This window comes from Meleagris gallopavo, chromosome 16, assembly GCF_000146605.3.
Source record: "Meleagris gallopavo isolate NT-WF06-2002-E0010 breed Aviagen turkey brand Nicholas breeding stock chromosome 16, Turkey_5.1, whole genome shotgun sequence".
Taxonomy (NCBI): Eukaryota; Metazoa; Chordata; class Aves; order Galliformes; family Phasianidae; genus Meleagris; species Meleagris gallopavo.
This window is the reverse complement of record NC_015026.2, coordinates 3,800,297-3,860,848: the sequence shown is the minus strand read 5'-3', so window position 1 is coordinate 3,860,848 and position 60,552 is coordinate 3,800,297. Positions and strand designations below refer to the sequence as shown.

At 40.4% G+C, this 60,552-nt stretch overlaps 1 protein-coding gene and 1 long non-coding RNA gene across 4 annotated transcripts; both read right to left on the bottom strand.

Moving 5' to 3' along the window:
- Positions 1 to 39,070: 39,070 nt before the first annotated feature.
- Positions 39,071 to 42,223, bottom strand: CCDC70 (coiled-coil domain containing 70). 3 transcript variants are annotated; one of them, XM_019620707.2, is made up of 3 exons: positions 42,109 to 42,222; positions 41,121 to 41,324; positions 39,071 to 40,822 (listed from the first exon to the last, which is right to left on the bottom strand). In XM_019620707.2, the coding sequence occupies exon 3, from the start codon at positions 40,751 to 40,753 to the stop codon at positions 39,920 to 39,922; it is 834 nt and encodes a 277-aa protein (XP_019476252.1). In that variant the 5' UTR covers positions 40,754 to 40,822; positions 41,121 to 41,324; positions 42,109 to 42,222; the 3' UTR covers positions 39,071 to 39,919. The 3 variants fall into 3 exon arrangements, with proteins under 3 accessions (XP_019476252.1, XP_019476255.1, XP_019476254.1); XM_019620710.1 differs by lacking the exon at positions 41,121 to 41,324 and having other exon boundaries at positions 39,071 to 40,988; positions 42,109 to 42,223; XM_019620709.1 differs by lacking the exon at positions 41,121 to 41,324 and having other exon boundaries at positions 42,109 to 42,223.
- A 2,228-nt stretch (positions 42,224 to 44,451) lies between these two features.
- Positions 44,452 to 46,669, bottom strand: LOC109370209. The gene is made up of 2 exons (XR_002120136.1): positions 46,564 to 46,669; positions 44,452 to 45,039 (listed from the first exon to the last, which is right to left on the bottom strand). It is a non-coding gene; the product is annotated as an uncharacterized LOC109370209 (long non-coding RNA).
- Positions 46,670 to 60,552: the final 13,883 nt, after the last annotated feature.

Below are 60,552 nucleotides of genomic sequence, written 5' to 3'. Positions count from 1 at the left end.
TTGTGAGCACATGCAGAAAATGTTACCAAAACTTCTGAGGTCTGTTATCAAAGACAGGCAAAGATCTTAAGAAGCTTGGGGAATAGGCAAGAATCTTATCCTGAGGGCAAGCACAGCTAGTCCTGCCTCTGAGATACATCAGTATGGACCGAATGGGAGAGGCTCTGCAGAAAGGACCTGGGGTCCTGGTGGATCACAAAGTGCTTATGAGCAGTGTGTTTAGGATGGCAAATATGACTGTAGCCAATGGGTCCATCATTAACCTCAGCTCTGCACTTGTGAGATTGCAACTCAGTTAGAAAACTGTTCCAGCGCAACTGATAGGTCAAAAAATAGGAGCAGATCCAGACAAGGGTCAATAAGATGTTCAGGAGACTGAAGTGCATGATGTATTAGGAAAGTCTAAGGGTGCTGAGTTTGTTTAGCCTGGAGAAGGTTGGCTAACGGGACTTCTAATTGCTGTCTTCCATTACCTCAGTGAGATTGTAGTGAAGCTTCAGTCAGACTCTCCACAGCAGAGTGCTGCAAAATGATGAGATAGTAGACATATATTGTGAGGAAAAAAATCATCAGAATGAAGGTTATGCAGCACAGAAACAGTTTCCCTGGAAAGGCTGTGGGCTCTCCATCTCTGAAATCTGTCAGAACACAGCTGGCCATGGCCGCAGGCAGCACAGCCTGTAATAGGAGTTGGCTCTGCTTTGATCAGGAGGCTGGAGTAGGTGCTTTCAGAGGTCCCTTCTCACCTCAATTATTCTGTGGTTCTTTGATTTTATTTCAGAAAGCTGCTATTACCTCTAAAATGTGCTCTTATGGCACTCAATCCTTCAGTAAATATGTTCTATGTGGATATTTATAGTCCTGCCTGCTACCTTCAGTGAGAACAGAAAGTTCTGACTCCCATAAGGTCCCCACAGCTGCCAGCATTGATGGGGAATGAGCCTTCCCTCCTTCATTGGCAGCATCACTCTCGGGATGTTCCTTGGCACTGGCTCTGCAGGCCCTGTGATATCTATGGGTTTGTACAAGTGTCTGAAAGGAGCTAATTTTAAAAGAGAACTCTCTCTTCCAGACAGTGCTGGTATCTGTGGGTGAGTTTGGGGGTTGGTTGGCTCTCAGTGAATGTGTCGAGCTGGGGGACAAGAATAAAAAGGAAAAAACCTGGGTTGGGGAGCTCGGTCAGCTGGCTGTGTCCTGACAGCCTTCAGGGCAAAGCAAAAGGGAACTGCTTCCTATAGCTGTACCTGATATCTGTCAGAACTTTTCCCTGATTGCACTTCTGGGTACACAGCAGCAAGAAATTCTCAGGATGGTTTGATTTCAACAGGGATGGGTTTTTCCCTGCTGGCATTTCTCTCTCAGCTGTATTCTCACTAATGAAATTGCCTGTTCAGTCTTAGGTTTGTAATCTAAAGTGAGTGCTATAGATTAACAGTTGTTGCTGCTTTGTTATTGAAATGGGAGTCGTGGGATCAATTTCACTGTTCCCTGCTTCATTATTTGCTTAAGACAATAGAGTTGTCTCTGCAAATTCTATTGCTCTGTGGATATTTTTAGCTTAATTATCATAGATATTAGCAACAATCAACAAAGATTTCCTAGATGCCTGCTCCTGCTCCTTAGATCACTGTTTTATAAAGAGACTTTGTACTTTCCACTTGCCTTCCTTTTTGTAGTCAATCCAGCCTGCTCTCAGCAAAAATAAACCAAAACAGTCAACACAATATATTTTGCAAAAAATGCTAACGTTTTCCCAGTAACCTATTTGAAGAATTAAAGGGGTAGTGTTTCTTCTTTTCTACAAGCAGCTAAACATGACATTAAATGAGCCTGTGTAGATAGGATGGGGAATTTTAAACTATTTAATCTTTGCTCCTTTTATTCAAAAGATTCAGAAGAAGCCAAAGACTTGGAATTGAACTTTCTGTAAAGCCTGGCTGATGTAAGGTGCACCTCTTCTGCAAAGTATCAAAAGTTTAGAAAAGACATGTTGCACAACTGGGTTATTAATTCCAGCCTGACCAGGCAGTGATCACAGATCCAGATCTGTGGATCTCTGGATTTGGTGCCTGCAACAGAAGGAGTTAGAGCTAAGTTCATACAACCTGAAATAGAATAAAAATCTGCCCTAAACTCTTGCCATTTTTTTTTTTCTTTTTAAGCCTTCAGTATAATTTACTAGGCTCCCATTCTCCATTGAATATACTGAATTTTGGATCCCACCGTGAGTTTGTTTGAAGTTGGTTGGACAAGTCTATGCAGAATATGTAAACAAAATTCTCTCTGATCAAGTGGAGCACAGCTGAATATCCCAGTAGAATAAATAAATCAATCTGCAGTTTTGTTTATACTGCCTATCTTGTGTTTAAAATGTGGCAGAAAAAGTCTTATTAACATTTCTTAAGACTGCCAGGAAAAGCACAAGACAGCCTCCTGCATTTGAAGTACCGAAAAATAAAGGGCAATTTTAATATCTAGTTTAATATAACATAAACATGTTTAGATTGCAGTCAACATTTTACCAGTCATTCAGATGATTTTTATGTACTTTAAACATAATCACTGGAAATTCTTAAGCTCATTTCATCTCAGTTGAATTGCATCCCCTGCAACATAATGTTCTAAAATTTCACCTTTTCCCCTTCTGCTGTTTTCCCCTTCCTCCAAAGCCAGCTAAGACTGTGAGAAGGAAGGACCAATTCTACCTTCATTTTAACAGATGCCAAAATATCGAGGTATGAAGAGAGTAATGAGAGCTCTATTTCAGTGCTGCACCTCTGATCTTGTACAATTTGCATGCGTTCCTTAGGTGGTTGGATGCTCTGCTGAATCCAGGCTTAAATTTGCCAAAGGATGCAAAGAATTTCATACACAAAATTCTTGTTCAATGCTACTTCCATTGGATGTCCCCTTGATTGCTGTAGTTTTAATCTAGGCATTCAATTTTGGGGCACTTCTCAGTAAAACAGAATATATCCTTTGTATATATATATATCCTTATCAGACAAAGCCTTCCTCAGTAATTTTTTGATGCCCAAACAGATGTTGGCCATATGCAGGGGGGAAAGGAGCATGTGCTTTTCATTTTTCATTTTTGTGGGTAAGATGGAGTGATGCCATATTGTATATCAATGCCAAATACTTGGCTTGATGCTTAAAAACTTTAATCCACAGCCAGTGCTGGCTGTAGCTGATGCTCATCAGATCAATGGCTGTGATGTTTACACGCAGGCATCTTACTTATGTGGCACTGTGAGAGATTGCCCTCTCTGTCTCTGTAGCCACCAGCCTCCCTTAGCAATCCTTCAGAGCTCATTTGCACATTTCTCCATAACTGTGCCCGCAGTAAAGAGTCTTTCTTCTTGAAAATGACAACATCCAAGATTTAATGAAAAGATTTAGCTTTTCTTTGATGAAACACTGGCTGTAATAGAGTTTGTCTGCCTGCATGTTCCCAGTGGTGCATAAAGAAATTTCAGCATGTTTGCCACATTAGCATTATTTGACCAGCTGAAAATTCAAGCCAAGGATGGCTTTTATTGAAAGAAAGCAAATAGGTTCTTTTCCCAATATTAGAACAAAAAGACATGAACGTATCTGTAGGTGGTATGGAAATAAGCATTTGCTAGTGTATAGCTATGGGGAATTAATAGCCTTGAATGATGATGATTATTTATTTTTGCTATCTAGTCTAACTCATCACAAATCTGACATGCTAAAGACAACTTTTTGCATAGCAGCTTGCAGTAGGGCAGTGGCACAAAACAACTGCAGACTGGAAAGCTGACAGCATGCATACATCAGTAAGCACTGCCTCACCTAATTAGTGCCCTAGAAATACCACAGGCTCGCTTGGATAGCTTTGGTGCCCCGCTTTAGAGAGCTGGTTTGGTAGTCCAGGTTTTATCCTGACTCTTTGAAAGGGTCAAGAAAATGAAACTTCTGAATTCTTCCCCCATTTGCTTTGACTCCTATGAAATCAGTGTGTCTTTTTGGGGATGGGAAGGAGAATGGTTTGCTCCCATCTGACCAGTCAAAAAGCTGCCAGCATGGGTCTGGCTAAATCAGTGCCTGGTCTCTGGGAGAACCTGCTTCTCTTATAGCACAGACAAGAGACAGAGAGGCTTTGGAGCTTGGATTATGCTTTCTCTTAGAGAAATCATTCAAACTATGTTACACTTGCTGATTTGCCCAAAAATATCTTTGCTTTTTTTGTGTTAAGTGCTTCCATATAAGAACGTGTCATTCAACAGGAAATCACAGATTTAGAGCTCTAACTTCAACCCATAATCTGAGTTTAAAATCAAACCATAGTTTTATCTTAAAGCAGATATTTTCTGTACTGTCAATTTGCTCTTTGCCTGCCAGAAGTATGGTCCCTCTAGTATCCTTCTTACAGATTCTTGACAGCTTTTGTCTTCGTAACGACATCTGCCATTGAAAGTCCATGGTTTCCTTACATTAGTGCTTTGAATACCACATTATTATACAGAACATAAATTAGGATTGCACAGTGTGCTATGTAAATGCCACTGGCCAATATGGATATTTTTCTTTCTATGGTTGGTCTCTGTGTATGGATTATGAGCACTAAAAAAGTGCCTGCAGCAAGAACCTGCCATGCAGTCGCTAGCATAGCCAGAAATAGCAGCCAGAGGTGGTTGTTCTTTTTTCACCCAGCAGAAGATGAGCTTGCAGAGGTAACCACAAGCAATGTGTCCCACTGGAGGAATGGGATAACTGGGAGAAACATGTAATTTAACTCTTGATAGCAATATCTTACTGTAAAGCCTCCTCTGATATTATGTACAGTTTTGTCCAGCTGTGTTGGGATGGCAGATTTTACAATTAGCCACTTGATGGAGTTGGAGAAGATTACCCCTGGACTAATTTAGATGCAGGTGTGATGAAATTAATAGTAAAGGACAACTGGGATGGAAAGCCAGGTGTGCTTATTGTCCAGTAGGCAAGTACACCATGCTGCAGTGACAAGAGCTATTGCATGGCTCCTGCCAGCATCAGAGAAAACATATCCTTCCTTTTAGTTCAGGTAGTTTGTAACATCCTTGGGCTTATGGCTGCCATGCAAATGAGGAATGTCTTTGGAAACAATTGCCATATGCCTCCTGCATGCAGAGGGAGGAAACCAACAACTTCCGAGCAAAGTTGTGCTCACAATTCTAAGTCAAGTTTTCAGCCAAACTGTGATTCTGCTGAGGAAACCATTAGGAACCATTAAACATGGCAGTAACTCTAATTGCAGCATCTTTGATGCTCAGGTCAAGCCTACTTTTCTCCTGTATCAGCATAATCACCAAGATGATCTCTGCCCTTTCAGCTTTCTTGCACTGAAGATCCCCATGTCCTCAGTGATTCCTGGCTGGATCTGTATGCTGCAGGACAAAAGTTTGGCTTTTGTGATTTATCCACCACAGACCAGTGCCTATCACTGTAGTCTCAAGGCTCCTTCTGCAAGGACAAATGACTTGGCTTTTGGTCTCATAGATACATTTGCTCACTGGAACTAGGTTATTATCCCATAAAAGCTTTCATCCCATTAATAAAAAGAGCATGAAGCATGTCAAAAATGATAATAATTGGTACAGGGCAGTTGAATACTGCAGCTTGGTCCTGATAGGGAATGTTCCAGTCTATTTTGTTTTCAGAACTGTCACCCTAACAAATGTTTATGGAAAAGTGGCATTTTCCTGCTGTTTTTCAGGCTGAGAAGTAGGTGGCTGGTGCAATAATATCCATTTGTTTTTAAATAGCTATTCAGTATGGGTAGAGCAGGATAGCTCTCTCAAAGGGGTACAGAAACATATCTTGCTTGGGAATGTGCAGACAAAAAAACAAACCAACAAATAAAACCAGCGTGTTTGTTTTGCTCTGGCCTGTTTATTGCTTACAGTTTGACTACTTTTATGAAGGCAAGGTGAATTTAAATGCAAAGCAGCAGAGAAATCCACTGAGAGGAAGATTAAAGAGTCTGAAGCCATTACAGGCAAATGGAATAATTGGCTGTGTGAATCTGTAGAGCAAGTGCAGGTGAGACACAAATGACATCTTGTCTTATTTTTTGGATGGCCATTTTCATTTGCCAGCATCTGACTATGGCTGGGGGACAGTGCAGTGGTGCAGCTTGGTGCCCCTGCTTGTCAGCAGATCCAGCTTCCAAAGGGTCAGGTCCTTCAGAGAGGTCATAATTACCTAGTTACCCCAATGCTTGCTGCTCTGCTTCTGACCCTGTGGGTTATTTTTCACTGAGATCTAGGCTGTGGGGAAAGGTTCAGGTCTGTCCCTTTTCTCAGAATGCTGTGTGCCCATTTGAACTTTGTCCGTGTGTCAAAAACAAACAAACAAACAAACAAAAAAACAACAGAAAATCCTGGCAAGGGGATGGGAAAACTCAAATTACTCTATATGCTTCTAATTTAGAAACCTACATCAGTACCTACTGCCAACAGCCAATTGCCCATCTTCTCTTCTCCTATGCCTACACCTACTGCATCATCCTGGTGCCCATCTTTCCTTGTAACCACAGCTGCCTCGTGCACATTGGTTACAATCTGCACACCTCTCACTGTTATTCTCCAGCACACTGGCCACTCTGTCCATCATAAGCTCTTTTCATAATGCAGGAATGTAATACCTGCAAGTATGACCATAGGATCAGGTCAGCACACTAGGTGTATTTAAACCAGTGTAGATTTAGTACCTTATTCCTGCAGAAGGTCTGCTCCCCAGTTTCAAGGATAATATAACTGATTTCACCATAGTGGAAAAGTACAGTGCAAGGAAAGCAACGCTATTACAAGCAACAAAGAGCAGCAGTTCACTGCAAAATTTTCTATTGCTGATCATAAAATCCAAGCAAAGAAATATTTTCTCAAGTGAGCATTCACTTTTTCCTGCCTTCTTTTTAATGTTAAAAATCTTTTTGGCCATGCTTCGTAATGTTGAACAAGGTGTTACTCCATGTAATGGGGTAAGCAAAGAAAGATTTAGGGACTTAGCGTGAGCTGAAAAATGAAGGAAAAGAGCTGAGGCAGCCAGTACTTTGCAAATCCACCTTATAATAATTAATACCTGGCTCTCTTCCTTGTCAGAGGAGTCAGTCCAATTCTTCCATCCTGAGAGACAAAGAAAACTTCAGCCCAATGACTGCTAGTGTGGATTGGCCAAAAAGAAAGAGAAATTGTATAAGTGTCCATGAGAGAGCACAGAGCAGCTCTCATTCTGCATCTTAATGACAGCACAAAGTGACCAGCATTTCTGCAGCAGATTACAGGGTCACATCTCCCATTACAGTGAAGTATTCACACGGCAGAATACCTAACTACAGATAGCACCGTGATCTCTTCCCTGCTTCTCAAAATACTTCTTCTGTGGTTAAATAAAGCTCTGAGGTGCTTTGGTTGTGTTATTCCCATCTGTTTTCATTGCCGCTGCTTCTTTTTTTTTTTCTTTCTTTTAAATAGTAATGGAATATGCTAAGCAGAAAATGTTGTTAGTCACTGTGTTCTTCCTCATCCCTGGAGTTATATGTTCATTTCCAGCTTGTAAAAACAACCTGTTTATTCCATTTCTAAGTCCTGCATGAGATTGTTCTTATTTTCCCTGTGCTGGCCCCCTGTCATTTTGTCACATCTGGCTGCCCACCTACATGCTTGCTTTCAGCTTTGGAGTTTTCCTTCTCCGGAAAATTGGTGGTGTGAGCAGCAGCAGAGACATGGTGGCCTGTGAGAATGACTTTGTGTTGAATTAATCAGAAGCTTCAATATTGATTTCAGTGTCCTAACTTATTCTGGAGGATTTCAGGGATCATTTCTTTCTCTGGTTGTCTCCAGTCAGCCACAGCAGAAGATCATACACTCTATACGCCCACCTCCATTTGCCTTATACATCTCACTTCACTGCTCTTCCTCCCCACACTCTTAGCAGGCTTTGCCAGGTTAGCCCATCTGCTGAAGAGGCTGCTGTAATAGAGAGCTGACTTTAATTTCACCAGTAATTAGTTTGGTCACCATTACCGCAGGGGATAGAGCAGAAAATGAAGGGATTCCGTTGTAACAGAGCCGTTGGAGGTTGGACTTTGGATGAAGAATACTCTTTTCACTAAAAAGATAGTGAAGCCCTGGAATAGGTTATGGAAGAGTGCATGCAGAAATGTTCGTAGATTGGACGAGAGCGTGTCCGATCTACTGGCTGACTTTGTTTGATTGGCTCCCTTCTTTGGCTTTTCTATGGGTCTACAATGACTTGGTTTCCCAAGGAACCGCCACAATATCAACAATTTTGTTATGATTACATTATTATTTTTCATTCAGGGACTTCAAAAATGAATTTTCAAGCAACACCAAACTTCATCATCCCTCACACAGTACTGGTGTTTTTTGAAGCCATCCCAAACCATCTACTCTGACTCAGATTGATCATGGGGTGTCTGTAGGACATGTTTATGAATAATTATCTGTCATCTGGAAGACTACAAACAGAGCAGAAGCCTAAACACAACCTATCTTCTGCATTTATGTCTAATGCTAGAGTAAGATGTGTGTCTAGCAGACCTCTAGCCTCCAAAAAGCTTCAGTTTGTTGGATTGCTTGTTACCCAATGCCTACAGACAGCAGTGGGAAGTACATACACACATGGAGGTTTCTGGCAGGAACCTCAGTGACTGCTGGTTTTGTACAGTTCTTTCCCATCAGAGAAACAAGACTCTATGCAACAGTTTCTCCAATGTCCACTTCTTATCCCTTCCCCTTTAATCCATAAAAGTCTCAATCATGACTGATCAAAATACCAAATGAGAAACTAGCCAGCATGGAGGATTTATTCTTGACCTATTTTATGACCTATTTTTTTCACTTCAGCACTGCTCAAGAATTGCATGCTTGGTTTTGACACCCTGTATGTTAAACATGCAGAAAAGCTTTCTGAACACTATAGGCCAAAGCATTTCAGCCACCGGATTGTCAAATACCAAGTTCCCTTTGCTTATTTGCTCTTTGCCCATACGAGGAAGAACAGTGGCACAGCTTCCCTCTGACCTTCAGCACAGTCTTGTCAAGATGGCACACCATCCACAGCACCTGGCAGCTGCCCTTACCAGGAGTTACCTGTCACAAGCAGGCAGCTGTCACCCAGTGGTGACAGCACAGCAGCCTTGGTTCAGACATTTAGAGGCACCAGAGGGGCAGTGACACTCTGCTACTGGACTGGAAGGCAGAATAACCAGACATGTAACATCTTGGGCATTTTAGTAAACCTCACCTATTTTTAGTAAAATCTGTGGAAGTGTTTCTGCATCATTGTTGTTATTGGATCAATTCATTTTCACTTCTGTGTGGGATAAAAAGGTTTCTTTTTCCTAAGCCGACGCTAAATGCAACCTCTTCAATCCAGGATGCGATGCCCAGCACATCCTGCTGTAGGTGCTGCCAGCTGGTGGAATCGCACAAGATAGAGCTGAGAAAGCTGCAGAGATACAGTGGCCTTTAATCTCAGAAATGCATAAATATATCTAGCAAAAAAAGTAGAAATTTGTGTTGGTTTCTAGGTGCTACTAAAAAGCAGTCTGGGACACAGTCCTGGGTGCATTTTAAGTTTAGTACAAATGTTAACACTGAACTTGAATGCACTCATTATAAACTGTTTCTTTCTGAGCAATAAGAAAAATAATTGAAAAATATTATAATTGTTAGACAAGGAGAAGAAATTTATCTGTGGAAGTCAAACCATGAACAAAGCACTGTTGTTGTTACCAAGGCCTCCAAGAGAATGAAGGCTTGAAGTCCAACAGTACAGTGCCAGGTTGGGCAGCTGGCTGTCAGCAGGACTCAATGCACTTTCTTTTCTATCTATGACACCCCTTTGCATGGCAGAGACTGCACCCATGGGCCTAAATTTGTACAGGTCAGCCAAACATTCAGCTGTTTATCCAAAAGTCCTCTTTAGTCTAGAGAGTGCTGATACCATGAGCAGAGAAAGTAACATAACAAATTTATTCTGTTTCACGGGGCTTCTCCTGACAGAAGAGGTGTCTGTGGTTCCTGCTGCAGGAGATGTGCATTGCTGATGGTGTGGTGTTTCACTCTGCACCCTTCATTGGGAGAGATGCTTCTTGTTCAGTGCTTACTTTTCTCAATCCAGATGGAAATCACTTGTTTGGCTCTGTGTGAACCAAGCCACACCCTCTTGGGAAGTTTCCATCTGTCAGTCTTCAGGCCTGGCAAAAATTTGGAAGTATTGTGGAATTTCTTGCATTGCAACTTTCTAATTACCTTTTCCAGCACTCAGGGCTTGCACTTGGCTTGAACTTTAGAAAATATTCAGGCCAGAGCTCATTATGTACAAACTGTTTTTCTTCTTTTACATCAACATGACAAAACACCAAACATAAAAAACCCATAACCGCCCCAAAACAGAAGAAAAAGTCAAAGTTCACCTCAGCACTTCTGAGCCCCAGGTCAGTGGCTTCTCTCCTTTTGACTCCTCCTGTTGTACCTGGAATACCTGGAGTCTGCACATCCAGAAAATGTTTGCAGAATATTTATGACAAACAAGAGTTATGGAAATCTTCGCTCATTGTTATTTTTATAATCATTCAGATCACGAACTGTGCAAGGATTTGCAACAGCAAAATGAAAAGCCTTTTAGAAATTATATTCATGGGAAGCAAAAAGCATAGGAAATATAACTCTTTAGAAGCAGTCCTGATTTTTTTTCACACATTTCATGAAGTCATTGATTCTTCAGAACTTCCCAAATGAATCCAGACTAAAAGCAGTGCCTCACAATGGGGTTTGACACTATTTTTGCCACAGTCAAAGTGAAAGCTCCCTTTGTAAGCAGTAAAACCCTGGAGGGAGTGTGCTAGGCAAGAGAGATTAAACCTTCTTTGTATTGTATAACAAAACACGTTGTAAGTTTGATTACAGTAAAAGCTTTCCAAAGTGACAGCATTGGGTCCCTTCTTCTTTTTCTTCTCCCTTAAGCTGTGACATGGTTATAAAAAGAAATAACATTTCAGTAAAGTGCACGGTCATTCAATGTTCAGAATGTGGATAAAATGTACATTCATTTTTCATGGTCAGAGAGCTTACCATTTTGGTCCCTCCGGGTGAATCTCCCACAGAAGGTTATACTGCTGGATTGCAGATGGAGAAACCTTTAAAAAAAAATATCCTGATACTGCCTTGAGATTGGCCAGGTTTGTGTTGAACTTCCTCATCTCTCTAGAAGGCAGTGTCAGTAATGTCACAGCAATTCGATAGCGACTGTAGGACCTGCAAACGGTGTCTATTTGTTTATTGCTTTTATTGGATTTTTTCAGCATGCCCAGGTTAAAGTCGGAACAAGAGAAACTTCCAAGGTACAATTCCAAATCTAGTCACAGCAATATGAAAATCTATCAATCCCCTTACAGCGGATAGTAAAAGCTCCACCAAGACCTAGCAAACCTTCCTGTCCAAGCAGGCAGCCTGTCAGTGAACAACACATTGCACTTTCCTTGGGCAGACCAGGACTGAGCAAGATGGGATCCCATCCTCACCGTAAAGCATTTGGCATGATGGAAAAGTATGGAGAGCAACTGCACAGCTCACTTTCTCCTTTCCTCTTCATTTTACTTCAGGAATTTCAGTGATCTACTTTTATTTATCCGGGGAATTCAAAGTAGAAGTCAGAAAATGTAAGCTAGAAGAGGAGCTTGCCCGCCTGAAACGAAAGACACAACCTACAATTCCCACACATCTCCTGCAGCCCTTGGGTTAATGCAGCTGAGCATTTATCGAATTAGGAACAGAAACTGTCAATAAACAGCACTGCTCCTCAAACTCATCGACAACTATGATCTGAATTTCCTTAATATAAAGCCATTTTGAGTGCTACCAAAATATTCCTGTGTTGTGGTAACTGTGGTTTTTGCCAGCTAACCATCCTGACTGAAATTGTCCAGCTATCTTTCTCAGAAATAATTTAGGTTATGATAGGCAGAGTCTTTTCTGTGCTTAAAATTTAATTCTCAACAGTTAGGAGCCAAATAAGGGACAAGCATACAGAAGTCTGTGTGTGTAAAACAGCTCCCTGACACCTTCAGTTTCTCTCTGGCAGCAGGATCTGCCCAGGCCTGGCATAGAGCAACTACTGACTGATAGGGAAGAGAGGAGGCCATCTGCTTTGTCCTCATGCCCCAAAGCAACCACTAATGATTCCTTCAGCCTTTTTGTTAACAGGGTTGGCTAATTTGGAAGCACACATTTAAGCACTATCTCTTTCAGATCTGGATCATCACCCTATGTTATCCCGATGTAAACTTGGTTGCTTATTAAGACTTCTAATTCTTGCATTAGCACACAGACATCAAGGATGTTTGATGGGAAGCCTATTTTTCTCCTTCTTATTCTTATCTGGGACAAATCTATCCTCCAAGTATTCAGATTCTTGCTGAGTCCAGCGCTGCTTACAGCTACCCACAGACTTCTCATCCAGGCCGTCCTACTTCATTATCACTAACTCCTTCACTAGAAACAGGTAAACAGGCAGAAACAGGTAAAGAATTCTGCTTCTTTAAAAAGTGCATGTCAGCTTTGATTATCAGCTCAGGACTCTTCATCCTTTGGTCAAGAAAGCCAAAATTATCCTGTGCAGTCATTTATCAAGGGTGTGTGTGTCTGCTCACTCCTGACTCCTGTGTTGCTGGGAGAACGTTGCTGGCTCCCAGACTCAGGCTCTGCCATACTGGAAGCCAGAAGAGGGAAAAAGAAGAAAAGAAAAGAAGAAAAGGAGGTGGAAGCTGAGCTTGTTGTTGTCTGCCCTGGTGTAAGTGCTTTGGTGGGTGGATGAAGGAAGTCAGCCCCTACAACCAGTTCTAAGGTGTATTTTCTGATGAGCTAACCTTTACCCTTCCCCTATGGGCTTTCCTTGTGCTTTTGCAGGCTACTAGTAAGCTTAGCAGATCCAGCAGGCTGAATGGTTGCATGCTGTGGCTTATGTTGTTCCACCCATGCTATAGCAGCCCTGTTTGCAGAAGAAAACTTCTTGATATTTTTTCCCTTAAGTATCACTTCCCTGGTTCATTACAAATTGAAAAAGTGATTTGTGCTGGAAGATTTCTGTCATTGGTTATCATAAATGAATCCAAACTGCATTCTTGCAGGACCACTGCCAAGGTCTTTATATGCTTGTCACTGGAGCTCTGGCCAGTGATCCTTTCTGTTCTTCTCATGGAGCAAATGATGTTTGCAATTCTCCTTCACTTCAGCACAGAGTATCAGCAGCTTGCTCCTGCAGGGTTTGCCTGCTGGTGCAAATTGTGACCCTGTGGAGCTGGTGAGGATGCAGAACAGGATCCCTGTGGTGCACCACAGTGGCCATGAGCAGTCACAGTGTTGTTCCACTCAGAAGGCTGTGCCACGTTCTGGACTGCTCCATCCCACCAGTGTGGTCTTAACCCCCGCCTGGAGTTCATCTGACAAAAAAAATGAACTGCTAAGAGCAGTGGTCACTTTTAAATCCCAGACTTTAATCTTTTGTCCTGTTCATTTCAGTGCATTTCTGAAGGAACATCCCAGAGAGCAGCATGAGGGTGCTATCAACATGCAGAAGGAGGCTGCAGCTGAGGAGCTGTTTGAAAGCAGAGCTGCCAGCAAAAAGAGCTCCAAAATTGTAACTTAGTTGAAGTAGATTTAGCTCTAAATGTATGGAAAGCATAGCAGGATTTTTCTCCTTCTAAACCTGTGAAGAGTGTGGGCAGTTGGCACATAATAGCGAGGAATTAAGAGAAGCCCACAGGGAGATGTTGTCCCAGAGCTGCCTCCCTCTGGGTCAGCCCAGAGCATACCAAGGGCCCTCCAGCCCATCCATTCCATCCATCTGAGCCTGTGACTGCTGTAACCTCCTAAGCCTGTAACCTCTGAGCCTCAGAACCTCTTCTGATCGGTATTTACTGATTTATTTTCAATACCACTTTTCATTGGCACCAGTTCATTGGACTCAAAGCAGGGGTTTCTCAGTGCGTGGTATTTTTTGGTGGTCCAGGACAGAACTTCCTGAGAGATACCTCATGGTGGTGCTGGTGGAGCTGTCCCCAGGGGAACTCTGTTTTGTTCCTACACTGCAATTTAGCCTGTGTTTTAGATAGGTGGGGGTTTTGAATGTAAATGTGGCTATAGGGTACATATTTGAAAAGGTAAATACTGGGTGTCCAATTTTGGGCACTGAGGCACTTCAACCTTAATTATTTTACTGTGGCATTGAGGGACATGGTTTAGTGGACATAGTGGTGATGGGTTGATAGCTGAACTAGACGACCTTAGTGGTCTCTTTCAACTTTTATGATTCTATGGTTACCATATTTCACTGTTTCCAATTGTTGATTTAATTGCTCCTCTTCTTTCCTATATCAGTCATGGAATCTTTGCTTAGCGTTCAGATGTGGGCTGTGAGCAGAGGATGCAGAAGCCTGTGGGGCGGTGAGGGCTCTGTGACACTGCCTTCCAGGCTGGTGCCTGTGCAACACTCCCCAGCTCTGCCAGCACAGAGACAGGAGGGCTTTTGGTACAGGACAGGGATGTGTGCTGATGGGGTTCATGGAGGGGCTGTCAGGGAGAGCTTTGCTCACTGAGGAGTTTCCATCCACACTTGGGAGGTGTGGGTGCATCTCCAGCTGCACCAAAGCCTTCGGCTTTCTGCAGTCACAAGCTCACTTTGACAGCCCCTAAGCCACCCAGATCACCCAATGAATCAGCACTCGCTTCCTCTTGTATTTTCCTGACGAAACACATTTTCCTTAGCGAGTCAGCAAGCAGTGCAGGTTATGATGGATGGAGGCATAAAAACAGCCCATGTACGCTGACACTTAGCTCAATGACAGACCAGTCGAGCACAGCCACCAAATGGGCACAACCTGATCGTGCTGTCAGATGGTGTGTCCTCAAGATCACCCAGATAGCTGCTGCCTTCAAAAGAAAGCTAATGGGGGATCAAATCTCTCACCTTCACTCTTTCAGAAGGTAGCTTGATGTGTTCTTATCACATTACTTGTGAGTGAGGATCTCGGTAAATTTGTTACCATCACCTGCTCGGTGAAATCCTGGCATATGGTAATAAATTAAGGACTTCTGATGGAAAAATTATGTGAATGGCTTCATTATAATGAATGGTTCATTATTGTTGAACCTCTGCATAAAGTTTTTTTTTGTGTTTGTTTTTCAGTGAGTGCATACAAAAAACATGAATAAACCTGTTAGTGAAGGGAGGCAGCTTGAATGAATTGATCCCAAATATTGGATTGTTTTTGTTATGAGTGCTCTGTAATTATTTTGAAGATCTGGAGCTGCTGTTCTAGGAGAGATGGGGCTGTGTGCAAGGATTAAAAAGCAAGGTGTTGCTGTGTGCAAGGACTAAAAAGCAAGGTGTTGCTCTGCAGTTGCACAAGAGAGCAGAGAGGCCCTGGCACAGCTGCCCAGAGAAGCTGTGGTGCCCCATCCCTGAAGGAATTCAAGGCCAGGCTGGATGGGGCTCTGGGCACCATTAGCTGTGGGTGGCAACCAGTCCATGGCAGAGGGCTGGAAGTGGATGATCTTCAAGATCCCCTCCAACCTAAGCCATTCTATGATTCTATGAAAAAATAGAATGGTATTAGTAGTGTTTTGCAATATAGACTTTAGGATGGAGGTACCATATCTACAGTTAAAATGAAGGAAAATATATCATGAGATGTCTAACATGAGGTGAGCATGTCCTATTTCAGAAAAAAAAATCAGTTCTAATTATTTTTTTCAACATAGGAAATTCTGTGCTGATTTTCTTAAGCTATTCATTTGATATGGATGACTGAGATAATCTCAGTGTATACAATCTGTGTTTCATGAAATGAATACACATTGACTAGGACTAGACTGTGTTTCAGCAAAACACTTTTTATACCAAATCCTATATTTACCCATTTTTTTCTGTGCTTTTCATTCTCTGAAGTTTTCCTGTACAGGCATCTAATTCTGCAGCCTCAGTCCACACCAGTGGAAAACCCTACAGAGCTGAGATAAGACCTTTTATAACGGTCTGAAGTACAACAGAACACAAGAAGGATTTATGGCATACAAAGCCATCTCATGTCTTGCTGAATTCAGAGTTTGCTCTTGTGAGCTATGTAGGAGGCTATAAATTAATTCCAGCTGTGAGAGGTAATACATCCATGCAGAGTGCTGGGGTTTTATCTCCCCTGAACGGCCCACCTCAGCTGCCTTTCAGAGGGAGATCGTGTATAAGAGAAAACATTGCTTCCTGCCCTGCCGTGCAGTCTGATCATGAGCCTTTTTTCTAGGCTGTGTCCTATGGAGTCCTGTGGATCTGAAAGAAAGAAAGAATAGGCTAATAAATATTGTTTGATTCCTTTTTTTCCCTTAAATGTAAGAAATTCAAATTATTGAAAATGATGTTTCTATTCCAACACTCCTAATAAACATGAATAAAGGAAATAAGATAGAGAATCAGTACAGAATTAGCAGGTGGGACTGCTTGCTTCAGTTGTACCTAAAGATTGGGCTTTTCTTACTTTAATGGCTTTTGTCTTCTTCTGCAAGGAAGAACTCTTTAATGATGACAGCTGTTGCCATCAAAATTGAGGGATCTCTGAGCTAGAAATGGTGAAATGAAGTGAGGCAAACGTATGGGACATAATATGAAAATGTACCCGTCATATAATTTAAATGAAGAATTTGGATGAAATTCAATATCTGAAATGCATCCACCGTATTGGCATATTACAGAATGCTGAGATGGGAGGATGTTTATTTTTAATTGCCCTAATTATAACCTGATTTTTCCAAATTTTCTGCAGAAATTAGGCAGCTGTACAACATAATTGTAAGCTTGCTAAAGTTGCCCAAGCAGTACAGGACAAGCAAAGGTACTGCAGTTTGACCACCAGTGCAGCTGAGTTCCACTAAGGTGTCGCAACCGAATTACAATTAACATAACAATTAAGAGAAAGAAAACCTGCCTCAAACTCACTGCAGCAATAAACGTCTACACCTGTGGGTGGCATTATCGGCTTTCTTTTCGTTTCACTGTGCAGGGCAAGAAAGCAATTACTGAACTGTGGAAGCAAGAATTGGTACAAATGGAAATCTGATGCATACAAGTTCAGCTTCTAACAAATTTCTTTCTTCCCTACTTGAGAATTTTGCAGAGAAAAAGATAGTTGTGACTACTTTCTCTACTTTAGTTTCTCCCTGGCTATTAAAAGCTGCACAAGCAAGTACGACATCTGCAGTGCGCTTATGAATGCTATTTTCAGTGGCAAAAAAAACCCCACCAACATTGATAGAGAATATACCTAGCTGTCTTTAAAGCCTATCCGCTTGCAGTAGATCCCAATGTTTGTTATCCAAGCTGCATTCTTATGAATGGATACTGACTGGATACATGTAAGTCATAGAAAGCCGTAGACTTTGCTCTCCGGCCTCTTTATCCCTGCTGTGCTGGGTGCCCGTTGGCAGCATCCCCTCACCCTTCTCTGGGAGAGGTTCTCAGGATTCTCCCACCTCCTCCTACCTTGCATCTGGGGAGAACCACTTGGAAATGTAAACTCAGCTCCATCTCTTAGCTGGTAATTGCCTGGTTACCTGACCTATGTTCAAGAGAGCATCCAAGTTCCTCTCACATGTTTTCAGAGTACAAAGCTGCTCATTCAGGTTCCTTGTAGCTACAGCAGATGGCTGAATCTTCACTCCCAACCTGCAGCTACTTTACTAGAAGGACGCAGGATTTTTGTCCGTGCAAAGAAGTATTTTATGTTGAAGCATCATTCCTGAAGGATACTTTTCTGCAGATGCTTTTACTTGACTAATGTCTAAATCTTGTTGATTTCTGCTGTGGGAATCAACAAGATATTTTTCTTTTTTTTTTTTTTGTTCTCCACAGGTAGTTCAGCCCTGACTAATGTCTATGAAAGCTTTGTGTTCTGTTTCAGTTACCATAGCAAATATTTCTCTTGTCTTGGCAATTGCAGTATTCCTTCCTCATAGCCATAGAGGAGCATCTAAGAAGGCCCTTCCTTACACTGTCCCCTGACCAAGCCATTCTCTGTACCCTTTTCTGCTTCCCCTCCCACCACACCAGCAATAAGCAGGCTGTTCTCATTTGCAGGATTACTCACAGCCTCTCTTTTCTCTCCATCCCTACCCTCTTTATTGCTCTCCAGTCACCCAACCCCAACAGCAGGCAGCTGATGCCCCGATGGGTCCCGTTGTGCTGACCTGCGCTGCCATCAATGCCTGTGTTGTGCCCTCTGTCTCTCCTATGACAGCTTTTTATTACTTGTCACTTCACTCTTCTTATGTTGTCTATTTATTTGTCACTTCAAAGAATAGGATTGTGGTTTAAATATTGGGTTTTTGGGCACTGTAGTAACACAGATAATTTACTGAAGCAGTAAGTGAGATCGTGTGTAGATGTTAGCTTTCATTTTACTGATGTATGCCTTCATTTTCTGCTATGGCTGAAGTCTTCTCCTGGCTTGTATATGACCTACAGATTTCAGTGATAGCAGGGGATTGTTAGCAAGGATAATGCAATGTATTGTTCTTATTTCACTAGCAAGGCAATTTATGGTGTGGTGAGATAATAAGAGTAGATGGTATCTGGCTCTCTTGGGAAGTCTCTCTAGCCACTCACATCTTTCAGTTCAAGTTCTTTCTTCTTATACCCACATTCCCAGTAATCAGCATGAACATCGTCATATCTTGTATCTTTATGGAGAACAAATCAGGCTTATATTCTGAGGTTTATTTGTTGTTGTTGTTGCTTTTCTGTGTGTAGAATACTTCGGTTTAGGGTTTTTCTGGCACTTGAACAATAAATTTTGAGTTCCAATGATAAATCTGTAGGCTTTTCAACACCATGCCATTTCTTCATCACCTAGGTAAAAGCAATGCCTCATACCAACCGCAACTGCTGGATCCCAGTAGCTGGGGTAAATCCATTTTGAGCATCTCGTATTTGTGCTGCCTGGAATGCCTTCTGCTTTTGGAGGCCATAAGTGAAGGCTGCATTACAGCTTCCCTGCAGTTGTTTCAACAAACCTTTACATTTTCTTTCCAACATTTCAAGGTTGGGAAAAAAAATAGCTTTGAAATATGAATCAAAGTCTTAAGCTTACAGCCTCAGGAAAGAAAGACGCTATGATAAACAAAGCTGTATGAGATGAAGGATTCTAACAGGCTCAGAAGTCTGTCTTTTCTGCTATAAAACCTTCTTTACTCCTGTGACTCCTGCATGGACTCTCTTTACTCCCCTGCATTTCCTCACTGCCTCAGTGCTTCCTATCTTTCCTTGAGTCTCACCCCCTCAGGCTTGGGCTCGTGTCATCACTGTCCTTGTACTGCGATCACAGCAATGATTTCTCATTTTATTTAATACTTTTTGCACACCTTTGCATTAGAACAAAATAATGAAGTAACTGCAAGGCAACAATAAACGGGGTCTTTTTCTTCAGGTGCACAATTCTCATCTCGGTAAATTGACATTGCTTCATGGCAGTGAATGCTGTCATTGCTGTCTTCCAATTTCTAAACCCACAAACAGCTGAAATCGAGGGATGCTCAGTGCTGTAATCATATTGAAGAACAGCCTTGGGCTTTAAACAAACCCACATCTGCTCTAACCCTGGTTCCAGAGCACAGAGGAATCTGTAGGAGTAGCCCAGAGTCAGTTGGTGCTGTGGAGGTGGTGCAAGTGCCCTTTCTGGAACCTACACTGTGGGGCATGGATGTTCCTGAAACAAAACAGAAATGCCCTGTGGTGCTGGTAGCAAAACCATATTGATATTTCACATCCCTGTGGAAAATCCCTGTAACTCACATGAATCCCATCGGTGCGTGTGGAAGGTCCTGAAAATTCCTGAGGCTTCTGTGCCTGTCTGGAGGGCTCTCAATTCAAACAGTCTGCTTTCCGTTTTGTGGGTGAGATTTAATGCTTAGGTGTCTATGGTGTTAATGACTGAATCATTTCCGCTCAAGCACTTTGTTTTATGTTATTTTACGACTTTCCAGTTGAATAGCTCCTATAGCAGTGCAGTGCAATACATCAAGTACATCAGGGATCCCTTGCGTTACAGCCTCAGACATGCTGAGGTCATATATCTCCAAGTTTATTGAACTTTCCCTTTGAGGCCTCAAAGGTAACAGTGTTAAACTGTTAAGCTGCTGCATGTCAATATCTCAATATGTTATAGAAGATGCAAGCTTTCCTTTGCTCATGAAATAACAGAACTGGAAAGGGATGCTGCTGTTTCATGATCCCACAGCCTGGTTCTTGATCTCCAGAACTGCCATCGGTGAAGTGTGCAGAGCCTAATGTCTCTGGTAGTTCAACACCTTATGATCTCTACTCCAGAGAGGGAAACACACATTTTTAAGTAGTCATCTCTTATTAAAATGATCCAGTTAACATCTTTGGGACTACACCAGCAGAAATGTGTTGGTAATGCTTTCTTCTGAATCTGTTGTTACTTGCCAAGAGGTCATGTATGAAGAAGTATGGGTAAGGATGACCGACTGAGACCAGCTAGCCCAGCCTGACGCAGTACCTGCATAATTAAAATGACACTCATCTTGTAAAGTTTGTTTTCATTAAACATTTGATTAAACAAACCTGGAAAATTCTCTCTGTATATAAGTCAGATAAATAAGGGTTATCTCAAATACGCATTTCTTGATTCCCAGCAATGGTTTTGTCACAATTTGTTGCATGATTGTGGTGAATTCTTTCCCTTCTGTATTTTCCTTTCTGCTTTGTCTGTGTGAGACCTTGAGGACTAAGTGTAGAGTCATCCAGTGCCAAGTGTCATTGTCTCTATCTCCTGTGGGATCCCCTGAGGCTGTTTTATCTTTTTATTTTGAAGTAACAGAATATGAAGTTAGTTATTTACATGCCATACCACAAGAAAAGGGGTGATGTGTTTGTGTGTGCAAGTTCCCAAACTTACTGTTGCTTTCAAAATGATGAGGCACTACTTACGCCAAAGAAGAGTTTTGGGTCTGTTGTGGGAGATGGGAGTTGTGCTGAATCATGTCCTGGCTACCGTGTTTAAACTGCATACATGAAGTTGCATCGTATTTTTCCCTCTAAAATGACTTCATATCACCTGTGTGTTTGGCAGTAAGAAGTGCTTGTCTAAATGTTCTTAAAAAGATTCAAGATGCTGCTGCGCAAATTGGAGCATAAAAATGATCAATATGTTAAATGACTTTATGTGCACTGAGATATATTAAAAAAAACAACAACCAGCTTCAGATGTAGGCAACCAATGTTTATCTGGTAATGAAGAATAGTAAGGGTATTTGCTACTTATTTTTACCTTAGCTAGGTTCTGATCTTTTAAAAGAGACTTCGTGCAGAGCTTGAATCTGCTTGGATTTTGACAAACTGTGGTCTGTGATGGAGCCTGAAATCTGTCCTGTTGTTATGTGTTGGGTTGGCCTGGCCCATCCCCGTGTCTGCACCTATATGTGTCCATATCTAAACAACTTATCTTGTGTAACTCAAAAACGAGGTAGTGGTATCAGTATGGACTGGATGCTTGCTGCCACACACTTTAAGTTCTCTGGGATCCTAGGAGAAGCAACTTTCAAGCAGCATTAAAGACTGAACCATCTCTTAGTTTCCAAGCGTTTTTAAAATTTTAAAGATGCCAATTTAACTAAATCTAATCTCTTACAACAAGTTGAGCGTTGACATGGTGGGATTGGTGTTCACGTGATAAATGCATTGACACTTGCACTTTTGAGTCATAACTGTTTTGGTTATCACTTCCTTCTTCACCCTCTCTAGTCACTGGTTTTAGTAGTCATCTCAGTAGTCTCTTGGGCCTCCCTGTAAAGGACATTATGAGTCTATGGGGATATGGTTACCTTCTTCACTTGCACACATAGGCAGTATGGCGCACTGATCTGAATACATTTGTTGTCACTAGAGTCAACACTGACTTTTATCTCATCATGGGTATTTAATATTTAGAGTGATGTAAGCCACACTTCTGCTTTTAAAAAATCCCAACTCCAAGTAGCAAGACTTGAATTTATTTGAGAGGTTTTTTTTTCTAACAGGTATTTAATAATCTTATGCAAAACTTATACTATTAATACTTATTGACTTATTTTTGGCATTGAGAGGATATGTAGCTATATTTTACCTGCAATTTTAACTTGTCAAACCATTATCAGCGGCACTTTATTCAATTTTTCACAGAAGAGCAAAATCTGCATTTGATGCACGGCTTTAAGACTTAATTGCGGGTTATAACAATCCCAGGGTAAGGTACAATACAATGATTTATTTGTAGCTGGACAGAATAAAAGATGGAAATTCTTCTAAAAGACAAATTTCCTAGCAGTTTCTTTGGCAGGGAGTTTCCTAGAGGGAATAATTTCCTTCCTGATTGAGTGGCATTCTCTCAGTTGTCAAAGAACAGACACTGAATTCTGAGGTAGTTTATACCAGGTGAAGATCTGGTGTCTGACTGTCAATGAATTTCAAGAACCTTTATATCTGGAACAGATCGAACGTTTTAAGAATAAAATAGTTTTTAAAATCCCCTCTGAAAACAGTAAGACTGCAGAAGTTGCACACGTGGTTTAAGCAAGAGAAACAATCCATCTGGCAGGAGGCTGAGCACATACTGTTCATCAGAAACATGATCTCCTCCAGGAGGCTGGAGCTGCACTTTCTCAAGCAACTCTCATCTTAAGGTCAAAAGATGATGATTGCAATTTTTATTTCTCACAAAGTTCTGTTTTGTGATCTAGCATTTCTCTTTTCTAGGCCTGCTGCACTGTTACCAGGCAGTATTTCAGAGGATGCTGCAATTCTCTTCCACTGTATGTGAACCTGACTTTTACCTCATTCTTCATTAATGCAAACTGTTGAGGCCACTGCACCAGTTGCATTTCATGCACACGTCGTATATGCTGTGAAGGCTGTAGCTGTAGAGCTACTCATCTCAGCCCACAGAAATGTGCAAAGCGATATTATAACTCAAATCCAAAACTAACCTGCAGTCTAACAAACAGAAAAGAGCCATATTTCTTATGGTTCCCTTTTCTATCTGGCATGGTGGAGTAAAAAACCTCTCTCCACTTAAATCTCCTGTTTACACTAGCAGTGCCTGAGAATGGTAGGGGAGAAAAAAAGTCTGAAAGTCCCACCCAAAAGGAAAGCTTGAAAAATGGTGGTATGAATGAAGATGTAACAAATTGTCTGTGCATGTCCAGTGCCCCGACCCTCACAGGTCTGTGGGAAGTCCAGCAGTGCTATGTGTCTACTGGTTGAGTTCCTCATTCCTGTCAGATTTCTACTCTTCTGTCATCTTAATGTGTTTGTGAGTGCTCCTGTATTTTCTCAGCATTTAGATGAGCCACAGCATTTTTATTTTTTTTTCCAGTAAAATGCCTTCTTTCAGCTGCTGTTTTCATACACAGTATAATTAAACATCTCTTCTACTTGTGAAATGACTGTGCTAAGGAAGAAACGAGTATCTTTCGTAAGAGCTTCATTTGATGTTGACTATCAATTTGTCTCGTGAAAAGATGACTCCTTAGATCCAGAGCCTGCAGAGGAAGCAGGTGCTGCAAATGAAGAGCCCTTCTCATGCAGAAGTGCCCTGAGAGGGGTTGGGCTGTCAGTCTGTGCTGGGGGCAATCACCCACAGGTAATCCTCACTGATGTCAGCCTACCACAGTACAAAACTTTTAAAGTATATGACCAAACTCAATAAACACTGGTTTTTAAATGTTTAATGAAATCAAATTCTAATAGAGCAATATTAAAACTTTCTTGATATAGATAACCCACCAGCTGTATCTATATTGGATGGACTATAGTATGACGTATAATGAATGGGAAAGTATTGTATGGCTATGATCCCAAATAAACTTCAGATCTATGCCTTTTCATCAACCTGGGCATTCATCAAACTGGGTTTTCAGACTTCACTCAGGTAGGCCTGTTCTCATGCAGATGGTCACACTGAAGCCAGTACACTTCTGGAATCTATATATCAGATTTCCCTGTGTTATCCCCAGCTCCAGTGGGATAACTTTGCCAGTCACTGTGGCAAAGACATGGGCTGGTTTCCTGCCAGAATCGCATTAACAGCTGAGAAAGCACTGAGCTGCTGTAGAAGTGCAGGCTGAAATATCTGCCTTTGGGGCTGATCTTTGGCATGTGTTGGTCTTGCAAGGACTGCAGGAGTCCTCCAGGCTACTCTAGGCCTCTTTATGATAGCTAGTTGAGGCAACTTAGTAATGCCAAATTTTCACCCAAAGAGAGTTTTGTCATAACCCAGTCTGGACTATTTGCATACCTTTCCATATCCAAATACTGATATTGTGAGCAGATCACAGAATTAGCTGAATACTATTGCACTCAGTGAATGCATTGACAGAACTCTTTAATGATCCTTATGGATCCCTTCCTACTCAGGATATTCTATGTGATTCTATGTGTCCAGGAGATACCTCTCCCTGTCCCCAACACCTGCAGCAGTTGAAACCAATGGAAGATATTTCATTATTCCCCATTGCTTGATGGGGACTGACCCCAAGCCCTTCTTGTCTGGTCACTTCTTGCTGCTGACATCCATCCTGGACTGTACAAGTTTTCTGGAGAAGATCCAGAGCAGGCTGTAGGGATGATGCTGATAAATGACTCACATTTTGGTAATGATGCTGCTGAAGTAGCTTCATAGGGATGCAGACCTAAGATGTAGTACTATAGAAATTATAGGAGAGATGTTTTTAATCCCAAGAGAAACTAAATTTAACCTGGGAAGAAAAATGCAATGTTTGCAAAGATCCAGCATTGCTACATTAGAGCCTTAGAAAAGACTGATCTATCCATGCATTAAAAATCACAGAATTCTGTGCAACTTTTCCACTCATAGGTCTTTAAGAACTGAAATATTTGCAATAATCACAAACAGCAGGGCTCAATGCTGTTGGACCTTTACCCAGTGAAACGTGAAGGGAGAATGGGAGTTGGGAAGTTCATAGCATTGAGCGCCTGGGAAACAATGCTATTTCTCAGTGGGAGCTGTTTTGCTCTTGGCCATATAACTATAGAAACTGTAACTACATCAGCTTCTTGGGCAGTAGAGGGCTGGTAATATAAGAAAACAGTGGATGGTATTACTAGTGAGACAACTTCCCACTGCAAGATTTTTCACTGTGAGCTTTGTTGGAAATTTCAGCTTATGAGAGATTAGCACATAGGAAACAAAATATAATATTTTCATTTTGTGTTTGTTTTGACACATACTTTCTTATCAGAAAACCTAGAAAGTTCACAAATCCAGCCTGTCTGAGGTCATGAAGCAATATTGCACAAGCACGTGTGTCATGAGGAGCTCGGAGGCCTTTCAGTGACCTGCTCTTGTTCGCATTGATTACTGTGTGGAAGTGTTTTACCTGTTGTGTACAAGTTAGCCAACAGAAAATATCAAACCTTTCAAACCTTAGGTGGATTACTGGACTGGATGATCTTGAAGGTCTTTTCCAACCTTGGTGATTCTGTAATTCTATGATTCTGTGAAACAGAGGTCATCTGAACTACTGTGTGAGAAGTGTTGTCAACAGCGAGCTCACTGGATTATGAGCATGTTTTGATTTGTTTTAATATTTCCATGGCTGGAGAGAGAATCCTGTTCTCAGCTAGGGTCATCTTCCTACCGTAACACCTCATCAGCGAGGCCTTGCTTTCCTGTTCAGGCAGGGAAAATAGCTGTCAAGCTTTCCAGTGCAGGATGAAAACACTGCAGTAATGAAGTACTTCCAAAGTCGTAGCAAAGTGGTCTGTAAATTCAGCTAGCCCCAGCTCCACTTAGTTTTCCCCAGCATTAGCATTGGTAGGATAGTGTCTGCTTTCAGCAGAGTAGCCTTTTGAGTTGCTTACAGATCTTATCCTTGTTGCTATATTCCACCACTGTGCAAAAAACTCACTTGCTCCATTTTCCTTTCTTCTGGAGTAGCAGAAAGCCTGCAGTCCCCTCCACTTTTTCACCTGTCTTTCACTGCTTTAAAATGCTGGGATCCAAAATGGATGGAAGTTAAGAGACTCAGTACGCCCAGTGGTGTCCTTACTTCACTGTGGAATGTTTGTCTTGGGGGTGAAAGTCAGGAGGTATCAATACACAGTGTGTGTGCACGTGCTTTGCTTTTCTGTGATTATTTTTCTTACTTCCTTTGACGTTGTTATTTTTGGAAATCAGAACGATAAAACAACCCTTTATCTAAGCTGCTCGATTCTTCTTACATAGTATGGAAACAAGGGGCTTCATCGTCAGTACCTGCATCAGAAGAACAGAAAACACTTGCTGTATGTATTTTTTAATCAAGTACCCCCAACTGTCCACCCTCCTATCACTGCAAAACAGGCAGTGGCATAACATGCCTTGGCTCCATACCTCAGTGATGTAAATGGGCTCATACAAATGCAGCTTCATCATGCCAGAAAGGTTGTGTGGGCAATGAGAATAATTTAGGTTTTAGAATAATTTGTCATTCCTATTGCCTTTCTATGTAATCTGAGAAAAACCTTTCCTGCTGTTTAGGCACCAATGCACCTTGAACTCAGTCTGCGTAGCCTGAATTATTAAAGTATTACATCTGCTGCTCTTGGAATTGGGATGGGCTGCTTGCACAAACATTTGCCGTGCCTTCTATCTCATCTTCTGGAAGCATAATACTTTGATGCTTTCTAACATGTCATATCATTCAATCTGAAGGCAGCAGCTGTCTGTTTCCTGCAGAAATGAAAGAAAAATATTAAAATCTGATTTTGATGGAATTGCCAATGGCAGTTGTTTTCAGAAGCAGTAGAGAAAGTCGTAATGCTGATTGTGTGATCCTTCTTTTCAAGATAAATAAAGAAAACACAGCATTTTATCAAGGCAAGGCTTTTCAAATCCTAGCCGGTGCATACATGTATTATGTATACAAAAAGAGATTTATTATTTATTTATTTTAATAAACCACCTCTAAAAATCAATGGGATTTAATCCAGACTATGTTGTTGTTGTTGTTATTAGTATTATTTTATGTATTATATTTCTGAAGTATTAGACTTTTATGTTGCTTTCTGTAATAAGATCTGGCAGGACTGCAGGCAGCGTCCTCACTGAACTTGAACAAAAAAGATACATCTGGTTAAAAATCTAAGCTTTTAACTCCTACTTCATTTATTCAGAACATTTACAACATTAGAAGGTTTGTGTCAACTCTCCATCTGTATGTGCAGGTGGAACTGCAGATTTAATCTGATGGTATACTTCTAGATAGAAATTCATCTCAATTTAATATTTTCTAACTTGATCATGAAAGATCATAGTTTGTCCAGTTACGATCTGATGAGGCATAATTACAGTTCTTTGAAGTTTTTTTTTTAATGGCAAGCTGTAACTCTTGTCTGGAAGTTCAAAAAGTAATAGAAGCTCAGCTCTCAAGGGACTCCAGCTTTTTTATTATTAATGTTTTTTAAAATCAAGTTCTTCATTCCTAATATAATCACGTTAAAGAAAACCCATGCTCAACTTTTCCTTTTAGATTGGAAATTCCCATTTATCTCCACGAGAAAAATATATGGCAAAGGCTGCGTGCTGCAACTGATGGCAGCAGAGTGTGTGGGGAAGACAGGGGATGCAGATCTGTAGGTGTCATCTCATCTCATGGAGAGGGGCCCAGGCTGGCTGCACTGCACAGTGTATGCTGGACACCCCTGGTTTAGGGGAACTACTGTTAACTGTGCGGCTGGAACACCTCTCCTAGAGATGTCTGCCTTCCAGTAATTAAAAGGAGATTATAAACAGGAGGGAAATAAACTTTTTACACAGGTAGATAGTGATAGAACAAGGGGGAATGGTTTTAAACAAAAGGAGGGATGATTTAGGTTAGATGTCAGGGGAAGTTTTTCACTGACAGAGCGGTGAGGTGCTGGAACAGGCTGCCCAGAAAGGCTGTGGATGCCCCATCCCTGGAGGTGTTTAAAGCCAGGTTGGATGGGGCCCTGGGCAACGAGATCTAGTAGTTGATCTAGCAGTTGGCAGCTTTGCCCACTGTAGGTGGAACCTGATGATCCTTGAGATCCCTTCCAACCTATGCCAGTCTATGATTTTATGATGACTTCCCCAGCTTCAGGGTGTGATGTGATCAGGGACAGTGGGGCAGCAAGGGGGAGAGACAGAAGCCCCTCTTCTGCAGCATTCAGTTGTAGCAAGTGCTTGTTCAGAAATGGGACAATAGATACTTGACAAAAATAGAAGTTAATTTTTATAAAGATACCAGTGATGTAGAAAGCAGAGCCAAGAAAGCTGGCTACATCTCTTAGCACTCAGTGGGATTTGATGTACAGATTGTTTCCAAAAGGAACTGCAATGATGTGGTTTTTGGTAGAGTTATGTGCAATACAGAGTGAATTTGAACCTCAGCTAAGAAGCATGCAGCAGTGCTTGTTCCCACCTAACAACTCTGCAAATGAGCAGTGCTAAAACTAGAGAAACAGAGAAGAGATTTACGGACGTGTACAAGTGGTGGAAAAACACAGCAGATTTTATTTACTTGCACTTTATGAGACTGACCCCTCCGCACCAAAGTTTTTGTTCCTTATGGATCCTCTGCTCCCAGTAAAACAGAGCCATCCTGGTTAACCTGTGGCTCAGCTATGGAGTACTTAATGTGAGTACCATGGGACTTCAGTTGCTCTATATACTGTTATAAAACTTTCAGTGGTAAATCACTGCATTGATAAAGACTGTAAAAAGTCATATAATAGCCACAGCTTTCAGTATTTGCCATACTACTAAAAAATCTCTTAAAATGTCACTGGACCCAGCTATAAAAGTATGCAATACTAATTTAATGCTGCGATAAAGTCTGTATTTTGATCATAGAGGAAAAATTGAATACAGACAGATTTTTTTTTTTTTTGCATGATATATGTTTGGTGGTTGCTGGTCTTGGACTTATAAATATGACAGTGAATGATAAAAATTAGGACTTTAAATACATAATCAGATAGAATTCTGTTCTGAAATGGGCTTAGTGGTGTCTGAGGGATTTACGTCCTGAAAATGTCATGGGACAACCAAGTGAAATTCTTTTGGATTACAGAATGGATGATGATGCAGGATTTCTTTGTTTATGAGTTGGTCTGGCCCTTAGATGATATTGTGCCTGTATATTACAAGATGCATCTCTGAAAATAACTCATGCAGGCTGTGGTTGTGCTTCAAGTTGCCTTGTAATTTAAAGGGTAATTAGAGCTAAATTTTTAGTGGAAGATGAATGCTGCAATAATGTCAACTCATACTTGTAGAGAAACTTGTATCTTAAAGGCTTCCAGCTTGCTTAAAGAACTGAGCTTGCAAATGAACATGACCCTCATTCTGGTGGGAATGAGAATTCAGGTTATCTGTGGCAAAACTGTCTCTTCTTTCTGTGAATGGGAGATTTCTGGGTACTTCTGGGGAGTAATCTCCATTTTCTTATAGAAATAGTTTACTTAATGAATTACGATGCATTTTAAAAGCAGAGATAATTATTAACCTATATAATAAAATATCAGCATATCAATTCGGTGTGGGAAGATGCTTATTTCCTGCTACCTATTAAAAAATAAGTAAAATTGAGTAATTAATAAGTGACAGCATAGTCCATTGGCTTCTGGTTAATCTTGCAATCAATAAACCAGGAAGGGATTTGTTTCTGTTAACTTTCTCTAAGCTGGGTTCCCTTTGTAACTGAGAAAAAAAGTAAGCACTTCTAGGGAGCTAGTCATCTCCTTAGGTAAGCATTTGACACAGATCAAACAATAAAATGGTTGCAATGTGCCAGTTTTATTCAATTGACCATAATGAGCCAGCAGACAGAATAGTAAGTCTAAAATGAATCCCACTGATATGTTTTGAAATATCCCACAAAGATGAATGGGCTATGACTGGAGGTACAAATTCTATGAACAGTGGATTTTACTGCTGTGAACAATGCTGCAAAAGGGAATTTACTTCCTTACTACCTTATATATTTGTCCTTTAGATGCATTAACTCCTTGGCTTATTTTAATTAGTTTCAAACCTCTAAATCATGTTGCTGAGGATAGAATACAAGAGCACTTACAGCATGTTTCATGGTGTTCATTCAAAGTGAATAGGAGCATTTGTTTATGGAGGTATAGTCCATTTGTATTTTTTGGAATGGCAGGTCTGTCCTCTTTCATACACCAGCTGTGATTTGGTCTATGACTGTACAATTCTGAGATGGACACTTGCATATTCTTAGCTTCATTTCTTATACCACCCTCACTTTTAAATGTCAAAGATAGTTTTTTTCAGACGCTCAAATGCTTTGATACCTTCTTCACATCAAGATCCTACGGAGGAAACAAAACCTACTAGTTGCACCTTATGATGCCACTGTGTGGTAGAAAACACACAAGGCAAAACAGATGGAGTTTTAGCTGGGGTCTGAAAATTGCAAGCAGGACGAGCTCTAGAAGGAGCTGTGCACAGCTGGCTGCTCTCTATGGCTCTTGCTCCACACACCGTGCCTGGTTCTTAGAAATGCTGCTGCCCAGACATGCTCTGTGTGACTCAGGAGATGGACTGCAAAGTAGATTTTTATTTCAAGCAGTTGAAGTGTTTATCCCTGGTCACATTTCAGAGCAGACAACAAACGTAATGGAATTTCAGAGTGTGATGCCAGTAAAACAGACGGCAGGGCAGCGGATGAAAACAGAGCTTTAGGTTGTATACGGGTCTTTGGGTTGTTCCTTCCCAGCAACTGAGAGCGATGGAGCCCCTCCTGCCCCTGGGCAGCCAGCCATTTCATTTGTGGTATTTAAAGGTCAGCTAAGCGCTCTATCCTTATTTGTGCAGGGTCCTGCTTTGAAGGCTCTGCTACCTACATGATAAATTCTACAATTAATTTCTAATGTATTTATCACTTAGTTTGCTTGTCTGCCCCGTGAGGGGAAAGTGCTGCTGAGACTTCTGGTGTTTCTTACAGGTGCAAGAGCAGCTGCTTCTTGTTAAAATCTTTCTGCCATTTTGACCTTTTTGGATGGTGGAACACTTAAATTAACTTGTGGGTTATTTATTAAAAACGTCCACTCTTTGATTTATAGATCTACAAAGGCAAGAAAAATGGTTTTGCTGGGGCAGGGTGGAGATAGTGAAGGCTTCTGGACTCTGGAGGCTTCACTCAGCATTAATCAAGATAAACTCTTATTTTTCCACTTCTGTGACAGTTCCAGAGATGTATTTGTCAGCACAGATAAGCAACTTATTCCCATTTCAGTGTTAATTATTGAGCACAAATGTAAAAAATATCAAGTTCTTTTTAGAAGAATTACTACAGTACTGAAAATAAAAGAGATTTTCTACGTAAGATTTTAAATAGCCCTTTGTTCTGTTTAGAAATGACCATGTTCTTTGCCAGAAAATTTTGCCAGATATTCATCAGAAAAATCAAAAGAAAACCATCAACACCATCCAACTCAGTTTCCTCTTGGATGAGCTAATCTCTTACAAGTGTAATAAAATTCTAACAAACAGTTTCTCAGTTTCCACTCTTATTAGGGAGCACTTTGGTAAAAAGATCTAAAAGGTCCTGAAGAAGGACACTGATGGCAGCAGAGCTGATATATGCCATCAGTTACAGTCTGCAAATAAATCTTTGTGCATGTCAGCTTGTCTCAACATCCTTTGTGCAAAACATTACTGCAGAGACTGCACTTCACATCTTCAAGAACCGGTTGTCCGCACAGAGATAAAAGTCAACTGTAACTTTCAATTCTCTTTCTTCGGCTCTTTCACAATATTGCTTGTCAAATTAGAGACTCAGTCTTGTTATTCAATAAAACCTAATTTTGACTAGATCTTTGCTCTCTCATTATGCATTTCTGTAAGTTAAATAAGATTTCCTCTAGAGCTGGAATAGGATTCTAGGAGAGAAACTGTCAAACAGGAGACAAAGGCAGTCCTTGAATTGCTCCATGAAACTTTGAAGAGGTTTTGCGTTGGGAATGACTCCGTTGTGCAATTATTGTCATTTGCAATGAAATATAACTCCTTCTTTATTTGTGAGGAGCAAAAATGGGTTTGTTCTTATCTAGAGGTAAGCTCTCGTTCAGGCTGTGACCTACTTTGTGATGAATATATGAAGGATGTACCTCTGTGTACCTTGTACATGAGATAAAGTGTCCAAAACAAATCTTTTTTTTTTCCCAGTAGAGATGTATATGATAACATATTTCAGAAAGACACAACCTTAGAGTCCAGAAGCCTTCTATACTTGTAGAGAAAAGTGCTCAATTAACAAGAATTTTACTTTTAATAAATGTTATAAAAGGCAACACCAATACCATATGGATATCTTCTATCTCTTTCTTTTCTCTACTACTTAAGCAGTTATTTAAATAGTATAAATATTACAGATAACAAATCCTGAGTTTTTTTAATAAGAATGCAGCAGAGAACTATGGCAAATTAGTCATACAAAAAAGACATGTTAAGATGAAAATACAATGGAATTTGTTTTCCCTTTTAATCTTTAACCTTGGCAGGAGTTCCCGGCTTCGGGATCTGTTGAAGCACCGTGGGATAGACCTCATTAATTCTAGCCCCTGAATGTTCAGAATACAGGGAAGTAGGATGAAAATGGAAAATGAACACAAAGGACCTCTGAAAAGGATTATAAACAGATCACAGGCCAATTCCATCTTCAGAAGAGCACCTCTAATAATCTGTCTAAACCAGAAGCTGAATAGGTTGATTAATGAACCATTCCTTACTAAATCTGTATCTAGATGAGCATTTATTTAAAACACTAAGGGCTTAATTCTTACTTATATAAAGCTCATTTAAGGCAATCTGGTCCTGCTGTGGGTCGTTTACATCAAATTGAAGTCCTTAGTCCTTGGGGGAAGACTAATAGACTTTTCTCAAGCCTTCCAAAAGGGAAGAAAAGAACTGTAGACTTATCTGAAATGACAAAATGGCTGCTTTCCTGATGTGTGCTCTGTGTTGGAATGCAATTGCACGTGTGCCAAAAGCTGAACTGTGATTTTGAAGGATGCTAGTAGAAAAAGCAGAGAATTAGGAAAATGTGTCCCTCCCTGCAGAAATGGTTGGGAATGATACACTGTCTGTCCTATCCTGCATTTTGCCCAGCTCCCTCTGTTGATACCTTCCTTTCAACTGTATGTAGAGAATATTGTTGTTCAGCATGTAGACTGGGTTGCAAACCGAACTAGCTCTGCACTGGATGACCTTTGACTGTTATTGAGGCTTTAGTGGCTCTTAACTTTTCTGTTTTGATTTCAGAATTGGGAAACAGGTGAGGAGAGCCTCATATGTCTGTGTGATAGGACAAAGGAGTACTTGCAGCAGGGCTGATTGTAAATAAGAGGTGAAAGGCTAAGATTCCCTCAGCTCTTTCTGTGCTGACTCACAGTATCTGAAGTAAGACTTTCCAAGCCAGTGAAGGAGGTACATTGAAGTTCAAATAGAACTTCTTACTATGAATCTAGAAGTTTTAAATTCACTGTTCTACTTCTGACCTATTTAGATGAGAAACATCGTTACTCCTATCAATGTGCTGTATTATTCCTAATCAATTAAATATAAACATTCAAACAAATGTAACTACCTCCTCCACTGTATATCACTATGCAAAAATTCACAGGGTGGTTAGAACCTACATGCTTTCATTTACTCTTCCCTCAATTATTTACAACCGGCTCTTACTCTTCACATTCTCTTGAAGGTCAAGGATGTGAAATGTGAGCACATGTGAAATCTGAGATGCCTTTGCTGGTAGCGTTAAACACGTTCTGAAGTAGGACATGTACTGTCTATTTTTAGCTGTAATCTTGGCTGAGTGGCAGAGTTAATGCATTGGTTAGAATTTGAATAATACATGAGACTTGTGCTATGAGAACAATAATTTAGCTATAATCTGATGCATGATGTAATGAGGGGTAATCTTCTCCTGAGCTGCAGTAAGTCACTATGTACCCTAGTAAACAAGTGTAAGTGGCTTGGCAAGCACATGGTAGCCATAATGGGTTCATTTAGCTTCTTGTTGAAGTCACAATGATGCAAGTATATATTTGTTTCACTGTCCTGCAAAAGATTTGCAGCTGGAAAGAAGGATAAAGCGTGTACCAGTAAATAAATGTATCAATTTTGTCTTCACTGGCTATCAACCTTTCCCACAGGAAAAATAGTATCTTGTGCACGTTCAGTTTTATTGGGTGGTCCTGACATAAGTAAATAAATAGATAAAAGCATAGTTTTACAATGGTACGCCTGCAGGTTAGGCAGAAAGAACAGCAACAAACAGCTCATATTAGTTAAAGCAGAGGATGCAGCATCACAACCTGTTCATTTTCTGTGGTGATCATATCTCTGGAGCCTGAATCATGTCTGTGTACCTCAAATATAATCTTAAATTCTAGTAGTCCAATGCTTCTCATGGTTGGTCAAAGAAACAACAAAGAATTATGAGGGGGAGGGGTGTGTACAATATATTTGTATCAAATCATAGATGGTAATATGCATCTTGTGTTGCTTTATATATACCTGGCAAAAGCCCCTTCATACCAGAATTTCAAAGAAATTCAACATGAGTGATGGATGCACTTGGAAGTATAATCTGAAGTGTTTTGAAACTAATCTCAAATTTTCTCCATTACTGCCAAATTCCTGACGTAATCTGAGGTCTTGCTCTTTGATTTCCATGATTCAGGTGCCATTGCCAGGCACTGGTGGATGTCTTGGCCAGCTCTGAATTGTTGCAAAGAGAGGAAAAGACAAAGTCTAAATACTTGTAGAGAAATTTAATCTGTACAGTGAGTCCAATCCTTGCTGTTGTTGCTAAAGTTCTCCGAGGGTGTGAACATTGGGCTCAGCTTGTTTTTTTCATGGGATGCCTGGAACAGATTTGTGTGTATGAAAAGGTGAAATGGAAGCCTGGTACTTTCTGTTCTGCAGAACTGTGATGACAGAAATCTCACCCTGAGACTTCTTCCTTTGAAGAGGTTGATTACTTCTAACGGCTTGGCTCCTCCATGAACTCATTAAGTGGTGCTTTCACAATTTGAAAACTTCAGGAAAATTACTAATCAGCAGATTCATTTGTTATGAATTATTCAGTTAGCTGTAGCAATGAGGACTGTGTTCACCATGTGCTGGAAGGAGCGCCAGCAGTGGGGTGGGAAGGAAGCCAAAGACAGAAAACAGAGCAGTTCGTTTAAAGTGGAACCAATCTGTGCCTAGGAACTTACCTGAGATGAAGGTGATACTCCATTTCTCTGGCAGGAGAGGCATCTGGAGGCAGTCGCTTTGTCTATAGTTATGTGATGGGATCATGAGAAGGGTGGAGAAGGAGTCTAGGGGTCATTTCCTTCTGGCTAGTGCCTGGAAATGAGATGTGTCCTCAGCAAAGTGAGCATCTGTCAAAATTTCAGATTGGGATTGAGACATGAAAACAAGAAGGTTTGGTAGGCGTACAGTGAAAGGTACAGATCTCTTGTTATTTTGGCTTCTATTCCTTCAAAGTTGCCTTTACCTTTTCTTCTTCAAGTGACAAAGAACTATTCTTGTGACCTCTCAGACATCTTGTCACCCACAGTAGTTTCTTATCTTTGACAACTACACCATGTTCAACTCATAGAAATGGAGCAAAACAAAGTCTATTGATTTTAAAATACTACTGTGGAAGCAGCAACAAAAACAAAACTACAAAAAAAGCCTTCTTATCTATAAGTTTTCTTCCATTTTTACTTTTTTTACTTGTAGCTTTAGAACATTTATTTATTTATTTATTTATTTATTTATTTATTATTTCACATGGTGACACTGCCAAATTGTCACAGAACTAAAAGAAAAAGAGTTGTGGGTAACAAAGTGCCGCAATGGGAATTACTTCTACTGCAAGGCTTTTCCTGGCTTAAAAATTTGGGCATGAAGGGAGAGATGGAAAGAGGATGGCAAAATTGAGAGAAGAAAACAATTGGAAACCAATGCCAGTGTGTCAAGTAATAAGGGAAGCCCAGAAAGAGAAAATAGAAATGGAGTAATTGAGCCAAATGGCTGCAGGACTCACTTGTTCAATGGACAGAGCAGCACAGATTCCATGCTGAGCTACTCAGTGGAAGGAAAATGTGAAACTGTAGAGACCATTTTTAATCATTCCATGGCAATATTATTTTGTTTGACCATGCAAAGGTTGTTAGATATAATTTATCCCTAGTGCACCTATATATATTCACTGGAGTTACACCAGAGGAGAAGTTGCTCTACATGTTTATAATGGCATCAGTTAGCACTGAAGCACAAACATTTATAGCAGACTTCACTGTTGCTCATTTTTAATTATTTTACAACATGATGGTGACAAGATCGTAAGACTTGAAGTGACATGCTCTTCAAATCTCCCTGTTCAATTATATTCAAGTTTCAAGCAACCAAGTCAATGTAGATTTTTGTGGATTTTTTTGTTTGTTTGTTTGTTTGTTTTTCCTCCCTAATTGCAGTATCTGTGTACTCCAACCTAAACACAATCTTTGGAGCCCCCATTCCCTCCCCACCTACTTGCTGTATCTAGCTGCTCTGCACCTCAGTTAAGAACATGTAAATCTGAGCAAAGATCAAGAGCTGAGAGACAAATCCATTAGGCCAAGAAAAAAGACACTTTTTCTAGTTGAACATTTTCACTGCAAAAGATGCTTTAGCTTTATCATGTCTACATAATTTGTTCCTAGAAAGAAAAAGAACTTCTGAAATAATTTATGTCTTTGTATCCTTCTAACATGCAGTTCATTTCAGGGCCATCTCAGTGGTCAGTATGTCTTTCTTATCAGTAGAGATTTGAATGCCTAGGCTACAGTTGGTAGATAATATGCTAGATTTAATTGCTGACCTACTTCATTAAGGAATATTATGGAGTAAATTTAGAAAAATTCAGTTTTATCACCACTTTCCTAGGCTGGCACGGAGCAAGATTTTTTCTGGGACAGAGTGAATTAACAGTATACTCTCAAAGCTTGTGGAGCTGAACCAATTTACTGAATCTGAGCTTTCCATGGACTTTTCTCACTGAATTTCCAAGATAAGCAATAGTTCTACAGGTACCTACTTCTTGTCCTATCCAAAGTGAGAATACATTTGTTGGTTTATGTTTTGAGACCTGTTTCTATCTAACATGGATGTACCTGAAGCTGAATTTCCAGCCACACTGGAATGAATATTTCCAATGGAAGACACCACTCACCAATGGAAGGGTCTACTGGGACTGTTTCAGTCCTCATGAGGGTGACAGCAATGGCCTGGGCTGGACAGTGTGCCACCTGCACATGCACACAGGACAGGCAGTGTTTGTGCCTGGAGCATCTCCTGAGGCGGGCAATCTTCTAATTACATCAGCATGGCCTAGGTGCAACTGGCTGGGCAATTGCTGGTGTACAAATCATGGCCTCTTCTTTCCTGGGAAGACAGCCATGAGTGCTGAAGGGATGTGCTTGCACCATTGATGGCTTCCCTGGTGCTGTGTCTCAGGGACACAGATCTGTGAGAGGTGAATGGAAAGAGTCTGAAAATTTACTTGCTTATTTCCATTCCACTGGAATAACGAATTAATTTGGTAGAGTACAATAAAGGGGAGCTTGTGCTCTGCACCCAAGCAATACTTACCTTCTTGTCAGTGTATCCAGACATGGAGACTAGAGGGTTCCAACTACTTTAAACACTCTGATTTCATTTCTGCACATGAGAGAAAGCTTTTTATCTTATTGCTTTTGCTGTTTCCATAGTCTGTTGCCAGTGAGATTTATTTGAACTAAGCTATTGGCAAATATGCAAATATCTGTTAACTGCCACAACATGTCAAGTCTCAGCTGGTCTGTTTTTCTCTATCAAACTGAATTACAGTCCAAGAGAAAATGTAGTATGACGTAAATGACAAAATTTGACAGGACCCTTCACAATAAAATGTGCCAGCCTTGGGATATCCAGAAGCAGTTCCCTGAGCAAAGAAGTGATACCCCTGTCCCCCAGCTCCTCTCTATGCTTCCCCTCATACAGATGAGTTCACAGTTCCCAGCTTGCCTGTCAGTATGTCCGAGAAATCAAGCAGGCTTTTCCTGGTTGCCAGTCAAATCAGAAGTCTTGTCCTGTGTATTGTTTACTAAATGTCCTTTACTACTCTTGTTCTCCAGGCCAGTTCTGGCAACCTTGTTTACTTGTGGCCTCATTTGCAAGTCCTTCTTGATTGTCTAGTTTATAGCTCCCTATATCAAAACCATCTTCTTCAGACATCACATCTGCTCTCCTTGTCCTAATCGACATTAATGAAATACCCACCAGTATTAAATTCCTTTGGGCTTTATTTTTCTTGCCTTTTAGTAAATAACTTAGATTCTGAAGAGATAAGGAAAGTCACTGCTTGATTTTGGCTGACATTCTGCAATAGCTACACTCTTATTCTGAAGGTTACAGCTGTGTCCTTAATAAGTAGTACTGTCAGAGTATATGTTAGGACTAGTATGAGAAATTTTCTGCTAAATATATTTGAGAGGGTGAAAGATTTCCTTTAATCATGTTAATGATGTCCTCATGACCAAGAAATATGTGAAACAGGCAGTTTCCAGTAATGATTCTCTTTCTGTGATAAGTCACTTTAAGACTTATTTTGAAAACCCATATTGGTGAGAGAGCATTTCTTAGCAATTCCATTTCATATACTGGCCTACCCCCATAGGAATTATGTTCTGATTATAAGGTGGCTGTATTTCAGAATTATTACAGGAGCTTGCATTTGTTTTCCTAAGTGTTGTGGGTAGGCAACAGCTTAAGAATTGTAATGAGAAAGAGACATGACATTTATGAGTGATCACACTTGTGAAATAACCCCTTTTCCTGTTCTCAGAAAATTCATGAATCAAAATCAGTCAATCCCTTCTGATACATATTTTTCAACTCTATGGAAGAAAAGATTTTAGCATTGTGAAATGATCGCTTTATTGATTTGTTACTGATGTCGCTGAAGCAGCTATGTCATTAGGATTGCTTTTTACAGAGTGAAAATAAAGAGGTATGACTGAATCCAGATAGTGCAATGTCAACCTCACCCAGTGAGTGAGCAGCCATAGCCGTGTGCTGCCTCTCTGTATGATGTCCTGTTTTGATTTCATGAACAGAAGGGTAAGTTGCCTTACTTTTCTCTGAATGCATTGATTGAAACAAGTGATATTATGGAAGGTACAGCTAATGTACTTGCTTTAAAATTATTGAACTGAACTAGATGAGACGTAAACATGCTGCTCACAAATCTGTGATTTTGTGGTGATTTGGACATTTTGAAATGTTTTTTAATGATTGGTTAAGGAAAAAACTTGCAACAACTTCATTTTCATTTTAAACAACTTCAGAAATTTTCAGTTATGTCTTTTTGACAGTTATGAGGTGGAAATCTTAAAAAGTGCAAGTGCAATTGTGAATAACGTAGGTAATACACTACGGCTTTAATTTAGGCAGTAGGATACTTAGAAATGGAACCATCTGTTTATAATTAATTCACCATCACTCCTCATTGGAGCATTGCGAGAATTGCAGTTAATAATTTTGATTGCTAAAGCCTGTAAGTCAAGCAAAGAGAAATGATAAATAAATCAGAATAAAATAGAGGAAACACATTAAAAGAAAACATAAAGCTAAAGCAATATTTTAGCTTATAGGTAAATATTTTTAGGAAAAAGAATTAAAGCCTATCTGCGTTTTGCTTGAAAGTGAAGTCATGTTTCAGATCTTCCCAGTTTGCTCTAAGGCTCCACTTCCAGTGCCCATGGCTGGTCTGTGCTCGTCTCAAAGATCTTTCTCTTTTCTTTCAGGTAGTTTCTCCTCTCCTGGAAGAATATAAACATTTTTCAAGAGGGAAAATTTCTCATACTTCAGGGCTTCCACCACATCCCCCAAAGCTTCTTTTTCTTTTTGAATCCTCCAGTCATTCTCCTTGAATGCTATGGATTCTTCCCAGAGAATGAGTTTGCTGCTTGAGATGGCCATCTCTTCATCCCAGAAGATCTTGTCCTTCTTCCAGAGTACTTTATGGTCCTTCCAGGAAGCCCAGTTCTTTTCCTGCATTACTTTATTCTTACCCTGCAGGACTTTGTTCTTCTCATACATAGCTTTATTCTGTTCTTGGATATCTTGATTCTGTTTTAGGAAAGCCTTTACCACTTCCTGGCCAGCCTTATTCCTTTCACCAAGAACCTCAATCAAATCCTCAGCAACCTTCATTTTATTCCAGAATTCTTCAAGCTTTTCCTGAATGTTACCAACTTGTTTCTGGAAGACATTTTTCTTCATCTGGATGACTCTGATCTTTTGTGAGTAGTCCTCGCTCTGTTCTAAAACATTCTTGATCTCTTCTTTCACAGCTTTGTTATTTTCCTGGAAGTTGTTGATTTCCTTCCATAAGGCTTTGCTCTCCTTCTGGAAGGCTCTTATCTCTTCATGGAAATTCTTATTTGCTTTGCAGAAGGCTTTGATTTCCTTCTTGAAGTCCTTTTGCTCTTCCTTCAAAATCCTGTAAAGCTGCTCCTTGTGGAAGTTGGACAAGTTTTCTAGGAAGTCTTTACTCTGCCTTCTTGAACAGTACAAAGCAGGTGTCTTAATACTTTGTTTTATTTCTACCATTCTTTGTATATTCTTTTTGTTTTCTTTCCTTTGGTTTTAACTGGTGCTGTAGAAACTGGATCCTTGGATCTGGCGGGGTAAAAGAAGGAACTCTTCAAGCACAAGTGCGCTGCTTTGCGGGGTGCTGGCTGCTTCTCCCAGAGAAACAGGGATGGCATTTGTGCAGAGGCACTTTGGTTAGCCAGCAAACTCAAGGAATACAAAAGCATGCAGCATTAGCTGTAAATTCCATGGGCTGTAATTAAATTATGTTACATTAAGAAACTATCAGATAAAACTATTCAGGTCATTCCATAAATGAGGTATGAATCAGGTTATTAAAAATTAACAGTGAATGATTTTCCAAGGTGACAAATGATTTGGGTACCTCTATTTTCAGAATCCAATGTGATGTACTTAAAAGGAGCTGGTCTTACTGCTTGGCATTCATAATCACTAGTCAATTGCAGTCATTCTGGGAGAGGAGCCTTGTATTATCTCATCACAAACTCTTCACTTGGATAGCTGACAACTGTGCTGCCATTTGCAGAGGCAGATATGTAGAGCAGCTGCTGCCCACAGCGTGCCTGAACTGTAAAGGAAATCGTAACTAATGCAAACACTTGTGCTGTTTATATCTGTGCTTTTAGCTTAATATTAATGTGTGTGATACAAGGAGAAGAACAGCATTTCTGCAGTAATTTATGTTGTGTGAGAAAATGTGAATGTGTTGACTCTTGCTTTGTCTTTTTTTTTTTTCAGAAAAAAATGTATGTTTTTTGCATGTGTGGATATACAGAAGTTTTGTTTGCTGTATTAGTACGGTAATATAGAGGTGCAATCCCACATAATTTACACATCTGCTTTTTTTTTTTTTGCTGTGTTGTTAGAAAGTAGAACGAACACCTCCAGTGATATACAGTTTGGAAAGGATAAGAAACAACCTGTTACTCATTATCTAAGTAATATATGACATAGTGGCTGTGAGGAAAATCTGCCTTTGTCAAAAAGCAGTGAACATCTCAGATAACTCCATGAGCTCTCCTTCTTGAAAGGGGGAGTGAACAGCGGGCAGATTCATCAGGAAGGTCTCACAAACACTGAGATGTTGCCACTGCATTTCAGAGCACGCTTTGCAGTAAAGACGTGTCAGGAGACCTTTTCCCAAAAGGTTTTATGGATGAAGAGATCAGCAGGCTCCTTTGTGCACTCAGTGCCTCTCAGCATCTTCTGTCAATTTTCAATAATTAGGTTTTAAAAATATATTAGATGTTTTGCATCTCGTTTTCTTTTGGTGGACTGATTGAGTGCTTTTACCGAGAAATCGAACACCCAGCATTAAATTGTGAGTAAATATTTTCCATATTGTATCTTACCTGCTTCTCTTTTGTCGCAGTGAAGACCCTTGTGCTGCCTTTGTTAGCTAAGGATGCACACTGCAGGGTGGGAGATGTGAAACCACGACAGCCAGTTCTAGAGTGCAGGGGAGCCTGCTCAGCATTCGCAGTTATGAGGTCACATCACTGAGGTTTTATTCCAGAAAAACAAAGGTAGATGCTTAACCTCGTTCAGTTCTTACCAAAACATGTGGTCCTTCACTACCTAAACCACTTAAAAATGTATTTTTCTAAAAGGAAACTTTGGTTTCAAGAGCAATTGCTGCTTATGCTTACCAAATTATATGGTTTGGGATGTGTTATGTAGGAGGAAAAGCTCTTACTAAAATATGCCATGTCTGACTATAAAGCTTCTTATGTTTGGTGCTCTCAGTTGCTGTGCTTGTTTTCTTTTTGTTTGTCCTTTGTCATGTTGAATGTTCACAGTTTCAAATTAGGATTTATAATGTGTATTTTTTGGCTTAGAGGTGAACAAAACTGTCCTTTTTTTTTCACTACAATAACTCAATTTCCTGTATTTTATGTTCTAGCTGTCCAAAATTTATATTGTATGTTTTCTGGGTTTATGTACTACTGACTCATTCTTGTTTTCTTTTCTGCATAAATTTTGTATCTTCTTCAAGATAGATTGTCACTACTTTGAACCAGAAATATATAGTGTGACAAAGCTAAGTAGACAAACTGATAAGTGGATTAAAATCAGAAAAACAGAAGTTTGGGTTCAAGCCCTGCCCTGAAACGTCACTCTGTTTTGTGAGAAGTACTTTCATGGTTAACATCAAAGGGAGGGCTTGTTTCCTACAGGACAGCTACCAATAAATGTAGGTTTTTGTATCACTGAAGTAAACTAGTGCATTTGGTTTCTTTTTTCCTTTTTTTTTTTTTCCAGTGCAATAATCATGGGACAAGTTTCAGCATCTTCAAGCATAACTGATTACTGATAAACTATGTATGAGGATCTTGGAAAATCCTTGTCTTGGTTCTTCTTTGAAATCTTCCCCAAGTTGCTGACTCTCTAGTTCTAGTTCTACTGCAAATCTAATTTTGAAGTTGGCCCTGCTTTGAGCATCAGACTGGGCCAGATGACCTCCAAAGATCCATGCATGAGTTATTTAATGTTTCTAATGTAGGTTTTAAAGTATTCTACATCATGTTACTGGAAAAATATTTTGGTACCCATCAAAGACTGATCCTGAAAATGTTGCTTTCTTGGCAGCTGATCAGCACAGAGGTTTCAGAGCAACTTTTGGATTAAGTCATTATGCTTGACATCTGCATCACCTCAGGCTAGCACAGATGAACAAACACTAAAAAAAGTAAAGATTTACTTTCTCACTGGAATCAACAGTTCCTGGAATTATCCCAAAGTGAAACAGTATATACATGAGAGAAGGTGGGCTGTTGTCTGTGTGTGAGGAACACACACTACAGTATTAGTTAGTGCTCCCTTGTCTGAACTCATTTTGGGCAAGAGGATGGAGAATTAGACAGCCACATTCCTATTTTGAAAAGATAGATATATTTTCAAGGGAACGTGCAATGCAGTTGTATGAAGCTGTGAGTGTTCAATCACAGTAGAGGTCGAAGCACTCTCTGCAGGCAGCTCAGCTTTACCATCGAAATTTTCTGCCTGTCATTTATGTGCTTATCAGGTTGGCTTGCTTGCATTCTTCTACCCCGCCCTCTGTGTCCTCTTTTCTGCCTATTTACTTCTTCTAGAATTTTCAGTAGAAGGTGATAGTGGGATATCTGTAATTTCTCTGAAAATGGATGAGTTAAATGACATAAATGAGTATTTTGATCATTTCTAGAAAATGAATGCTGTCATGGAACTCAGATTAGTGAAACCATAATTATTTCTGAGTAGTACCCTCTGCCCTTTCCATCTCCTAGTATCTGCTAGACTTCATCCCTTATATTCATCTTGGTCTAAGGTAGTATGTACATTTATCTTTTTGAAACAGATGGTGCCCCAAACCCCCCTGTGTGCAAGAACAATCATACCACTATATGCAGAAGTTTTTTGAGTTGATTTTATTTTTCAGTCTAACAGGCAACTAATTATATTCACCATTTTCATTAAGTTTTAATGAAAGAGCATTTCTAACACCATCAAATTTTCTGTGTAATTCTACAAGGAGCAATAGAAATTTGTTGGTTAAGATATCCTTAATGAAGTTAGGTTTTAGATTCCCCAGCCTCGTTCATCTGCTGGTGAGTTAGAACCAGGCAGCTAAATGGTGGTGTTCCATCAGAGAAAACAGAGACGGTGAGCTGAGATTGGAAAAGGTTTACAGAACAAATTTGGAAATAAAAGGCAGATGATTTCAGAGAGCAGTCAAGGTTTTATTGGTGTAAGAAGGCAGAAATCATTCTAAGCATGCGAGTGCCTCATCTTTGATTTCTGGCCAGTACAGTTGTGTTTTCTTCTGTGAATGTTTTCACTTTCCAAGGGATTCTTGTTCCTCTTCCCAAAGGTCCAGCTCCTTCTTCCAAAGGTCCAGTTCTGCTTTCCATTGGACTAGGTCTTTTCCCCAAATCTCCTCTTCATCCTTTAGTAGGATGCTGACATTGTTCCAAAAGGTCATGTTTTTTTTCCAGAGAGTCATGTTCTTTTTCCTAGCAGCCTTGCTCTTGTCTTGGAAGGCTGAGATCATATCCCCGTTTCCATCCCAAAATGACTTGAGATTTTCTAATGTGATCTCTTTCCATTTCCTAACACTCTGGTCTTCCTCCTGTAATGCTGTCACCTTCTCTTGTAAATCTGTGATTAGGTGGCTTGTCATATTCTTGAAATATACTGTTATTGTGTAGACAAGGAAGACAGATGATCTAGCAAGTTCCAAAAGCCTGAGATACCACCTTGAAAGTGACATGACCACAGGACAGTTGATTATGTGAAGCAAGATCCTATAATGGCAGTTATGAAATACAATTAAAAAAGAACCATAATCCCATGAATAACTTTCAGCATAGAAAAGAATGAAATAAAAGTATTGTCAAATTTACTGTCGTTGCAACCTCTACGTGGCACTGTATTTTAATTGCTGAAACCAAAGACCAAAAGATTAATTAGCCAAAGTAATTACTGAAACTGTGTATTCATTCTACTTTCTCTGCATAAACACCTACTACTAATTTAAATCCTATATTTTACTTAGGATAGGAAAAGAGAGAACTGTGGACAGCTCTGATGAAAGTTTTCCATGGTGCCCTGCTATTAGTTTTCCATTAAATCTGAAAAAGTCACAGTAACATGTAATGATAGATCTCTTCAGTGGCAACAAATCAGCTGCTTTTTCAGTTGATCTGTTGTCATGGTTGCTTCCACGATGTGAAACGTAAAATTTATAAAGAGAATCAAAAGTACTTCAGGCATAGTTCCATACTGTCAGTATTGATGTATCAACCTGTATCTGAAGAATACACTTCTGTTCAAATAGAATTTAAGGCTTGATGCAGGAATTCTTATGGTTCATGAGGGGAGCTGAGGGCAGATGCAGAACTCTGCACTCTGGTGACAGTGACATGGTCCAAGGGAATGGCATGGAGCTGTGTCAGGAAAGGGTCAGGCGGGGGTTAGGGAAAGAGTCTGCACCAGAGGGTGGTGGGCATGGAACAGGCTGCCCAGACGGTGGGTATGGCCCTGAGCTGCTGGAGCTCAGGAAGCATTTGAACAATGCTCTCAGATTTGGGTTGGATTTGGGTGGTCCCATGAGGAGCCGGGTGTTGGTCCTTGTGAGTCCCTACCAACGTGGGATATTCTATGAAATAAATCTGCTATAAGCATAATGGTGTTTCTGCCCTTCAAATGCATGGATACCTACAGCTGGTTAATGTCTTAGTGAAACGAAACCCATTTGCAAAAAACAAACCTTCCAGGATGCCTCAGACATTTCTGCTCTGCAGGACGTCGGTAAAAAGCTTGACAAAGTGTCCTTTGGTTCGTGTAAGTTTAATACTCACTATAAGCATCCATAGCTGGAGCTGGGCATACAAACAATTTTTGAATAGGTGGTGAAAATGGAAAGAAAATGAAGCCAAACCAGACCGTTGAGAAGTGCAGGCTGCAAAAGTTAGAAAATAGATATTCTACTTCAAAGACAATTATCTGTTTTCTCTTAGGAGTACATTTTATTTTGCCTTTGTGTTTTTATATATTGGTCTCCTGACTTATCCATTTTTTTTCCCTCTGAGTCAGCATATGCCTGTCATACCAGCACTGCTTCCCCATGAATACTTGCAATCCCTTTGACAGAAAGGCCAATAACAAGAGAAAATGTTTCCTCTTTGTTCTGCGTTTAATAGATGTTGGATCCCCTAAAACTGGAGAAACACCTCAGTGCCTCCCCAAATTCCCTTTACCTCAACTTTTCTTTCAATTCTTTTCTACTCTCATGTCTATTTCAGTCCCAACCCCATTTTACTTAGTACCTCTTTATCTGCTTCAGGAGGCCCTTTGCAGGTTCCTATATGAAGAAAATTCTCAGCTCTTTCTCCAGGCTGACCTGTGTGCTCCCTGGCAGCCAGCTCCTTGAATTCTGTTGACAGGGCTAATGAACTGTTGTGTCACACCTCCTGTAGTGATGTCACATCAGGCCAGTGATGCTTCTGTCACATTGTTGAACATACCTGAGATGCTCTTTAGGATGGCACATAGGTGTAAGGGGAAAAATGGCTCTGGGAAAAGTCAGTGGCACTTTCTTGCTGCTTTTTCTGCTGATACAGGCAGTTCTGGGGGCAGCTTGTTATTGATGCTATGCACACAACTGCAGTACCACTGAGATGGGACTGGAAGTGCTGAAGCAAATTTTCCATAGGAAATTTGTCTCTTTTGAAGTAACCCACAGTTCAATGAGATCTCATTGGGGACCCTCATCAGATGTCTTCTGCCTTACCATGTTTTGGGATGTTGAGAACAGAGGATTTTAAAGTAGCAATATTTAGTATTGCACAAGGGAGACATAACTCACAAACTGTGAAATGACTGCACTTCTTTTAGGATCTGCAGGCAATTACAAAAAATGTCAGGGACTTGTTTAGAGCAAAAAAAGAAAAAGGTAATACAATAAAATAGATGCAGGCAAACTGTTTCATATAAAAGTGCTCATTAAATGCATGGCGTTGGGATTCATGTGGGTATATTCAGGAAGCAAAATTCTCTGGTTATTTTTTCAAGCCAACAATGCTAGAAGCAAGAAGAGCTCAAGAACTGGAAACGATGAAGCTGATATTGCCCTCCATGTGTGACAGCGTTCCCTCCATCTCAGACTCTGTGCCTGCAGACGCTGTCTCTTCCCTTTCAAGCAGATCATGGGTATCAGGTCTGTCCTTTCCCTGACTATCTCAGCTTCTGAACTGAAAGTGAATAGGGATCTGTTCATTTAACTCAGCTTGTTTCCCTGATTGCAGTTTCAGCAGTGACAGTCATTTCCTGATGGTTTTTTAATGCTCTGGAAGAGGTTAAGGTTGCTGTGGTTCCCTGCCTTGTGCCACAGAAATGAGCTTCAGCAGTCCCCAAAGAATGGATGCTGTAATAGGGGGCTCGGGGGTTGGGGCAGGATTACTGACTGCTGTTTTTGTACTTGAAAAATTAGTCACGGATGTCTTTGGTACATGAGCTTGGTGTGGCTATCAGGACGTTAATTTTCCCTGAAAAAGTGTTTTCTGTGCAGAGTGCTAATGCAGTGCTGTGGCACTCTGAGGAACGGCAGCTTGGATCTGTGAAAGAACCAAATCACTCTCTATAGGCAGCTCAAATCACACTGTAAAATGGCATTATGTTCACTCCAGGTAAACATTTTAGGTTACCATTTATTCTGATATTTTTTTCCCCAAAGGATCCTTATTGGCTTTCTTACAATACATAGAAGTCATTAAGAAAACACAGTGTTCGTATAATTACATTTAGTCCTTTAGATTAATGGACAGTTTTATTCGATATCCTTCAGAGAAGAATGAACTGAAATGCCTCCCTGCAGATATCCTGTGCACCTCTCCCAGTGCTGATGTGCAGGTCCCAGGTGGGTCCTCCCTGCTCAATTCTCAGGACATGTCCCTCCTGTGTGCTGTGTACTTATTTATGGCTATGCAAATGATTGCTGACATATGATGTGGGAGCACCATGTGTCCAAAGGCTTTGTAGAAGGACTTAGGGTCAAGCATCAAGGTAGGCTTTCTGCCGTGTAAGTAGTGGAGACATCTCTTATCACAGACTGATTATATTTCAAATTTGACAGCAAATTATTCTTTTTCCCTCTCTTCCTCTTTCCCCTCTCACTTTCTTTCATGGTGAGAAGATGTGCAGCTCCTCACTGCTGGTAGGCAAAGCTTTTGATGGTCAGAAGCTATTCCAGTCCTCCAAATCATGTTTTATCAGATTTAAACAAAGAGCTCCATTTCTAAAGGTGATTTTTAAACCCTGGGGCTACATACCAGTGTTCCCTTTGTTGCTATTGAATATCTCCATTTTCTCTTTTCCTTCCCCTTTGTCTCTTCTGTTCAGAATGTTCTTTGCCATCACAGCTCCTGTTTGTTAGCACCTCCCCATAGCCGTCAGTGCAGCCCCCCAGTACCTTGGTTACAGCAGTCTGTGTCTGATCCTCCTGTGCCTGTGTAAGGAGGGCTACTACTGGGAAATGGAAACACAAATGGGTGTGGGAGAGCACATTTCTGTGGGTGTGCTCCATGTATTGTTCTCGAAGTATCTGTCCCAAATTGCTAGCTGGTAGACAGTGCTGGAGCAGCTAGTAACGCATCTGCAGTAAAATCTATGAGAAAGTTATCAAAATTCTTAACATGAGCATGACAAGTAAATTAAGATGTGTGGGCTGAAATGTACCCCCAAACGAATCCTTAAGCTCTGACAAATCCGAGCAGTTCACATACTTTTTAATCACTTAGCATTTCTTCCTCAGGGTGGATATAGTTATGATATAAAAAGTGAACACGTTAAGGTCTGACCAATTCACTGATATTTTAAGCAACTGGAAATAAAGTAATAATACAAAAACTTGCAACTTTATTCCACGCACCTCCTACACGATGTGTTACCTGCAATAAGAAGATGCACCACCTGCCTTTACAGCCCAGATGATTTGGAAGTGTCCTGACAGCTTAATTAGGCAGGAAGGACTCACCCAAGAAAAACACACACTGCCTGACCTCCCCAGCCCTGCTCCTGGCTGGACAGCCAGACTGCTGGATGAAGATCCCTTGTCATAGTGCGATGTATGTTAGCCTGGTATCATTGGACTCAGCCATCCCTTCTGCTCTGTGCTGTGACCATGCTGTAACGCAAGCAGACCAGCCCCTCCTGCACACAAGTGTGCTACCCAGGGAGCAGTACCTAGTGATGTGGTGATTCCTACAGAGACAACTTTATACAGTTGTTCAGAATTTATAAGCTGTAAGTGTAGATCCCTCAAGCAACTCACATGAATGTAGCTTGACGCTAAGGTCTGCTTTGAAAAAGCCTTTCCTGCTAGCAGTGGCTTTGGTTTATTAGGGCAATATTGCAGCATTTAACTAAGATGCTGTTACCCTGTCTGCTGTGCTGATTTCCTTACTATGTTTTCAATCTCAGAGAAGTAATACTGCCTCAAAGCCATGTAGTCCACTGCAGACATTTCATAAAAAAAATATTTTTTTTCAGAGCTTCTCAGCATAGCAACATAATGTTCCAAAAGGCCTGGTCACTGTCATATGCTATCAGCCAGAGTTATACAATACTGTGTTAAATATTTGAGAAGAAATTAGAAGTTAATTCAGTGGCACCGATCATCGCCTTGTTCTGGTATGTGATTAAAGAGGTGCTGTCAAAGTGGGTAGCACAGAAATTAACTTAGTTTGACAAGTGTCTCATTTAGTAGCTCTTTTCTTGAGTATTCTACTTCTGCTTCTTTGACTTTGAATTCAGTGCTGAGCCAAAACACAAAAGCAACTGACAACAGATTTCTTCTTGGTCTTGTTTCAATCAGGCCTTCAGAAAGATACAAGCAGCCTGGTGGTGAAGCATCAGGAAATGAGATTCAGGCAGTCATTTGCCTCTTAATTTTCCTTGACTGCTATATAGATGGCTGCCACTTCTGCCATGCAGGAGGTCTGTTTTCACACTGAGCTCACAGAGCCAGATCCTTTGCAATGACATCCTTCCAGGTCACGCCTCCCATCTCGACTGGCAGCAATGACTCCTGCTGGCCCAGCATGCAGGAACAGAGTGGGTGAAAAGCCAGTGAGTGGCACTAGGTGTAGGTGTTATTTCTGCTTTTCTATTTAGTATCTCAGAGTCTCTACTTCTGGGGTAACGTGCACAGTTACATCACTGCTGGAAACTATGACTCAGCTAAGGATCCATAGGAGAAACTACACTGCCCAGGAGAAGCAATTAGTCTGCTTATAACAGAAGCCATTAAAACCAGCTAGCCTTTTCATATTGTCTCCCAAAATATAGCCAGCACAGTCCACAATGGGAGAGGTTGAGAAAGGAAAGGAAGCTGAAACAGAAAATGCTGACAAGGTCAGAATCAGATGTTCACATGGAAGGTACATGACGCAGTCAGACTCCTAAAGGTCACACTTGTTGGAGGCAAGTGTGTGGCATGCCAGGACAGAAAAGCTGAGTGGTATTGTTATTCCCTCTCATGCTGGCTTTAATTGTGATGGGAATCATCAGTGACACCGAGCTAAAACTCTCATTCTGCAGTCTCATTAGGATTGAATTCCTGCTCTCTGCTTTGAATGCAGTGAGGAGTTGATGCACGCACAGGAGCAGGGTGAGGAGGAAATCCTTGTTCTGAGAGGGAAACTAAGAGCACCAAAACCAACACCATCAGTGCAGATTTTCTTTTTTAGTTTGTAACGTTAGCAAAGCACAGCTTGGGGCTTTTCATGATAAACTGTCTGAATTGCAATTGTGTTAAAAAGCAAATAAAAGCTGTGGTAATCATACAGAGTCATTGCTAGATAATTCAGATTTCATCTTCTCCCAGAAACAGGCACTAATAGCAGTTCTAGTGCAGTTCTGGCTGTACTTTTGTCCCCTCCAAATGTCGTTGATAATATAGCTCTGTGCTTCCTAGTATTCTTCATACTGGCAGTGATTGCTACATAGGCAGTCAGAACCATTTCCTCCCGAAGTAAAAAAGCACCTTTTTTTTCCCAAATGATAAGCTTGAGAGGTGTCCTATAAAGAAAAGTATCACTTTGTTAACTATGCAGTTGATGTACACAGCTAGGTTGTCATTTTCAGCATAAAGCTTGTATTGAATGCTAGATAGAGGTAGATGGGACAAGTGCTTCCCTTCTGGAGAAGCCTGTTCTGGTTTGGATGCAATACAAATTGGTAGCAATCTCTACACCAGGTTTGCTTTTCAGGCCAAGTGCTTATGTCACAGTAGGTTGTTTGCTTATGCTTTCCTGTGCAAACTGCTCTTCTGGACCTGCTTTACCAGGGAGTTGGACAAAATGATCTCCATAGGCCCCTTGCAAGCCCTACAGTTCTGTGATTCTATGCAGTCCACTAGGCTGTACGTTAATGTGAGTATTCTTGCAGTTTTGTGTTGCAGTGTATTTGTTTATTTTTAAAAAGTAAATGAATAATAAAAAAAAAAACCGTGCTTCTTGCACTGTTCTAAATTGCTTCCTCAGAGCTGAGCAGCAAGAGAAAGTGCTAGTTTCTTTTGTCCCTTACAGTTATTGCTGCATGGGTGAATTTCTTAATGGGATTGTAGGGGAATTATTTTGAGTTTTTTGTTTATTTGATTTTCTAAAGGAGACATTTCCCAGTGGTGGGAGACGAATTCTTCATTGCTCACATTGCTGCTATGATTACTGTGACTATTGCCAGAAGCATCTCTAGTCCATACGTGAAGATTAGAACACCTCTGACCTTTTGGGTACGCTGCCTAAAATGCTAATGTTAGTTCTAAGCACTCAGAAATTCTGCCCTGAAGTAATGGATTAATTCTAAGTATTGAGAGTAGCTTTATAAAGTGGCTTATTTTTAATTTGGCTTTTGGCTTCTGGACTTTTACATTCAGAATTGCAGAAATTTCTGCAATTGAGGGATATAAAAATGTCCTTTTCATTAACAGAAACAGATATTGCCACAATATTAGATCATTTTAAGAGCTGGGGTTATGAGAAAGATTAAATGCACATTTTAAATAATTGCTCCCTAGCCTGGTAAGTTATATCAGTATGGGCTGTGTGAAGAGGTGAATGTGCAAACAGAAATAATGAAACTAGGAAGAAACTGTTAAACTGTTGTTTTCTGTTTGGCCTGTCTTCCACTTACTACGTCTTACTATAAATAAATGTGAACAAATTACATGCTGAAGTCCATGAGTTGCATTCAACCGTTTTCAAAAGCAGCAACTCTTTTTCCCCGTGTCTTTACAAAATTGCATACAGCATCCTGAGATAGAGAAAATAAGAGCCATATCATGTTGTTAATGTTGATGTTAATGATGGCTGAGGTTCCTTTCTTGCAGAGCCATTTTCTGGGTTGGGCACTGCTCTTCTTGTTATGCTTTCATCAGTGAGTTCCTAACAGAAGCCTCTAGCAGGGGAACTATACACTTCTGCTTGTGTCCTCCAAACCCTTGACAAGAGCATAGTTATTGTACCTTACAGCAAAACTTCAAAGTGAAAAACTCTTGTTTTCTATTTTCACCTTTTTATTGCTACCATTGCAGTTTTACCTCACTTATAAATTATGCACTGTTTGCCCTCTTGAAATTGTCTGCTTTTTTTGAGTTTTATGCTTTCTAATTTTTTTTTTTTCTTTCTACTGCTTTAGGTCACTTTGTATGGTGCATGACTCTGAGTGCTATTTATGGGGATTTGATTTATTGCCTTATTCTCTCAAATCTAGCCAGTCTATTTATGAATTTTGTTTTGCTCTCTCAGAACCACAATTTCCCTGCAAACTTGTCTAACATGGTTTTGAAAAAGTCCTTTCTGAAAAAGATGTACTTCACATATAGTCTTCAGCATCTTTTCCAAGGAGAAAAACAATTCAGCCAAGCTAATCTTTCTTATGCGTGTTCCTCCTTTGGTATTTTAAAAAATTGTAGAAGAAACCTATTTGTGCTATTCTGATTTCAGAATTTATTCCTCTGAGTTCCAAGCTGTGTTGCACAACAATACATTGACTTAGTTTTTTATACAACAGATGGCAGACAGCTTAGATGGGAAAGACTGTCAGGCCCAGTCAAGAAATGTGGGATTTCACTGCCTACAGGAAGATGTCTAATGGAGCTGGCTAATGCAACACAGGAATTGATAGAAACCGAATACTGGATTAACTCAGGTTGTCTGAAGTGAGATTAGACACACATGTCTAAGCAACTGATGATCCCACTTGTATTGTGTCAGTCTCGTTCTCTGAACTAAATTATATAAGTAGAGATTCAAGCAGGAGTGTCCAAGGAGAAAGGGACCCCAATGCATTTTCTTTCTGTGTCTGCAAATGAGGCATCAGTGTGGCTGTGGCACCTGCTGCTCTTCTGTTGTTTGGAGCCCGTGTCCACAACCAGGTGGGCGAGCAGCTTAGTGAACCTTTGTGAAGCTTAGGAGCTGGAAAGTGCTGAGGTTACAGTGGAAGGAATTTCTCTGGTCCTGATCCAAATATGCTTCAAACTAAGCTGAGGTTTGTGGACAACACCACCCATACTGTAAGTGCAAGCTATTCCACTGATTCCAAGGAAGTTGTTTTCACTCAAAATAGACATGGATTTCACCCTGAGGTAACACCACTTTGGAAGTAGCTACTTTAAAAACATTTTAAAATACCCACTGCATACTTTTCACATCTGCTTTAGAATTAGTACTGAGCAGGAGCTTCTATAGAGTCAAAAGTAGAATGAGTTATGAGCGTGGTGTAAGGTAATGAACCTCTGTATAAACTACCTGTCTGAGAGAATACATGTCTGCATGCTAATAAAGCCAATATGCAGGGACTAACTATCTTATGTGCCTTGTTCCACTTGTTCTGTGCTTCTCTGTAGGCTGATCTTGCTCAGGTCTGGGCTGTGTGAGAGTCAATCCTCCCTCCAGAGGAACAACTTTCTGTTGTTATCCTAGCAGGAGGTTTGCCCAGTAGGCTGATGTAAATAAATGATTAGGCCGAGTTTTCCTGTTTTGGATCATAGCTACATGGCTTCACAGCTCTTTAAGGTCAGCTTCATATCAGCGTAACCACTTCAACTTTAGAGAAGGAGTGCTTGGTTCATGGCAAAAGAGAAAGAGATGGGAATCAAGACATTCATAAGTTTTTGTCATGTAAATGAATGGGAGAATCGTGTTGTTTCCACTCTAACGTAACTTATTCCATGCTTGCCCTGCCTGCCATGCTGTTAATGATGGGGAGCAGTGGATGCTGCAGAGAGTGTAAGGCCACAGCTAACCTGCCCCTGAGCACTGCTGCTGTGTGTAGCTTCATCTCTGCCCTCCTGCCTCCCCTCGTCCTGAGCTCAGCTGATAAGTGGACAGGAGTAAAGGCACAGTGCCTAGCTCAGAGGGATCCCATCTGCGTTTGGGACTGGGGTTGTACTGCAGCACATGGTGCAAACACTGCTGATTTTCGTGCTCTGGCATGACTTGTTTTTGGCATTCTCATCTCCTAAACACTTTGAGAAGTGTGTACAAACTGGGGACACGGTCTCAGGGTGTGGGATATACTGGGTATTGCCACCTGGTTTTGTGCCTGGCAGAAATATTTAAATCTCATTGCTGTGTTGTTGTTCTGTGAGTTGCTCGTGGAGCCGCTTCATTATCCAGCAGCACTGAGCATGGAATTTGTTTCCAAGGGAATTACTTCCTGGCCTCTAATCAAGTGGATGTTTTTTAGTGCTATACTATCAGATTATTCTCATTGTCATATGAGTACTCTGCAATGTTTTTCTATTGTTACAACATCAACATTTCATTAAGCTGAATGTTATTATGCAGTTTCAATTATCTGAGTCTTGCTTCTGCAGCCATTTCTAACACCTCTGTGTTAAAGCTAAATGTTTAGCTTATATTTTTATGTTTTATGTGAAAACTTGGAAAGCTCCTGGCTCTAGCCAGACTGCAAAAAAACTGCCCCCTGTGCCAGAAAGGTTACTGGTTACCCCAAACTATGCATAGTAAGTCCCTTAATAGAACTGCGGATTTACCATACCTTTCAATTTTGAATTTGAAGGTATGATTTGAAATTTAGGTAAAACTAATAATAAACAGTAACTTGCAAGAGTTGTACAGTGCGATGACTCACAGAGTACCTGCGGGCACAGCAGCCTGCTTAGGACAGAGAAAAAGGCAGAACAGGCCTTTCAATGATCTAAAATTTACTGGCTGGAGTTTTGATCAGATGAATTCTTACTGGTGTTGGACACTACTGCCACAGACACTGAAGCAGTCAAGAGAAGGAAGAAGACAGTAAGAGTTTCTTGCATGGGATTTTGTGTGTGTGCACTTCAGTCTTGTTTCACTGGGACAATTGCTGTGTTTTAGGATAGCCCATAGCCCATAGCCAAATGTTGGGTCAGGACAGGGATCAGCTGAGGAAGATGTGGATTTGCTGGTTCACCCTCTGCTAGTGAGAGACCTCCTGCAGGAAGGCAATGGGGAAGTCCTTTGGGCTGTTGCACACCAGTGCACAGTAGTTGTGTAGACACTGTATTGAATACTTTGATTTTTAATGATGTTTCCAAATAGTAAAGACACCTTATGGCCATGTTTTGTTTCAGCTCTTATGCATCCAAATGACTTCAACACTGCTCTCAGCTGCCATAAAATTGTACACTGTGTAGATTTTTATTCTGTAACCAGTAAGTTAAACTTTCACAACAGGGAAGTTAAATCTCAAATAGGTCCTGACAGCTCTATTAATCATATAAAAGCCACAATTTTTGTTATGCATCTTCACAGAGAATTTTATGCATAAAGAATTGTCTGTTTTAATCTGAATTCTCTTCACAGGAGAAAAATACATCTCTGAGAATAACAGCCTGGAAAATGCATCGGAGCTGTGCTGATGGACCAGAGCAGCCAGGCCACTGGCAATCAAAGAAAGCAGCAGCAGGTGATCAGAATATTCCCAGGTAATTGACTACACTGCAGGCATTGTAATGAGTTCCCAGGCAGAAACAAGACGAGCTGCTAAGCAGACACACCACTGAAAATGCAAAACTGGTTCTGAAGTCAAGTAGATATTGTCATGTAAGTAGAAATCTGCTCCTTATCCCTGTACAGGTTTCAAAACGAATAATAACAAAGATAAAAATGGGTATGAAAGAATGTGATGCTATCTATGATCTTAGAGGAAGAACTGATTGTCACAAGGCCTACACTCAGCTCCCAGGTTGTTGAAAGATGTTTGTGTAAGTGGAGGGCAGTTGTCATATTATCTGCTGTTATATCATGTTCGTCCTTCAATTCTCACTAGACACGTGTGTCTTATAGAAGAGGTGGTGTTCTAATTGCAGAAATGATGTTGTGGACGAAGTGATCTACCCAGAGATGCCCAGTGAATTTAGCATGTAGGAAGACTATGGAATTTGACTCAAGTATGTTAAATTTGCATTAATGTTGACAATGTAGGTATGTTTAAAAACCTATGCAGTTAAAATGAATATTTATTATGACTTTGCAGGAATTGTGAAGATAGCAGCAGCCAAGTATGGGTAATGCTATGATCAATTTCTGGGTTTTCTGAACCATACCATAAAAACAAGAATATTCTTTAGTTTTAGTGACTACATTTTGTCCAACCTTGTGAACAAGCCTTACATTGGCAGCCACGTTATGTGTTTATCATGGCCCTCCTACTCTTAAAGTAGATAGGATAAAACTGATAATGTTTGTTAAAGTTCATAGCCAAATTTTATGGTGTAGATACAGAGGAAGACCACTATATTGAATTCATTTAAAGGACTTATGTGTGTTTTGGTGCAGATATTTAAGAGAGAAAGGGGAAATCTGTATTTTCTCTGCGTGGGGAAAGGGAGAACCTCATATTTTCTTGGCATGGAGAAAATGTATAAACAACTTGGTTTTGTGTTTGAGAACCAAGATTTGGATTAGATGAGGGGACAAACTGGAGTGATCTGTAGGAGTGAGAAGGATTAGTGTGACAGGAAAGAGCCATTCTGGTACAGGGCTCTTAAAGACAACGCTGGGCAGAGCATGGAACATTCAATATTTTCATATTTTATTTGGGATTCTGCTCTGTGGTTGTGCCAAATTTTGGGAGGCATACATTCCAGGATATACTACAGATAGCGTGATACTGGATTCTTCTTTCCTTTCAAGAAGAAAAGAAACATTTTGGGGCTTCATGGCACCAACCTAAAAAGGTTAAAAGGAAATTTGCAGTTGCAACTTACAGCCATGTGCAGGCAAAGCATTTTGTGTGGTTCATTGATTGGGAAGAGTCTCTGTTCCTGCTAACACAGCTCCGTGTATTGCTTAAGTCAGAATCTAGTGGGAAATGAAACACTGTTGTTTGTATGTTATAGTTCCTTGTCTTTGAGTATAATTGCAATTATGTTCTGTAGCTATAACAAATACTCTGAATGTATTATAAGAAGGCAGGAAGGAAAGAAAAGTCTGCTGCATTGCAGTCCAGAGCCTATTCCCAATTCCTAATATAATTTACTTACAATGGATTCTGCAAATTATTCATAAAATAGCAGCAGGCCTCATTTAACAACATGACAGGGCTGCATGTAATTAGAACTATTTTAAAGTGTTTTTACTTCCCTATAGATCAATTGTTCCTGCTATAAATGTTTCTACAGCAACACATACGTTTTTTCACTGGAAAGTGCCATGCAGCCAGCTGTGAAAGTAAATAAGTGGCTGTAGCATGGGAGTACCAGGTGGATGGTCTAGGTGAACCTGTCTACGGTAGCCTGTTCTGAAAATGGCTCACTTGTTTCTTGTCAAGAATTAGCAAATCTATGGAGCTTTGCAGAGACACAAATGGGCCATGCTCCCCTCAATTTCAATATCGTGATTGGGCAAAACCATTGTAGGTGACCCATTTCATCCAAAGGAGAATCAAGATTCTGTTTACACATCCCAGTATGGTGTCTACATTAGAATTTCACCAACTCAGCCAATTTCTCTGATGTGACAAAGCAGAAAGTGTATATTTCTAGTATGTACTCTCTACTATTAACTTCATTTAAAACATTTTTGGTTTCTCATGAGATTTTAATGTTACGACAATTTCCAAGGTATTGGATACCTAATGCCACTGAGATGGTGGTCATGGGCAATCCAGCCTGTCTGAGATAACTGGTAAACATCCTTTCTGAAAGCGTCCACTGTTCTAAGTCTGCTTTAAGCTATGTGACAAAGTGATCACAGGTCCTGGTTCATTTTAAAGACTACATCTCACCTGATCAGTGGTGCTGTTGAGGGCCTGGGAGGAAATGACAGGGAAGAGGAGCTGCTGCTTCATGACATTTCCTCTGCAGAGCTAAATTGTGTGAAATGCTAAACAAACACACAATAACAACAAAACAATCACCAACCAACAAACAAAAACACACACACAAAAAACCTTTAGTATTCCAATTCATAATGTTTGAAAGCTTAATGCAGAACTCACAGAAGTCTATGGAGATATTTCCATTAACTTTATTGAGCTTTAGATCAAGCTGTGAGTGGTTGTTATGTTTCATTTAGATAATGATCTCCTCCTTTCTCTCTTTTCAGCTTGTTCAAGTTTGCTTTGCCCACAGCATTATTTTATATGTCATTTGTTTCCTTTTCTCCACTGTTTCTCTGCCAGTGGCCTAACTTTAAATGGGACTTAGATTAGCTATGTAATTATGTTTTCTGGGTCTGTGTTGAACATTAATTCATGTGTCCAAATCACAAAGCATTTAAGTTAGATAATGCCATAGAGACCTAGGAGGTCAATCTTTTGCAAGAGAATTACAGATTAGAAGAGTTGGACTTTGTTGATATTTATTCCCAGTTCAGTGTTTCCTTTCTTAGACCCCACTTTGTCAGGACTTTGCAAACATGAACAGCTCAGTCACCTTATTGTTCAAGGCACGAAGAGTAAGGCTAGTATCTCAGAAAGGAGAGTACCAAAGCATAAACATGGTGGATTCTGGAGTTCTTAAGCAAGCTTAGAACAAGAGCATGCCTTTAACACCTGTGGTGATTTATCTCCCCTGGTGACCAGCCCAGCCAGTCCCCAAAATAGAAAGGACAGTCTATAAAAAGGGATGAAACTGCCAAGGGACATATCCCTCATGCATATTGTTTCCTACTTTGTGCACTAACATGTTGTTCCTAAATACATTCACAATAGTACCTGGACTATACAAGACTCAATTTCCATCCTTGAGATGCTGCAATGAGTCAAACATTATTTTAAAAAGTCTGTTTCTCATACAATTTTCTCATGAATGTTTCATATTTGATGAAAAGGGATCAAAAACCAGTGGCTTGTCATTAGTGGATAAAATTTTTCCAGTTCATTAAATCCTTAGAGCAATGCCTGGAGCTTGAAAAAGCCCTCAGTGCTTCCTTGGGATCTCAGCAGGTGCATTTGAAGACTGTCTGGAACTATATGAGCTAACAAAGTTAGTACAAAGAGACATTTTTGGAGATCAGATTCTGTCCTGCACTTCAACACTCCTCACACAGCAAGTCATGGCACTTAAACACGTGCTTTAACTTTAATGGGCTTTTGCTTGTGCATATGTGTAAGTGCTCTGAGGAAATGGTGCTGATGAGAGGAGAGGGAGACCATAGGAAAAGGGAAGCAGATAAATGTGGTTGTCTGGAGAAAGAGGCAATAGCTGGGTGATGCTGTACAGGGGAGATGTACTAACTGGAAAACATCTTATAAAACATTCAAGGCTTTAATCAGGCAAATATTTCCCAAGGAGCACATCTGAAATCATTTCCCTCGAATGATAAGTGTCTACTGAAGTAAGAAAATCTTGTTATCTTCTGTCCAGCTGAGATGTCTAATTTTAGGACTGGCAAGAACTTTGAGAATTTTTCATGAAGGAAAAGTGTGTCCTAAAAAGCAAAACAAAACAAAAAACACAGACAAAAATAAGAATTTCGAAAGTAAGTTTTCAATCTATAAAAATGAGTCTTTTCTAGAATTTTCAGAACTGTGTATAGAGCCAGAAAACAAACCTTCACTCAATAGCCACTAGCTGGCAGCTTTTGCTTTTGTAGTCTTTTGCTCACACCAAGATCCTTGACTTGAATTTTAAAGCTCTCTTGACAGATAAGTACCCTGAATAACATACATAGATTCAACCTCTTTGTGGCCTAACAAACCTTTGAAGAAGGACAGCTTAACAAGAACAACTGAAGCTGTAGATCAGGCCAGTTGCATGAGATTCCTGCATATTGTCCTGTCTCTTTTGCCCTTATTGTGGTTAAAATGGAAAA

Excerpts from the sequence above, each read along its gene's own strand:
- CCDC70 (XM_019620710.1), bottom strand. The coding sequence starts at position 40,753 with ATGGTAGAAATAAAACAAAGTATTAAGACACCTGCTTTGTACTGTTCA.